The 69,178-nt window shown below is 43.2% G+C and overlaps 2 protein-coding genes and 3 long non-coding RNA genes across 7 annotated transcripts; 2 read left to right on the forward strand and 3 right to left on the reverse strand.

The window, feature by feature from the left end:
* Nucleotides 1-860: 860 nt before the first annotated feature.
* LOC310752100 lies at nucleotides 861-6,335 on the forward strand. The gene is made up of 2 exons (XR_014542837.1): nucleotides 861-936; nucleotides 5,841-6,335. It is a non-coding gene; the product is annotated as an uncharacterized lncRNA (long non-coding RNA).
* A 3,640-nt stretch (nucleotides 6,336-9,975) lies between these two features.
* On the reverse strand, nucleotides 9,976-16,626 carry HOXC12 (homeobox C12). Its single transcript, XM_083599498.1, has 2 exons — nucleotides 16,015-16,626; nucleotides 9,976-14,377 (listed from the first exon to the last, which is right to left on the reverse strand). Exons 1-2 carry the CDS (start codon nucleotides 16,577-16,579, stop codon nucleotides 14,139-14,141), a joined length of 804 nt encoding a protein of 267 aa, XP_083455624.1. The 5' UTR covers nucleotides 16,580-16,626; the 3' UTR covers nucleotides 9,976-14,138.
* A 5,071-nt stretch (nucleotides 16,627-21,697) lies between these two features.
* LOC310755987 lies at nucleotides 21,698-24,770 on the forward strand. Its single transcript, XR_014544605.1, has 3 exons — nucleotides 21,698-22,174; nucleotides 22,630-22,784; nucleotides 24,205-24,770. It is a non-coding gene; the product is annotated as an uncharacterized lncRNA (long non-coding RNA).
* Nucleotides 24,771-27,588: 2,818 nt separating this feature from the next.
* Nucleotides 27,589-32,399, reverse strand: HOXC13 (homeobox C13). The gene is made up of 2 exons (XM_083595401.1): nucleotides 31,655-32,399; nucleotides 27,589-28,917 (listed from the first exon to the last, which is right to left on the reverse strand). Exons 1-2 carry the CDS (start codon nucleotides 32,316-32,318, stop codon nucleotides 28,661-28,663), a joined length of 921 nt encoding a protein of 306 aa, XP_083451527.1. The 5' UTR covers nucleotides 32,319-32,399; the 3' UTR covers nucleotides 27,589-28,660.
* Nucleotides 32,400-36,950: 4,551 nt separating this feature from the next.
* LOC310755988 lies at nucleotides 36,951-53,777 on the reverse strand. 3 transcript variants are annotated; one of them, XR_014544606.1, is made up of 4 exons: nucleotides 53,321-53,777; nucleotides 53,035-53,092; nucleotides 39,349-39,538; nucleotides 36,951-39,048 (listed from the first exon to the last, which is right to left on the reverse strand). It is a non-coding gene; the product is annotated as an uncharacterized lncRNA (long non-coding RNA). The 3 variants fall into 3 exon arrangements; XR_014544607.1 differs by lacking the exons at nucleotides 36,951-39,048; nucleotides 39,349-39,538 and adding an exon at nucleotides 43,688-43,749; XR_014544608.1 differs by lacking the exons at nucleotides 36,951-39,048; nucleotides 39,349-39,538 and adding an exon at nucleotides 50,689-50,873.
* Nucleotides 53,778-69,178: the final 15,401 nt, after the last annotated feature.

Genomic DNA, 69,178 nt, shown 5'->3' on the forward strand with positions numbered 1-69,178 from the left:
CCACTCCCCTCTTTAACCTCCGAATCCCTGGCAGATCTCCTGTGCGCAATTAGGCCCGTTCTGGGACCTCCGACGGACAACCTGTGATATGAGAATGTCTATAATCCAGCCCTCCACAGAAGACAGGCTGCTCAAGACTTTGCAGGATCTCCCCTCATTTCCGCTCTTATTAATTTCAGGCGCTCTGATCTATGCACCCCATCCCTCCCACCTCCTCCTTTATTTAAAGATTATACGATTAAGACAAGAAAATCTAAACCCTCCTTTCCCTTATCCTCTCCCCCCACCCATTCTCCCCCTCTCCTTACCGAGCGAACTTCATTGTTTTCTGGAGGAAACCGTAATGTTGAGACATTAAACCCTAATTGGGCTTTTCTTTATGACGTTTAATTTCCTCCATCGCAGACGTGTTTGCATCTTGCTGAAAGAGGAGTTGTTTGAAGTCTGCAATCCCGGAGGGGGGGGAGAGGGAGGGAAAAAAAACTTTCCGAGCAGCAGTCGTCATGCGGACTTCTGGTCTCATTCCCACATAGTCTCACCCTCCACGCACCCCCACAGCCTTCCTCTTGATCGTTGCATTCAGATAGCCCCCCTCCCTCAAAATAAGAATGGTGATGTAAAAGAGAGGGGGAAATAGGCCGGGGGGTGTTTAAAAAGAGAGACAGAGACCCATATGTTTACTTGGGTAAGAAATGCGATGGCCATTTAGCTCTGTTGTGACAAATCCATGAAAATGGAGGACCGCCGTATACCATATAAGGTAGGATGCTAACTTGACCTTCACTTTGTAATGGCGGCCCCCGCCCACCCAGACAGACTGTTGTAAACAGAAGTCATCCGACCAAAAAAAAAAAAGAAAAAAAGATTAGCACCGGGCAGACAAGGTCTCGCAGAATTGCTAACACATTTGCTGGTTTTTAAGCTGCGGCAAACGAGGTACAATATTCTCTGAACTACAGTAGGGGACGGAGTGGGGGTGGGGGATGGAGGAGGAAGAAGAAGGGGGGGCGGGCCTCATCATTGGAGATCAACAAAGGTCTCCCCAGATCTTTAGTTTGCTGTATTAAATGGTTGTTAAGAGGGGGTCTTCCAACGCCGGACTTCGTATAGATTACAGCGTCCGGAGCTGTTGTTGAATGTGGCCTTGAGGTAGAGGGTGGCTGGGTGACTGGGTGGGGGGGTGACCGGCGCTTCTCTTAATGAATTTATCTGTCCATATTCTTAAAAAAACAGCAATTCTTCATTATGACGACGAGACGGACGATTTACGAATTCACTCTAATTTTAATGCAGGAGGTCATTCAGAAAATCGCCTCTGCGTTTATTTAAATCTATAGAATGTTTTGTTTACGTCAATCTGAAATGGAAAGTGTAAAAAGAAAGCGCGAGTAGCCTTTCTTCTTTCCTTTTTAAGGAAAGCAACGAGAGTCTCCTGACTCGCCATTTCCGCAGCAGCCAAATCACAACAGTGGCAAAAAGTTTGTCAGAGTGCAGAAAATAGGTTTAGTTTCGCTTTTCGAAATGCTGTGTTTGGGCCCAGGAAAACGCTCAGTCCGTGATTGTCAGTGCGGGGAGTTCAGCCTTGTATGGTGGTGGCGGCTGTTTGCGGGGAGGGGGGGAGGGAGGAGGAATCGAGACTGTACCTGATCAAACAATATAATTTATTTAACATACTTTTTTGCTTGTCAGTTACCTAGACATAATGGAGCGCTATCGATAGACGGGTCATGGATCCCGATCCACTGCACGTATTAGGCGATCGTCTCCATTTAAGTCATTTTATCCCCCTTTAAACCAACCGAGTAATAATGGCCACCAAGTTATTGCATCTTTCACAAACTCGGAACTTTTAAAATCAGCGCCGCATACTTCACTGATGCAACGCCGCCAGTCGTTTATATAGATGAGTAACTAGGAAAGGCACGACCAAAGACCAATTAATTTCAATGAGGAAGAATTAAGCACGTGCTTAATCGACAACAAGGGGACTTACAAGCGCTCCACTTTGACTGGATCCTGCCCTTTCAGGAATACAGAGGAGGCAGTAAACTATAGTTATTGTTAGGCTGATATTGTATCACTACATTCTGACGCAGATAACTGGCATAGCAAGCAGAGCATGTTTGCTTGTTTGTATGTTTATTTGTGTGTGTGCGCGCGCGGAGAAACACAACATTCTAATCAGACTCGTCATAAGCATGAAAAAGGGTGAACGTGTTCAAGTCTCTGTCGGCAAACACAACCATCTATTGCCCACTCTTGGCGGGCTAATCGTCGCCTTCATTTCAAAGCTGCCCTCTCCCTTTGATTTTAGCAGCAGCTACTGGGAGGTGTGTTTTGTGGGTGTTTAAAGCCCTTCGTTTGGTGGCCCTACGTGTACCTCTGAGACGGAGTACATGCGTTCTCCTTTGTCATTTACATCCAGAGCTCTGGATTTGTTCCTTTGAATATTTATTCCTTTATTCCTGTGGCTGCTTTGTATGGCCCCTCACTGGCCCAAAATTTGCACTACCACGCAAACGCATGCAGGATATGTGCAAATATTTTGCCCCCACTCAGTCAGGAATTCTCGAGGGACACAAGGGATGCCGGCAGCAGGACTTTGCTGATTGTGCAACCTTTAAAGGACAATTCGGTGGAACTCCCTCTTCAACTGCAGTAAATGGCAGAGCTCTCGCAGATTTTGATGGTGAGTCTTGGAAGGCGCTAGCTGTTCGTTATTAGGACTCCCTCCTACCCCACCCTATTTCATATAATAATACTAATGATTCTTTCTTTCTCAAAACCTCACACAGCCTCATAATAGATTAATAGTTCTTCATCACAATGAGATGAATTTTCACATGCCCTTTAATTATCATCTCATCTCCAGCGAACACTGGTTTTGGAGAAGGTAAAGGGGGGTATTGGATACAACTACAAAGATGCCCCCCCCCCTTGGGAAGATTAATGTTGGCTGTGATTCTTAAAAGATCTTCAGATATAGCCCAGGCTACTTGCATAACAACAATCAACTACCACAAGGCCTTCATCACATCACTTTATTAAAGGGGGAAAGTATTTTTAGCCTGTCTGTTTCAGACCCAGCCAACCATAAACAAAGATTCTTAAATGCAAATGCGGTCTTATTTGGGTTCCAGAAAGGCAAATGAGATTTCTAACTTTTGGGCATGCCATAAAAGGAGAGTTTTTAAAGCCACCTTCACTCTTAATTATGGGAAAGCCCTAGCGTTTCCAAATATAGGAAAACGACTCAGTCCAAGTTAAGCGTCAACTTGCTTCTGAGTAAAACTGGATAGGATCCGGCTGCAAAATTTATCGCTTTCAAGTGGGAGAGATTTAAACACCTGCTTTGAGGCTGCAGTTATAGGCAGACACATTTACTTGGGAATAAGTAAATAGGGGTAGGATGAGGGAGCATATCTCTCTGAACTCTATAGCCCTTAACTCAAGCTAGAATGTGTGCACATTTCCTTTCAAATTAAGGTTATTGGGAGATACACGTAGACATAACCTCATGTTGTTGTTAGTTTGTTTGTTGGTTGGTTGGTTGGTAAGTGAGTGGTTTTCTTTAATTGATTCATCAACTCTGCTGGTTAACATAATCTCGCAGAAACAAAGCCTGGCTGTAAGAAATTCTAAGCAAACTCTTATGGCTCCTGCAAGGAATACAAATGTATCCATCTTTGTATCTTTCCTATCCTTTTCATCTTTATTATCACTCTTGTTAACAACACCAGCGAGGCTTGATACATATATCTCGTTTAAATGCAGTCAACCATGCAGCCACTGCAGTTGGTTGCTACAGACATATTAATTAATTTATTCTCTCAACAGTAAAATATTGCTGTGTCTCCTTGCTACCAACCAAGTCATATAAAAATCAGGGTTTATTTTTTTACCCCCTCTGCAGTTCATTAGGCTTTACCTATAAGTTTCCATTTGAAATGATTTGCTTTAAAACTAATTACTCGTATTCTATTTCATTTCCCAATCCCGGAGTGTAAGATGGATTCAAAGGTGGCGTGGGTGGCATATGTTGGTAAACATTGCTAATTATTCCCACTCTGTCTTGATTGTGTATTTATGAACCCACCCATATAAAAGGGGGAGAAAATACTCAGTAAAAGGTGCGCTGGCATATTGATGATAATGGCACATGTTACTTAAAAGAGTGCAGTGTCGCTAGGGACAGTGTAAGATGATAATGTATCAGCCGAGATTTTGTTTAGCAGATTTCCACTTTGAGAATAAAATATTGGACTCACTCGCAGCGCATTCCAATACACACCTACTCAGAAGTGAGCCTCTTTGAGGTTAGGCAACGTGGTGCCCTCCAGGTGTGGTGGACTGCCAAAGCCTATCAGTCCAAGGCAGCATGTCCAATGGTCAGGGATGATGGGAGGTGGAGTCCAACATCTGCAGAACACCACAGTAGACTATTCATGGTGTATATAGGACTGCAGTCTCAGAGTGAGGAAGAAGAGAATGAGGACCAGAACTGCACACTGGGATGACAACAGAAGGCCCAAGCATAGGCTAGCCCTGCACAATGTCTACAGTGCTCCAGGTGTATTCAGAAAAGACTGTTTTGGGGCCATGGCTTCTAGGGAATTTCAGGGACCTCTGTTTGCCTAATCCAGGGGTAGGCAACCTAAGGCCCAGGGGCCAGATGCGGCCCAATCGCCTTCTCAATCTGGCTCGCGGATGGTCCAGGAATCCGTGTGTTTTTACATGAGTAGAATGTGTCCTTTTATTTAAAATGCATCTATGGGTTATTTGTGGGGCATAGGAATTCGTTCATTTTTTCCCTCCAAAATATAGTCTGGCCCCCGCATGGTCTGAGGGACGGTGAACAGGCCCATGGCTGAAAAAGGTTGCTGACCTCCTGGCCCTAATCTCTGAGTAAATGCTGGCACATAGCTTCAATTGCAATCTCACTTCCAAACAAGTGGGCAGGGCAGACCACTTGCCAGGGGAGCTAGTTGATGGTTACACCTCCTGGGCTGATACACTTCCTTAATCCCAATGGCAAGGATTTGATCCTCTGTGTTTGCATTTGCTGAAGAGAGGTATGCCCACATCAGTGCTGTTAAGGTATTTATTTACCCCTCCAGGGATATCTCTTCTGGTGTGGCTGAGGACTAGTATTGAAATAAAATCAGAAATGAGGGGAAAGTAGATGTTGCTTTCATTAAGCAGCATCTAAGAGTCCTCTCTGATGTGGTTTTAAGCTCTTCTGATGTGTTAGCCCTCTCAAATGGAAAACAATGGGACTTAAAGTGTGTTTAACTCTGACTGGATAGGATCTATCATTATCATAATGAAGAATCCAAGAAAAGGTAACCACTTTAAAGTCCTGTTGATTACAGTAGGGTAATCAGAGTTAAACACCTGATTAACTCAAAGAGCTTTTAATTTTGAGTAGATCGTGCCCGTTTGTATAACTAACTCTACTACTCCCACATTGCACCTATATGATAGCGTACCTAGGGTGCCATTAATATAGGGTGCTATATTAATATTTACATAATGTTATGTAAGTATTCATTTTTAAGCTTCCCGTTTAAAAAGGTTGGAGAGATTAATAATGAGGGCTATAATATTTCCTCCGGAACACGCCTGGCCCCAATCTTCTGGTCGCCCTTTGCTATTCGGTGTCCCGAAAGAAGATGCATTCGTAACAAAGCCTATCCTTTTTCGAAAATAGACACAGTTTGTACGTGGCAAATGGCGCCTAGTGACATACACGAGCGAATGACCCTATATAATGGAATTTCATTTTTTTAATGCCCTTCACGACGAGATTTGTTATGTTATCTTTTTTGCTTTCTCTTCAGTCTGCGGGGTCTTTCCAAAATACCAGAAGAGCATGGGAATGTTTGCAAAACATTTTTGGCTGCAGCCGTTGACGGGATGAAAGCCAAGGCAAGGGAAGAGACAGACAGATAGCTTTGCCGCAGATCCTCCGTGAAGTCCAAGACCAAGGCTTGCTGACCCCCAAGCGAGGGACCATTTGTCAAGAGGGAAGACATCCCGTGCGCCCGGGAAACCGCGAGAAACAGTATTTCAATTGTCTTATATATGCTTCAAAATAGCACCGATTATGAATTCTCAGTAAGTAGATATGTGGCAGTCACTGCAGAGGCTAAGCTTACCGAAATATAAGATAGATACAGGGATTAGAGAGAGAGACAGACAGATGGATAAGACGGACAGACAGGAAGCGGAGGCAGGCCAACCAGTATTCCACATTTGCACATTAGCACGAGACAATGGCGTTTTAATAATTTAAAATAAAATAAAAAATTTAATCACTGGCTTGCACTTTTTTTTTTTTTAAATCCACGCTAACATTTCCCTACTTTGGTAACTTGAAGGAAATGTGTCAAATACTTGTTAGCATTGTTATCGAGATCATAAAAGCTGCCTTCTTACTTGGGAACAAGTTCCATTGGAATAACTATGCACAATGCGACATGCTGCTGCTGTTGGTGGCGGTTTAGTAAGAAGGAAAAGGACATCCTGTTAAACCGATCCTGAATTTTGGGTGGTAGTTGTGGTGGTGATGCGTGTGGAGCTTACCTGATACTGGCGAGCAAGCAAAACACATCGCTGGGGTTTTCTTGGGACTAGCATGCATCGCTTCAGATCTATAATATATAATTACTCTTTGCACCATCTTTCTGCGCTGAACAATGACTATTATGTGCATATGTTCAGCCCCAGAGGGTAAATTCTCTATTTCCCCCCGATAACACATAAAACATTTGCTCACAACCCTTTCGGTACAGAGAACACCTATAGTAAAATAATACTCATAATGATAAAGATAAAGCATTACTTGTTTTTGGATCAAGCCTATGCGCTTTTGCATATTTCCCATAATTTTGGAATAATTTGCACTGCTGAAATACAACTTAACTGGGTGTGTGCCTGTTGTTGGGGTCCCCCCCTTATTCTCTTGAAGGCAGAATTATTCCTTGCAATTCAGGAGATGGGGTTATACTTTCCGCTTCTTAATGAATTCATTTTAAAGCCATAGCTATGAAATACACCCCTATATAAAAGAAGCAGCAGCAGAAGCAGCAAGCAAGCTGAGGAACAATACGCACTTTTACTGCGAGCAACAACTTGTCCTAGCCACTCACTGGTAATAAATAAGTTTTATCTATTTGGGTGAGTGTTTAAGCGTCTTTGGAACCAAGCATTCCCTCTTCAAGGTGAACCGATCCACAATTTTCTACACAATTTATGCCTCTATATACAACCCAACTTGTTGGAGGTGATCCAGAACCCTATTCACTTCTGTGGAGCCCTTAACAGTCCTCATATGACAACCAACGTTCCGTGCACACCTCCAGTAAAAGAGGCAGAAATGATATTTTTGGTGGGTACTTCTTTCGAAGAAATGAGAGTGAAAAAAGAAAAGAGAAACCTTGTGAGTGAAATCTATATCCTTTTGAAGCCAAGGGCAAGTCTCCAATTGATTTTAATGGCGGTGAATGACAGCTCTTGAAAGCACGGTGGGGAGTGATTCAGTGAGATGGGCACCCCTAAACAGATGCACTTGAAAGAAAGTCCTACAGAGATACACCAAGGTCCTCTGCGTCCTTACACAGAAGTAACCCGCACTTAGTTGAATGCAGGTTACTCCCTAGTAAAGGGTGCATAGAGACAGTATTACTACTGCTGCTGCTAGCTCTTTTGATCACTTCAATCGCTACAACAACCTTGTACGGTAGGTCAGTGTTATTAAAGGTGAGCAAGGTGAGGTTGCCATGTTAACAGCTTGCCTAGCGCCTGCTAGGCTGTAACGCCACACAAATTTACCTGCGAGTTAATTCCATTGAACTTAATGGGGCTTACTTCTGGGTAGGCATGTAGAGAATTGAACTCTTAAGGGCCGCAGCGAGGTTTGTACCAGGGACTAGCCCTCAGCGAAACTTGCTTCCAGATAAGCACCTTAGGCTCGAATTATTGCAAGGAAAAGAACGCACCTAGAGTTTTCTGTGCTAGGGGAATCAAGAGTTACCTATCTATACCTCGAGACATCCATAGTCGCCATTATTAGCATTTAAATGAATTTGTGCCGGATTCTTAAGGGGAACAGTGTGAATATTAGACGAGCCGGTGAATGTTTAAAGGATCAGGGCCCCGTTGTCTTGCAACTTCCCATAGATCTCAATTACTCTTGATGTATCATAGAAATAGTTTCCCTTGAAATGGATATTACATCCTAAAAGCTTATGGGCTCATATCCAGCCCAGGTACTGAACTATATCGAGTTCCCAATGTAGGATGTTCACCTACAAAGGCACTATAGCCCTATGAACAAAGAAGCAGCGTTTTATATCATTCGTGTCATTAAATTTTAACTCATAGCCCGCTGTTATAATTTCTTCCTGGACTTTATGAAGGATTTCCTATTAATTTCGCGCGCGTGCAAACACAAACACACACACACCCGCTGCTCCACCCAGCATTTTAAATGCGTGCGATGGGGTCAGAGCTGAATTCAATCGGATGCTGTTGCCGACAAATAAGAGGAGGCTGACCAAACCTAGTATGTTCACCTTTTAAATAATATTATGCACACACAATATACAAATCAATGCATCCCCCATGATCCTTCTCTGCTACCGATACGTGTGCGAGTGTCGTTTGGTCACAATTGCAGCTCCTGCACACCACAAGCCAAGCAAGCCTCTCTGGCGCGTCAATATTGTGTATGTTCAGAAGGGGGCGTCGCGGGTTGGGGGGAGGAGAGAGGAGTTAGCAAACTACATCACCGATCTCTAACAATTGCCTTCGCGCAATCTCTTTCTTTCCTTAATGCACCTATACCGTAAGAACACAGGACCTCTTTGCAAGGAAGTGCCTTCTTCTAATAACAGGACTAAAGAAAGCGGAGAGAATAGACTGGCATAAGCTCACACCTATCCTATTCCCACTTATTAAGAGCCGAAGGAGCAAAGGATTCTACATGGGGGTGAGCAGTTCTTGATCCGCTTTTTGGAGATGGTCTCTCCCTCCTCCCCTTCACAATCCACTTATTGATCTTTTAAAAGGTTTTTGGCGTGCGTGCGCCTGCCGGTGTGTGTATTAATGCATTGCTCCAGCCGCCACTAAACTTTATGGTTGAACCGAAGACCTGAAAGGTGGATAAAGCCATTACATGTAAATCTTCCTTTCCAGAGGAAGATTCTATCTCTCTCTCTCTCGCTCTCTCCATACATACATACACCCCCATCCCCTACCACTCATACAACCTACACAATTCATGAAATTTAAATCGACTCTGTGGAATCGCTGCAATAAAGGCACCTGGCTGGATATTCAGAAGAGAGAATAAAACACGAAGCCAACGGGAGGAATTAAATATGGGCTTATTGAAGAAGATCGAATCCAAGGCTCGTGAGGGTTCTTGTGTTTTGTTTTGGAGGTGGGGTATTTGTTTTGTTTTTGTTTATATTACAAGAGTTGCAGGTTTAAATTAAAGTGTCTCTTAATTTTTAAAAAAAACCATCCATGTCATTTTAAATAAATAAATATCTTCCCCCTTTAATCTAGGGGAACTTTGTCTTGGCCTCAGTTGCTCCTGAAAGGGGACAAAAAGAAATATACTGGTGACATTTCTCTTTCCCAGAGAACAAAATATCAGTAATGATTCCGTTTATAAGCAAGGCCATCAGGAGACCCCCCCCCAAAAAACCCCTTATATTCGCATTAAACGTTAACATCCCAGATTCATTTACTCTCTTATCTTCTTGGATTTTTTTTAAATTATAGGTATCATTGTGCTCCGAGGCATCCCTTACTTTACAACCTATTTTATATATCCACTTAATTATTTTTTTAAGGGAAACATGATCTATATACCTCCAAATGTTTCATTGGCTTATTTCTGTGTGCGTGTTACTTTTTTACTAAGCTTGCTCGGTCCTCCAACAGTCGATAGTAAATCACCAACCAGAGGTTTGAAACATTTTATTTATTATCAGAAATCACATAATAATACATTCAATTTTTTATTATTATTATTATCATTATTATTATTATCATCATCATCATTATTATTGTGAAACAACTTTTTACATGACTATATAAAGCCGGGGAAACGTGCTATGGACAGACATTTGCATAGGCCCTACATATAATAGCTTGAGGTAAGAAACATTACATATGGACTATATTGCCAACGATGCATATTTAACAACAGCAGGAAACTAGACTAGAGAATAACAAGCGAAGGACCGAGCCACAGACACCGGGAACTAACACAAGACGAACAGAATTCACACGGAATAATAATACTTCAATGCAATCTGAACGAAAATATTGCATATATTTCAACTTCTTCATTTTCAAATTTTAAATTATCACTCCCCCTCCCTTTAAAAAAATCGTTGAAGTGGAAGCTGAGAATCGCCTGTTATGTGCAGTTACACACCAAGGTGACCATTCTCAGGACTCAAGATTCTTGCTGGTGGGTTGTGTATTGTATTTCTAAGCGTAAAACTCCTTCGCTGTAGATAGAAAGCGGTCTGGGCGCGTGAAATATTAACATCAAGACAGTCTCTCGGTCTCTTTCTCTCTGTCTGTCGCCTGCCACAATCTAAACCGAACGCTGCGTTATAACATTGCCCCGTAAACGCTCAAAACCCTGGTAAGCCAACCGCCAACCCCTTCCAAAACGCAACCTTTTGCCAGCGAGTAACATGTCATCTCTTCAAGAGGAAGCGATGGTAGCAAACCAAGTACAATACTGAAAAGTCTGATTCCTCCTGCATGTTCCTCCTTTAACGCACAGACACAAGACTTCCCTTCTAGATTTATGCAACACACCCCATGACATTTCAGTTGGCTGAAAGTCGTTATTTTGACCGAAAATGCTGCTTCTTTCTTATTAATATTATTGAGAAAACTGGGACAAAATGGATGATGACAGCGCTACCGGCTTAAGCGGTTTCAAGGGACTGCTCTGCCCAAAGGAGGCAAAGCACAGGCTGGACACAACGGGAATGGCGTTAGACTGAAGCCTACAGTTTTCAGTTCTTCAAGGTACCTTTTTGGAGAAATAGGTAGTCGTCCTCCACATTTAGCCGCCTAACAACACAGACACCCACATGTGCTCTGTTCATTGCACATAACTGGGGGAAAAATATATGGATGTCTCTCACACACGCGCCCCCCCCTAATCTATTGCACATATTGTGACTGGGTACCTATTAGATTCAAAGCCACTCACAGGCAGAGGGTGCCTCTTCTTTTACAAAGGTTAGAGTTTGTAAAGGGGAGTGGTGATATACCAAAAGGGTGATACTGGGATGGGGGACCTCTCAAAACTCTGGATATTGGGGGGGGCAGGAGGAAGGCGGAATAAAGACAAGGAACGATGGCACAGCCAAGGGAAGCAGACCTAAATAAAAGGCTTGCAAGGGCGGAGAATGAGCAGGGCGGGGGACACACAGAGGCATTTTAAGGACTAGACGGCATCCTTTGCAGCTCGTAAAGGCAAAGCATTCCTGCCACCGGCCATGACCATGAACGCCGGGACGGGGAGCCACGTGGTGACAATTGAGTCTGGCCCAGGAAAACGTTGCCTTTGTCATAAAATTAATCCCCTCCGATATAAAAACGAATGAAGCAAAGCCTGTCGTAGCAAAACTCGCCGCTTAGACCGTCTTGACCCCCCTCACCCTACTTTGCTGTTGTGGCTCATTTGTCTCTTCGTCCAGTTCCCGGCCGCTCCCCCCCCCCCGCCGCCCCGCGACATTTTTTTTTTAAAGTATGCAATTAAGAAACCAGCAGAACAGAACGAGAATAGGTTCCTGGACCCCGATGGAATAAGTACCAGGAATATCAAGGGAACTTATTCCCAAGTCAATCATTTAACGGGCTGAGAGGGAGAGAGATTCCTGTCGGGTTACTTCCACGGTTGCAGCAACCCTTGTCTTCCGCCTCCCCGCGCGCCTTCCTCCCCGCATTGAGTGGGAATTTAAGGAATGGGAGTTTAAGCAATGCCCAAGCCTGGCAGAGCTATTAGGAAATCTAATGGATGTCTGAGGCAGGAGCTGACCGGAAAGGCAACCCGCTCTGCGCTTCCCCTTGCCTGCTCTGGGACTGTTCTACACCGGGGAAAGTACAAAGGGGAACCGGCGGTGCGGGTGGGAGTTAGACGGATGAATGAATGCGTTGGGCAGAAATTACCGTATATCCCCCAAAGCAGAATGCGTGTGTTTGTGTGGCTGTAGTGGGGGGGGGGGGATAAGGCGACACACCCCATAAATGTTCACAGTCATCAGCTGCTGCCTATGAAAAATCAGGAATGAAAATAAGTGTGTGTGTATGTGTGTGTGTGAGAGAGAGAGAGAGAACACACACACAGGCACACACACACACGGGAGAGAGAGATAGAATTCTTGATTCTTAAGGGACAACTGCCGTGATTAAAAATAAAAATCTAACTAAATATGAGGAAGATTAAAAGAGGGGAGGGGTGGTGGAGGTAGAGGAGAAACATCTCATTCATTTCGAAAATAGCCACCATTAAAGAAAACGTTTTTAATGCCAGAAGAGAACTCTCTATCTTAGAAGGAGGGAAGCTATTAATAGCTTAATTAGCTCCAAGGGGCTGCCACTATAGTTAATGTATAAAAGGGGGCATCTCCCCACCGCCCCTCGCCACCATCTTGATCATCAATAAACACAGTAGCATAATAAGCGGGACGAGGTCTCCTTCAGTGGAGCTATTATCAAAACACAATTTGAAATTATTGTTAGCGTTCTGTTCCGCTTATGGGGTGGTGGACAGAGGAGACCCATGCAGGCGGCGCGGCTGGACTAGGAACGCGAGAGGTACCACGCAATTCTACACAGGTCTACTCTGAAGTAAGCCCCTCTGCTAAACCCCAGCATGCCAAGGAGTATAGGGTTGCAGCTGTAGCCTCTGAAAAGGTTGCATTTTTATAATATCCTAACAAGACAAATCATTCCTCACTTTATGGGGTATTGGATTAACTCGAGGTGGGTTTCTCCCCTCCCCCGCTTTTTTGGTGTTTTGCAGCCCAATCATAGGCGTTGTTTACTTGAAAGTATTCCCACTAGGTACACTGGGTCTAGGTACAGTGGGCATCCTCAGAAGCGCGCGCGTGGGCACCGCCTGCCATTGGAAAAGCCTTGGGAGTAGATGTCTACAAAATTCCATCCTCAGCTCGACTTTCCCCCAGAAGAGCATCCGAGTAAAGCACCCATATATTTCCCACCCGCCAAGCACGGGGGACAGCCAGCTGAACCTCGAAGTTCCACATATTGGACACCCCTATTATTATCGAGATCGATACGCTGCAAACCTCTATCTAGGTACTGAACTTTTTTCCGCCCAGTGTGCCCTGAAAATAAACCCTGGCAAACATAAAACACTGGCTCGCCATTCTCCATCAGAATGGTTACGGTTGATTTAAGGTGAATGCCACAACCACTTAAGCTTTTACTCCAGAGAATGAAAAATCCCAACACACTAAACCGAGATATATATAGGACAGTGACTTTGCTTCCTGGGATGCTCTCTTGCTGAGGACCGGGTTACCGACCAAACAAAGCCAAGGCCAAGGCAATGGAGACCCTCCCTCACTCTGCCCCACACAAAACAGGGAACCCTGTTGCTTAGAGGGGAAACCCTACCTGTGAATCCTCGCACACGCGTAACAAGAGCGAGAGTGTCGGGCTCAAGACTCACATTCAGAACATACTCAACGACACTGACTGACAAATCTTGGTGAACCATACATTAGAAAAGCCACGCTGATTGATGAAGGGGGGGTTCCTTTCTGCGTATTCACATTTGGTTCTTCCCTAACAGGTCCAGAAGTGGAAGAGAAGCATCCCACCCCCTCATACTCTCTCAATCACACACTTATAACGTAGACACGCCTGCTGTTGGCTGGCTTTCTTTATCTTTTTTAAGGATACTGACTTTCGTTGGTTTGTTTTGTCTTAAAGGAAAAATAATAATAATAATCTAAACCGGCTATTCAAACCAGATCAGGTAAGAGTCCCGATACCACCAGTTGTGATGAAGAAGGCCGGAGAGTCTCTGTGGGGTTTTTTTACCCGATAGCGGACTTGTCTGAACTTTAAAAGAAGGAAAGGGCTTGCTCTCTCAGGAGGAGTCTTTTCTTTTTCATACGCCGGTTCTGGAACCAGATCTTCACCTGCTGGTCACTCAGGTTTAACCGATCTGAAAGCTCCCTCCTTCTTTGGCGAGTAATGAATTCATTGACCATAAACTCCCCTTCCAGCTCCGCTAGCTGTAGTTTAGAATAGGGTTTTCGCTTTTTCCGGGACCTTGTGTGCATCGGGTACCAGGGAGCACCTAAGAACAGCGTGATGGAAAGGAGATTTAAACACATGGAGGGGAAGAGAGAGATAGAGAAAGAAAGAAACGAAAAGAAAGAGGGGAGCGGGTAACGCTTTAAAAAAGGGAATGCGACCCCCCTCCCTTTTTGACCCACACACGGCTCGTTATTTAATAATATGAGATACACGTTTCTAATGCGCAATCCAGTAAAGATGCTTTAACTTCGAGAGAAAGGAGGATGGGTGGGAAGAAGACCTTTACATCTGCGTTTTAAATTCCAAGCTCCTGGGCTCCTGTGTCACCACGCATACCACATAAGTCATACATTGCAGGTTTTCGGAACTATTAGGATTTAAGGAAAGATCGGAGATAAAAGCTGGTTAGGGCTCTCTCTCTCTCTCTCTCTCTCTCTCTCTCTCTCTCTCTCTCTCTCACACACACACACACACACACACCCCGCTGGACTTTTATAACCGGTGGCAACTTTGGCTTATTTATCTTACAGAAAAATAAGCAACCTAAGCTAGTTCTTACAGATCCCGAACAGCCAAAAAGTACCAGCACCATCAGCTAGAATGAATGCTAGAGTGTCTCTGTGGTTACCGTGTAAGACCTCAAGGCACCAGATGGGTTGGCATGCCTTAGGTATCCAGTTTGGGAGATGTCAGATCTGAAGTTTAAGGACGAGGAAGCCTCTGTCTTCAGAGTCCCAAAGCCAGATTCTGCAGAGGGAATGAAACATCTCCAGCAGCCAGGGACGCTTCACAGCAGACGAGAACCAACTGGTCCTTGTTCCTGGAAGTGTTTGCTCACCAGAGGATCAGGCACATAACGGGAAGCTTTATGAGAGAGAGTTTGTTTGGGTTGGGTTTGTTTTTGTTTTTTTGTATTTTGGCAAATGGTGTCTCAGCATTGCGTGGAGATATATACTTTTTCTTTATAGAACCTTCCCGGTTTTGTATGGGGATGGGCTGGGGTGGCGGGAAGGCGAGAATTGGGTTTTGAAAACCAGGGTGTTTCTTTTTTTTAATGCAGAGCTTGGCACCGTCCTTAGAATGGGTTTTTACCCAGGGTGGCTAATCTCACCGGGGACAGAAAACCCGTGGAAGTTTAGCCCTCCCAGCCCTGTAGTCAGACTTCTACCAAATCTTCCAAATACAATCACACACCCTTCTACATTTCATTTCTGTTGCAAAAGCTTCACGCACCCAGTGGCAAATTGTCCTGCATGTAGCGTGCCTGTTCGGATTCGGGAGGAGGGTGGGGAGAAAGAGAGAAAGAAAGAGAGGCATGAAAATCTGTCTATCTGGGCCATCGCGATCTCTTTTATGGGATATTTACATGTTTATAGGCTTTTCTTTTAAAAGAAGCAGCACCTAATAAAGCACGAGGCATTTGAGTGCTACCCCTAGTGGCCTCGGCACAAATAGACATGCTTCAGTCCCAGCTGCTAATTTCATGGAATTTATAACAGCAAGAGTCGCGAGCAGACTTTTTCAAGCGAGAGAGAGCGCGCGCGCGCGTAAGAGAGAGAAATAGAGAGAGAGAGAGAGAACACAAAATAAGAATAAAATAAAGAAGAGGCATTGCATAAATTCGCTTTTCTTATTCGTATATATATATATATATATTTCCTGGTCGCACGTTCTTACCCCCAGCGGAAAGATTGCTTCCTTGGTTGATAGGGGAAACCATTGTGGACGGCTCGCTGGTGGCGCCCTTATTGCCTTCATTGAGTAAGGAGGAGCTGGAGTCTGACTCCAAAGACTGACAAGAGGGGGGATCGTGGGGCACCGCCTCGGGAGCCGGATAGTCAAATTTGCCGAAACTGCCGCTCATTCCATTGGGGATCCCCGATTCGAGAGGCATCAAGGCATTGTCCCTAACCCTCTCTTCCCTTTTGAGGGGAGCGTTCTCGGAGCACGCCTCCCTATAGTAGCACTTGCTCTCTTCCACTCTAGCTAGGTCGCAGGCTCGGCTGAAGGAAGGGTTAATAGACACGGGGCTGCTGAGATAGGGCTGGGGGTATCCGTTGCAAGGTTCTGAGGATGCCCAGGGCAGAGAACAGACATTGTCCCTTCTTGGGTAGGAGAGAGACGGCAAGCCGGGCAGCTGTCCTCCGGAGGCTCGGAAATTGGGGAAATAGAAGGTGTCTCCCGTATGGATGTTCACCAACGGTCCCACAAACCCAGGATTAAGGAGATTATGTTCGCCCATTTCCGCGGGCCTGACCAAGAGCTTCTAGTTTATTGCTATCTGACATTAAACATAGTTAAACCTAAAGGTCCACCCTATTGGTCCGCAGGGGTCACGTGGGCGCCAACTTGCGTTGGAGAAAGGGTGCCACCCACCTTTCGCAATTTGAGACAAAACAAAACACTAAGTTCTGCCTTTCGGTTTTTTATATGCTTTTTAAAAAAATCATAAAACATTTTATAAAATAAAACAACGGGCTTTAAGCACTGGCCTGAGAAACCCAAAGCACTGTAAAAAATAAAAAATATTAGTCCCCCCACCCTCACCTTAAAGAAATGACACGCTTCTCCCCCAGCTGCTTTTAGGGTCCCTTCAACAGCTGGCAAAATTAAGCAATTTTCTCATTAATTAGCTCCTTTATTAACTAAAACAGTTGAAATTTACAATATCTCTCAATAAATTACTATTAGATATTGTGTCATATAAAGTTTACAGGCTCTTTAAGGAGACGAATGAGTCTAACCGCAACAGGCTCATATTTACAGATGATAGGGCGAAAGAGTTTTTAAATCTCTTCAACATTTCCACCTTTAACAGGGCGGAGCGCGGGGGGCTTCTGCCTCAGCGCCGCTTCTCCCCCCCCCCCAATTCTGTTTATTTATTTATTTTTTAAAAGCAATCCGACAGCCTGGTTAGGGTGAATTTGTGTGTGTGTTTTTTCTGGGGGGTTGGTGGGTGTGCAAACATTGCCACGGCCAATTTCTGAGGGTTTAAAAAAAGGAATGATCACCCTTATGAAAATTAGATACATTAAAACAAAGGGAACTGGCGGGGGGGGGGCGTCGTTTTATCCGCTCCGCTCACCTGAAATAACAGTGAGGAGGGCGCGTTAGCGGACCTTCAATTAGTACCCACTCAAAGTGGGACGAATCGGTCCTTTCTAAAGCTCTGAGCTAGAGGAAGGAGGGAGGGAGGGGACCCCGAAAATAAGAGCTGGTTCTGTCTAGGAGAGAGACTGCTGGGGGCGTCCTCTTCAGAAATCCGATATACTGTGTCAGAGAGATCTCGCTTTGAGAAAGGAACCTTAAAAGGCAATCCCGATTTAGGAATGATCAGAACTAAGCTTCGTGGAGAACAAAGGGGAGAGAGGTTATCTTATGGGAAAGGGGGGTATATATATATTTATGGGGACTGCATCCCACCCCGCCGCCACCCCCCAAAAAAAGAAGATCGGAGGAATTTTCTCTGCTACCAACTTCCAAGACTACAGAATTCGACGACAAATTACCGTAAATACTCATGTATACGTAAAAACTGATTTGTCGGAGGTCTTGTCGAAGGCACCGAACCCTCGACACCCTACCCCATATAAGCAAACCAACATGAGGAATGGACGGCTACATACCTTTATTTTTATTTTTATTTAAACAATAGCAACCTGCCCCCTATATTGATGCTCAAAACCCCGGTGTTATTGAAATCCCTCGGAATACATTACCCGGGACTTCCTTTACATTAATGGCTACTCCCCCTTCTCCCGACACGCTCCGTACTTTAGCTCTGCCAGCTATGTAGGAAGGGGGGAAATCACGTGTTAATCAAATAAACACTTTTCTTTCCTAGTTCTATTAAAGGGCCAGCTCCCTAATACCCCAAATTTCCCTTCCAACATGCTCCTCATACACCTAGGTGTAAGTGGGCATCCTTTTCGGGCAGATACGTACCTTAATGTGAGAGCTTTGTATCCGGCTAAACACTGTTAACCCGTCCTTACTTAAGGTTAGTACATTATTATTATTATTATTTTAAAAAATTCAGGTGCAGTTCCTTGCACTTCTTTGATTTTAAATGGAGATAGTGCATATCTCTTGACGGAGTAAACCGTTTTACAGCCAGCAAGCGCATGATCGCCGCAGATCGAGTATAAATTTGGACCTCTTTTAGGGAAAAATAATAATCGTTCTTTGTTTTAATCATTCTACCTTACATTCTCCAGCAGTCTTCGTGGCTTTGTTCTCTTATCGGCACCGGAACATTAACTTTAGCCTCGCGGAGACATTTTAATCCTTCTTTCACTCGCTCTAACAGCGAGGGGAAGAGATAACAATAGTTGCAGAGGCACCGAGGTTTTCCATCCAAGAAGACCGTATCGTTTCTATATTATGAGATAACGCCCCACCCTCTCAAGAATAAAGAGAGCGAGAGAGAGAGAAACCCAGATTATTCTCGTTGGCAGCAGGTCTCGAACCATCTTAAAACCCAAGAATAAAAACCTGGTGGTATCTCTCGGTTTGGCTGCAACCGTGTCCACCGCGAGACCTTTTCAACTCTTGTTGATTTCAGTGGGCTAGAAGCCGGTTGACTCTGTCAAGACCGCAGTCCATAACGTCAGGAAAGCAGGTTCACAGGTACACAGCGTGACACGTTGATATATTTCTGGCCGGTTTAACAATGATAAAGCTTTATTAGTATTATTTTATTTGGAAACACCGCCCCTCCTCATTGCACCCTTTGCAGCGGTTCACACTGGAATAAATGATGTCGGAGGTCCAAAGGAGGCAAGGGGTGGGGGGGGGTGAGTCTCGGTGACGGTGTTTAAAGTCTCCAGGTTTCTGTGATAATCTGTTTATTGCCAGTAAGGATGCCCATTTCGGTGGGAAAATGATGATGATGATAATAATCTGACGGTTATTATTGTCTTTTCTTTTCCTTTTTTAATCCACCCGGTTTACTTGCAGCAAGAGAATGTAATTACTTTACTGCGGTCCTTAAAATAAAACATTCTAAAGACTCGACTAAGGCTTCTTCGTGAATAATTTATATTACTAATTTAGAAGAGGAAGGGGGATATATTCTTTTGGAGGGAATAGACATATCAGACTCTTTCTTGAGGGATTCAGGGATGCGTCCCCCCCCCCCCCAGGGGGACCAAGCTCCATGCATTTCTACGTCCACATCGGATTTCTTTTTTTAGAATTACTATCACATCAAATACCCTAGACCTCGCCCCCCCCGACATACAGACATTCAGCAACAGCAGTAGCTATCGAGGAAAAAAATTAATACACACAGGCCTGAAATCTACCATGAAGGCATAACGTTAGGTAGGAGAGAAATGTTTCGAAATTTCTCCCCCATCGTCTTTGGAGGCGCCTGTCTTTGATCTAAAGGCATTTTGGATATTTCTGCAGAACCAGTGGAACGCTCCTTCAATGATCCTTTGAAAATGGGGTGCCCACAGAAAGTCGAATCCGAGCCGAGATGGCGCTTGAGCCAGTTCAAGGTCACTGTCTAGTGTATTAAATGGGCTCTACATCTTATGCAAATGACTGTCTTGAAAGAACACCAGCTCTTGCCAGAGGAGAGAGAAAGGGAGACAGAGAGAAAAAAAGACCCTCACTGGGTGGGGGGACAGCTTGCTCTTCCCCGTCGACTCTTTCCAAAGCTTTGTTCCAATGTTATCTTCAGCATTCTAAGATCTGCAATAAAGTATATATATTTCTCTCTCTCTCTCTCTCTCTCTCACACACACACACACACACACACTGATTATACTCCCTATGCCCTCAACTTTTCACTTTCTTTATTTTTATATTTCTGCTTCCAGCAGCTCTTTACCACCGCCTAAGCTTCTCCCGATTAAAACCCCCGCAAGTTCATATAGTGCCATCCTATACCTGATTCCCCAAAATGTTGTTTAAAATTACATTAAAAATGGACTTAGGAAGACCTGGCAATTGCTGCAAGAAAATACAATTGAACTTAACCTTCTAGCGGAAAATTCCTTTCCCCAACATAAAAACTATACCGCCTTCTATTTTCCCCGCTTCCTTTTTAACACCCAATCTCAACTTCTCTTTTGTGAGTATGTTACCAAGCAAAACCCAAACTTCGCCTGCAGTCCTAATTTAATTGAATAGCTTGATCACTAAAATTAAAATTAAAAAAATAAACAACACCTCAGACCATCTACTGACATCATTCCATCCTTGAAAATGTCCTTTTTGAGACTAACAGAATATACTTATTAAGAGTGGACCTTACAAGTAGTCTCTAAAGGTTGATAAGGACCACCAATGTTTATGGAAATTATTCTGTTTTAGCTATCTGAGTGTGAAAGCTTGAATAGATCAAACTGGATAGTTCTTATGAAATGCAGGCGGGGAGAAAAGATGGAAGGGAATAACAGAATGAAATAGACACAGCAAAAGAAATGCAGAGAGAGTAAATCCTTTGGAAAGCATATATAAAATTAGATTTTAAAGCGTTTTGCATGGACTTTGAAATCAAATTCGAAGTTCCGTCTATAGTCTCTCTCTGTGCATTGAAGAGTTAAATGCTTATGATGCAGCTACATTTTCCCCAACACTGCCAGCAGAGGCTATCATTCTCCTGCTGGATTTATGTAAACAACTGCCTGCATCTTCAGTGAAGCAAAAGTATATCCCATAGAAGGCGAAGACAAAATAATTATAAGGATTTCCTTTGTTTGGAGGGATGTTTATCTACATCTGTATATCGTCCTGCCTTGCTGTGCAATGTGCTTTTATGGAGCAGAGAAATCAATTTAATTCTAAATACATTGAAATAAATCTCCTTGCTCTCAATTGGGCTCACTTCCAAGCAGAAAACTTTGGATCTCAATATCCAAAAGTTTTCTCAAACTTTTGTTAAAGGGTGACAAAATAAAGCAATCTAAGGCAACTCTCTCTCTCTTATTCTCTCTCTCTCTCTCTCTCTCTCTCTCTCTCATAGATCTATGGATTTATGGAACATACTTCACTGGTATGGTGTGCATATCTGACCCTCTTTTATTAATAAAACAATTCTAAATGTAATTTCCTGGACTGAGGGTACGAAGGAAGGAAGATGATGAAGAGTACAGCGATTTAGCAACTTACCTCAGCTTATAGCTTGGTGTGAGAGCAAGCTTCCCCCTCCCTCCGTACAAAACAGCAACTTTAAAAACTTTAAAAAACAACAACTTCAAGTGCAAGTGATACATGACTAGGAAATGGGAAAATAGAGGAAAGAGGGGGCGCCTTTTACTATAAAAGGCCATAGTTAAGAAGCTACTCAAAGCACTTAATACAAAGGAAAGAAAAGGCTAAACCTGGGAAGCTTCCTTTTCATGCCTTTATTGTTGGCCATTAGGCCGTCTGTCTAGACTTGAAATGACACCTTGTTTATCTGTAAACAGAAGCAAGGGACACTTTGGAGAAGATCAGCCCCTGCGTTGCTGCTAGAAGATCAAGTCCTGAGTTGTTGCAGGAAGATCAAGGCTCTAGCCTTGTTGAGTATTATGCGCGAAGCTCGTGATGTCAAGGTCAAATAGGCCGCATAGTCACGGTCAAGGCTAGCCCAGCAGTGACGTTATAGCGTTCCCAACCAACACCAACGACCAACAAACTTACTCAGCACAAGGTGGACGGTCCCTGTGCATTCAGGGAGAAATGGGAAGGAGAGGGGACACAAGACCATCTTCCATGTCTGTGAAATCCACTGACAACCCCGCCTCCTAACTCCCCACCCCCAAAAGGTTGAGAATTCTGGGTGCAAATACATTAATTAGATTACAAACAGGTTCCAGGCCCACAGCACTGGTCAATTTTACTGGTAGGTTTGTCGGAGACTAGGCTTCACTTTTTACAATATCTTTTCTCCTTCCTCTTCTTCCTCACCAATTCTGCCTCCCCAAAGATGGTGAAGGTTGTAGAGACACGAGTGCTTCTTTACGATCACAGGTGCCTGTTAAAGCTTAGAGAAGGAAGGAGAACAAGAGGAAGTAAACTTTATACAGCCGTGAGAAAAGTAATGGCGGAAACGGACCTAAGAGGGTACCATAACATGATGCAGAAATCTTTTGATTTCCTCGAACCCTGGTCCTTAAGGTATCTCTTTTATTAGGGGAAGGATAGAAGGGTGGATAGATGGAAGGAGGCAAACAAAGACAGACAGACAGACATATATACCTATAGGAGAGTGCGCGTGTGTGCCTGAGCAGACGCTTTATTCCATGCACTTTTAGTATTTTTATAAAGTTTCCTCATTTGCGTACATTGACTCTTTAGACGTCCATATTCCCTTGAAGTCAGCAGCCAACGTGCCTGGTGTTGGTGATTCTGGGACGCACTTCACAGAATGAGTTGTTTCTGGCTTCATCCATTGATCACTTTCATACAACTCTTCTCCGGATTGCGACACTTAGGATGCGGTAGGAAGTGAGGTGAGTTCAGGTACAATTCTGCAGCAACACAATTCTACAGCACCTTAAAAGACACTGTTGCTCAAGCCCTTCGTAGACTCCACTTCTGGACATACTCTCAAGGGGTCACCTAAGTTGTTATATAGGTAATAAACATGGGTATATAGAGGTGCCGAGCAAATTTTACGAAGTGGGTCTCCCAAAGCTAAGAAAACTCGAGGCTAGTCCAAGACACAATACATTTCTATGCCGATCACAGATGTACATTTAAAATTAGTGTGTGTGTGTGTGTGTGTGTGTGTGTGTGTGTTTAAGTTCAGTAAATATGGGGAGAGAGCGATATAGTAGTACACAGAAGATCCGATTCCCATATAGGGGATACCATTGAATGGTCTGGAAGATGCCAAGAGTCCTCTTCTGGCTGTAACATCTCGAGTTATTATGAACTCCGAAAGATCAATGAAGCCCCTTTCCAATTAGCCTGGATCGAACTGATAGCGATTCGGGTTTGAGTGAAATAGGATGGAGAGAGTTGCCACCCCTCCAATTGCAGTGGGGCTGGACCCAGGGATGCTGCCCTGTGTCCTTCTCAATTTAACCCAAAGCAAAGTGCTCAACAAGATCTGAAGAGGAGCGACTGTATCTGCCAACCTGCTAGTGTGTGAAGTTGGTAGGAGTCGCACCCCGATCTTCAACATACTTAGGTGGAAGTAAGGGTGCCTTTAAATATATCCTCGAAGTTAACATTAAAGGGAGATACCTTAATACCTTAACCCACAGCATGCAAAGCCTTAGGCTGCAATCCTGTGCAAGGTTCGGAGTGAGCCACATGGAAATCACTGGGAATTTGCTTCCGAGTAAGCACACATAGAATTGGGTTGCTTATTCCTTCAGTCAGTGGGTCTGAATTCCCAGTTCATCATTCAAAAGATCATTTATTTTGAAAGGTTTTAGGGGGCAAACTTCCCTTTAAATAATTTGCAGAATAAAGTGGACACAAGTTTTAACAAGAAAACCGAGTCTGCAATGGTAGGCACGCTTACCTAGGAATGAGTCCCAGTGCACTCAGTGGGTCTTACTTCTGAGTAGACATGGATAAATCAGCTTCAAGACCTTGGGCAGAATTTGATGGGCAACATTTAGTGCTGTTTCCTCACGTCCTCCTATTAACTTGGAGGGGACGGCGGATAGAAGGGCCATCTAATACGTTTGTAAACCGCTTCGAGGTATTTTCTTACAATCTAGCGGTATATAATCTGTATGTAATAAAGCAAACAAAAACTAAATTTCACCAGGAGCTCAGAGAAACTACAAGAGTTTCATATTTTGCGGGGGGCGGGGAGGAGATGTTTAAATATGATACATTTTGCTCTCTTTCCCAATTTAAATTCTTTATTTGGCTGTTGATAATTGGTTTTAGACATAAAGCGCTTTCTTTCAGACATAAGAAGAGGGAACAAGACGAAAACAATAACCAACTCACAATATGAAGCAATCAAGTCTGTAACTTGAAAGTAACGAGCAGTTCTTATATGCACAACTTAAGCTGGAATCGTTGGATTTAAGCAGATACACAGTCCGATGTACAGGCCAGCTAAGCTAAAAAAAAAAGGGACCTCAGTCGATATTAGTGGAAACTGAAGACAAAATGGCGTCGCTATCTCAATATCTAGGCTTAAAGGGGTTGCGAAATCAACTGCTGTACCGCCTGAACGCCTTGCACTGACTACATCGCAACTTCATCCCATTTAGGCTTATTGGCTTGCTCTTAAGTCACTAACTTTAGGTTGGGTCTGCAATCAATTGCTTTTGGGTTTTATCAATAGTAGATTCAGTTGCTTAGGTTAAGGGGGTCCAAAAGCATATTATTTGAAAATCAATGGGTCTTGCCTGTAAAAGAAAAAAAGGGCGGGGGTACGATCTACTCTAGCTAAACACAGCATAGCTAAATCCAGTGAACTGGCATATTCCTAAAGAGAATCATTTTCAGTTGGAATAAAACGGAACTTTTTGATCAATGCATTTAAGATGGAGTCGTGGGCTTGTGGGAAGAGGGAGAGGTAATGGAACTTCAGTAAGCAGCAATTCAGATACCCTTCCTATTACCCCATAGCGAGACCCTTCTATAAGAACTCTTTGTCCATGTCCAGGGGTCATAACTGACTAAACTGGGCCAGACGAGACTGAATTCCATATGAGGAGAGTCATGGTATTCTATCTTAATCGGACTTGACTTGAACAGAGCGATATCTTTAGATCTCCCAAACTCAGGAGGGGTGCCTGCCCATATATATTTCCAGATTTTTTATTATCATTGTCAAACCCCAAATCCCAACTGAGCTTAGGAAACTTGAACCGATCTATTTTTCACCTTCTACCTGGGTTTAAAAAACAACCGCCAAAGGACCCAACCCGGGTGAATATTTATAGTTTCTATATTTAAGACGGGAAGGGCGTGTCCGGTGCATTTCTCTTCGAAACCAGAAAGAGAAGGGGTTGTCTTAAGAGTACTTCTACACCACGTACCAAGAACACGAAGAAGGGGGAAGCGGGGTGAGGGCTGGGGAAGATCTCAGAAATGAAAGAGTTCACAACAGATTGGATGAGTTGAATTCAGGGCCTATTTGATTTCGGTGGAGGGGAAATGAGAATCCACCCAGTCTTCTCTTGGCCATCTTTACTGGTTGTGAGTGTGGTGGACCTCCATAAAACATGGTAGACAATCCATACGCTGTTGAATATATGCGATAATTTTATAAGGTTCTGATCATTAGAGGGCATCGAAGAGTCTACTGTGCGTTGGCGGAAGGGGTCAAATGTTCTTGGGCCTAATTTACAGAAAGTTAAGCGCCTAATGCCCTCATTCTGTGAATACTTCCTTGGAAATGCATTACATTGATATTGGTCAGGCTTTCCTGTAGTAAACAGAATTAGGACTTGGATGCAACAAGTCCCGTAAGATTCACATACCCCATTTAACTTACTCTGAACGGTCTTCACATAACAAAGGTTTGGGATATTAGGTACCTAATTAACCTGTCGTGCGCCCCCCCTTCTTTTTAGTAAACTTCCTTTGCACTGCAGACAATGGATCACAACCCGGCAGCGTTGGGGGAGCTTGATCCACATAGAGTTTTAAGGGAATTGAAAAGTGAGCACAGCAATACAGTACACAGGATCGTGGGCAGGAAGGGATTCTGTAGGACACGCAACATATTCAAAAAGCATCTTAGGATACCTTTAAAAGGTACTCGAATCTACCTTCCTACCTATCTGCCCGCACTTGCTGTCAGCGACGGAACACTCTCAGGACCGGTTGTACGGGACATCGGTGACTCCATAGGCACTCAATGTACGTAAAACCAACATTGGCTTAGCCTACATCGCTTTCAAAGCGTTTGCCGCTGACAATTTTACGATGTAATTAATTGGAACAAATATTAAGGAGGGTAGGTCTTGCCTAAGGAAACAAAACTAGTAACTACTGAGAGTGGATTTAAGAGATCGTTGGATTTCCAAGGAGCTTTTTTGATCAAGTACTTCCCTCCTCACTTATTTAATATGCAAGGTTTAGCGCTAACTGAGAGCAGATGCACTTTTGGAAATCAGGACCTTTCCAGCTCGACCCTACAGGTATATTTACTCAGGAATAAATCTCACCGGGAACCACGGGATTTATTCGCAAGTAAGAATATAAGAAGATTGGAGCCCTGCTCTGCTGAGCACTCTGGTTGCGATCCTATACACCCTAAACAGGGAGCAAATCTCACTGAGCTCAGTGGGACTTACTGCCGAGTAGACCGCCTGCCTCTTATTCGAAAATCAGTCCCAGAGTCTTAAATAGGACGTGCTCCGGAATGAGAACGCACAGAGCTACAACAGTTCTCAGGAGACGGTAGTTGAACTCGTTGAGGCAAAGGAGACCTTTTCAAAATACTGTAGAGCTTTCTGTGGCAGGGCAAGGTCGGGTGGTTTACTGGTCCTTCAGCAAAGTAATTTCCCATAAAGATATGAAGTCAAATGCCAGATTCGCTTGCTACAGCACCTCTCAATGAGGTGCGCTGCTCCATCTTCTGCGTGTGGCTCCCTTTCCTATCTCATGTCCCAGCTATTCAGTCCGCTATTTGAAACAACCATGGAAAGTCTTCTAAGCGCATCTCACAACGTATTCAATACCTCCTATGAAAAAATGTTAAAATATCCACGTTAGTTTCTCTCCCCCCCCCCCTCATTTCCCTGCAAATGTTCTCATCGCATCACCTTTATCTCAATAGATTTCAGTCGGCTGTACATGGGAGAAACAGGTTGGGATCTGTATGTGATCTACTTATAAGTCACTCATCTAAACGTGTGGGGTTTTTTTAAACTAAAAAAACAAGCCAAAAAAACCAACAAACCTGGGTTGAAAAACCAACCCAGTTTGCACTGCAAGCCTTCTCGACGCATGCTTCCCTCCTGGAGTAGTCCTATTGACAACAATGGAATTACTCTTGAGGAAGCAATGTGAGAATCTGGGTTCTCTTTTTTTCTTTCTTTCTGGAAAAAGCCGGATTGGATTGTGGATCAGTCTGCGTAAATCTGAACCTTTCTTAAAAAATTGAGGGGTGGCGGTGATATCAACTCCCCACTTCTCCTAGTATCAAAAAAAAAATAAGGTCAGCTAGCCATATGAGTTTTCCGAGGCAGAAAAAAAAGGGGAGGGAGGAAGAAAGAGAGAGATTTATTTTTAAGAAATGTATTCTGCATTCAGTACATATCATTCGGACACCACATTATATACATATACAAGACATTTTTTTCTTTAAAAAAATGGATCGCTTTAACATGGAGAAAGAACACTGACTGCTCTTTAGTGACTGATAATGGAGTGAGGGGGGACAACAACAGAGCAACGTCGCGCACTTTCCATACTGTCGATGGAGAATAAACATTCCAGGCTTTTTGGCGGAAACAAACAAACAAACAACAACAACAACTCAACCTCAGTGAGAACATATTCCAGAAAATTAAAGGTAATAATAATAATAATTAGAGACACGATCCTCCAGCATTAAGACTTGGAAATCCCATTTATACCCAAACTTGATTCCCTGCCCCCGCTATGAAAATCAAGCCGATCTGGAAGTGGCTATATTCGGCTGGATCGTGCCCTAGGAATTACACAGCAACGGTGCCACTTCAAATTCAGAAGTGACTTCAAATTGTTGGCGTGCAATACGGTCTAATATCAGGAACATAGCAACAACAAAACATTCAGGGTAGCAGCCTTATTATTATTTTTCATTCATTTTTTTAAGGTCCACGTTTGAAAACAAACAAACAAAAGAAATCTAGGATTTCTTCGCTGGATCCGCTGTCAATACCTTCTTCACAGATATATATATATCTATTTCTATATATATATATATTTATCTATTTAATTATAATTATTATTATTTTTACACCATCAGAGACAGAAACAGCCAAAGAAATGGAAAATCTTTGTTCAGCTGCAAGGGGAGAGGCTTGGACTATGATACAGAGCTACAAAATAACATTCAGGATTCCAACGTAGCAAATCTACATATTTGTATGTGTGTGTTCTCCCTTCCCCTCTTTCTCCACCCCCCTCCTTGCTAAATGTGCACATTGAAAACCATATCAAAATGAATGTTTAAAAAGGGCGACCGGATTCACAGTTCGAGACGGCAATGCAGGGACAAAATAAACTGAAGATGGCGGTTTAATGCCCGCCCCCTCCGCCTTGGTGTTTTTAAATAATCAGATTATTCAAAGAGTTCGAATGCGTGTTCTTATTTATACAAATTTACCAGATAAATATTTGTATTTGTTTGTTTGTTTCTCTCCCCCTTTCTTTTTTAATTTTATCTTTTTTCCCCTCCGGAGAGATTTCTTTGTCAGGTAGCGTGAAGGTGAGGTGTCTTAGATTTGCTAACGACTTTTTTCTCTTTCACCCTGCGATTCTGAAACCAGATCGTGACCTGGCGCTCGGAAAGATTAGTGGTCGCCGAAATCCTTCTTCGCTTCTCTTTGGTAATGAACTTGCTGGCGGCGTATTCCTTTTCTAATTCTTTCAGCTGGATTTTCGTGTAGGGGACTCTTTTCTTTCGACCCCTACGGTAGCTGCTCACTTCGGGCTGGAGAGGTACCACATCTGTAAAGATGAGGAGAACAGGAAAGGGGAAAAAAGCAGGAGAGAGAGAACGTGGAAGGAGAGAGAAAGAAAGAGAGAGAGAGAAAGAGAGGGTGTATGTTACGTTAAACAGCATCTGGTAAACTAACTGGACAATGTCTGTGCCAGACATTATGGAGAGAACAGAGAGTGAAATAAGGAAAAGGAGTTTGTATGCGTGTGGGGAAAAGGATATAAATTAGAGGAAGAGGGGGAAATGTGAAGAGGAAAGACCGAGGGAAAGAAAGAGCGGGAGGTGCTGGGACTCGGATGGGCTGGCTGGCTGGCTGGCTGAGCAAAGTATTAATATATTAGCATAGGGCGGGGGGGGGGGACTGCTACTATTCCAGGCGATATTTGTCCAGGACAGATATAAAGAAAGAGCACCAAGTCACGGACCAGGCATTTCGCAAGCACAGCACCATTAACGTTAGCTCCAAAATTAGTAAAAATTGGAGACAGAATCTAACCTTCAGCTCTTCACTCCCCTTCTAAGCATCCGGTCAATTTTAATCTGTCGTTTTAAAAGACAGATCCTCTGATAGCCTAGGCGACCTCATTAATTATGCTAGCTCGTAGGATCCGGGTAGGGGACTTGGTGAGGGGAAGCAGCCGTGTGTGTGTGTGAGTGCGCGCGTCTGTGTTGTTCTAGAGACGCTCCGCACTGATTGATCTATGCAACACAAGGACCATCTGCAAGCTTGAGGGACCTTGAACTAGCCTTTCCACATCCTTTGTCGCTTATGGTAGAGGCATTAAATAAAATAAAAGGGCCCAGCGGCTTTTTTGACGGCACCCACGCTGTGGAGAAATGTTACCTACCTACTCCTGGTCCAGAACCGGCTGGGGAATCAATGAATTCTCATCACCCTTAATGCATTCAGTCTTCTCCTTAATAGCCCCTTATGCTAAGGCTGTCTATGCCAATTCTTCATGATTAACTGTAATCACTTGCGCATCAAGTCCCTCCCTTCCCATGGCTTCTGGATCTAAAGATGCAAGCTTAAGACTCGATACGAAGTAAGAGTGGTTTGCGGAATAATAATATAAACACTGAAAAAAGAGGGGATCCCTATCGAAGCAAAGCGAAAATCTCTCCAGTTACCCCAGCCGGTCTGTTCCATAACAGATATAAAATAAAGAAACAGCCTGAACTGCTTTTGAAGACACACTTCTCCGTGCGATTGCTCTTCCTTTGTTTCTAAGAAGTGTCTATATAAGCAACGTTTACTGGGAATCCTATTACGGCCCAAGGATAGGAAAGCAAGGCAAAATTGTGGTTCACACTACTGCGAGCGCGCTGTCTCTCACACACCTCTCAATGTTTGGGAATTGGTGTATGGGGGCTTAATAATATTATCAGGGCTATACAAAAATGGGATCAGAATAAATAAGGTAATGGGGCGGGTTGGGGGGGGTGTGGGAAGAGAAGAGAAGTTCATTTACAACGTCTTCCACCTTCCTCCCGAACAATAGTAACGCACGGAGCAGGTCCTTCCAACCTCAACTACATTTTAGCCAGGCGGGTGAAAGCAATGAAGATGGGGGAAGTCATCTCATGCTAGGAATCCCATGGACCTCTCTCCCCCACTCGCCGAACCCTCCCTTCAGCTTCCGCAAAGAAGTCTCAATGCCTTCTTTTTTTAAAAAAAAAAAGCGCGGGGTGGGGGACTTTCCCCTAGCCATCGACCCTTCCAAGCTCTGACACCAGTATGTGGCTGCAACACAGTTAAGATCTAGATAGGCCTTCTCTCCCACACTCGCTACACTCTGATTCCTCTTCCCATGGAAAGGGAAAACCCATCATGCAACGCTCTGCGCAGGCATTGTTGGCAAGCCCTGTCTTATCCGATGGGGTATCCCCTCTCCAGTATTCCTAAGATAAATGTGTGTGTGTGTTCTCCTCCTAACCCCACCCCCTTATTTATTTATTTCCCCGGTTACTTTATCTTAATCTCTTCGCTCCAATCCATCCATTCGAATCATTAAGAGGGGCCTGCTTATTGATTACAAGGTGGGGACCCCAAGAGCAAAGGAGACGTCTGTTGGTCTTTCATCTTTCTCCCTCTCCCTCTCGCTCCCTCCCTCCCTGTTCTAAGTGGTAAGGCAGTAAGATAAGCCCGGAGCACTCCCAGCTTTCAGGGTTACTCGCAGGCTGTCACTCATTCCAGATTTCTAACCAGAGGCAAAAGCAGCGCCTTATTTCTCGTTCTCTCCCCACTCGTCTTACAAGGTTCATTTGTAAGATTCATGTCACTTGACAGCTACTTCTGTAATTGCAATATGATTTACTGTCCCTTTCCGAAAAGCCCAGCCTTTCTGAGTAAAGAGAAAGAGAGGGGGAGAGAGGGAGAGAGATGCTACCTCTTCCTATGTTCTGAAATTTAATTTAAAATATTCAAAGCGTGCGGGGGGGGGAATCAAAGAAAAAGATAGAGATCCAGGTAAGGGAGCCAACGCAGCGAGGGAAGGAGGGGCACGCACGCACATACACAGACAGACACAGGAGTGCAGCTGCCAAACTGGCTGCGAAAGCACCCTGGAGCTCCAAGGTACGTATCTGGATATGAGAACCGGCTGCTTTGTTTCACCTTCTTCCCCATACGTGCCCATGCAAGCGTCCCAAAGCCTATTTTACCTGGGCGGTTAAAGATATAGCATATGCACGCGATCATGCCGGAGCAAAAAAGCGCAGAAGTCGATCTCAAGAGCACCCTACCTGGGAAAGGTGATTTCCAGAGATGGGTAGACTGTGATTGCTCCTTCGAGCAATAGACCTGCCCGTCCCAACCATTAGAAAGAGCCCAGTGTTGGTATCCTTCCATGGGAAGCAGCGCGTCGTGTCTTGGTTCTGGGTGGCCACTGATACCTGGAACCACTGATACGTCCAAATAACCAGGAACCGCCTGGTAGGAGCTGGCAAAGCTCGGGTAAAAAGCAAACTCTTTGGCCCTTGAGGATAGTTCTTCGCTGGGGAGGGAGCCGCTGGGCTCGGGGTATTTTTCAGCTGGGTGGTACGAACAAGGCTTCTGTTGTAAGTTCACGTTGTGGGAATGGGACAATCGGCATCCGTAGTAGCTGCTTCCAAAAGGATAGCCATAGCCCAAGGTGGCGTTGGAGGAGGCTGGTGGCGCGGGGCACTGCCTGGCGGCATCTGGAGCAGGTATATCCGTGTAGACAGAACCCTGGTGAGTCCCAATGGTGCTGGAATGACGACCCAATACCGGGTGACTGATTAAATCCCTGCAGTGGGTAGCTGGGCAGTTCCCACTTAGCCCTTCCATTGCTGGGATTTTATTCTGGTTATTTTCATTCGGGTTCTCCTCATACACGTACATGAAGGTATCCGCCCAGCGTGGATGCAAGATCAGTGAAGTCGTCATATCATGGTCTGCCCGAGCTTTTTAAAACTCGACTTTCCAAAGAGAGACACCTAATTTCCCCAACATATTGTTTACGCAGGAGCATGCGCAGAGGCAGCGGGATGGGTTCGGTTCATTAAGAAATCCGCCGGGCCACGTGACCTGTAAATAGCTCTCGCTGCAGTTAGCTCGGCCATGTGACCCTCCGGCAGCCCTATCACATTGTTCCTCTTGGCTTGGGGAAGAGAGCGGCGAGCTCCCATTGGCTATCTCTCCGCGACAGAAACAGAAATCCTTAAAGGCAAAGGGAGACACCCATTGATTGTAAAGAGCGTGGGGAAATAAATAAGGGGAATGTGGGTGTTTAAAATTTGGCCGACACAAAGAGATTGGGATATGCCATGCTTTGTGCCTTCAGATATCCTCAGGATTAAATATCAAACTAATGATAGGAATAATATACTTCAGAAAAGCAATTATATGTATATTTAAAATGCCCTCTCGCTATATAGCATTGACCAGGAGCCTGGTCAATGAACCGCAGAGGGGAAGGGTAGCTGGGAGGCTGAAAGGTGAGGAAAACCTAGAAATTGTAATACCAAGGGATATGATATAAAGCGAGGTGGCAGGTAGCAGCCAGTTTATCTGATAAAGAAAAAATAGTGACTATCTGAAGAGGCGCACCAAAAATGAGAGAAGCTCAAATTCTAGAAGACCAAATGACGGACTAGAGCAAGTGAGCTGGAGCTGTGGGGGCTGGGGGCGCTTCTTTTTTTTTATTCTTAAAATTCGCTTGCTGTCTGTCTGGCTTTCTTCTCCGCCCTCCCCCTCCCTGCATCTTCTCTTTCTGGGAATCAAGTATTGGATCTTACGGGAAGTAAGGAATCTGGACATTTATCGCCCAGGAAATTGATTTTCTCTCAGTCTGTTTCAGTCTCAAGAGTGAATGGGGAGATTAATATCTGTTTGCTAAATAAATAAATAAATAAAAATCAGCGGATACATTTGCTCAATAGAATTGTGTGTATGTTTTTCTTCCAAAGTACAGTATCTTATTTTTCACAGAAGAAGGTACGTGAATTTTTAACCCCTTGTTTGCTTAACAAAAGATCAACGCATACCTGCTCATTATAATCGCTTTAGCTTTTATTCTAATTATTAAAAATACAATTTCCCACAGAAGGGACATATATGACATCTTTAACTCCTCCTTTGTTTCTTGGAGGGGTATTTCTCTATTTCTTTTTTGTTGATGATCAGTATTCTGCTGCTTTTGGGGCATAAAAGAGAAAGAAAGAAAACCGCCCGCCACCTCGCAAGAATATAATAGATGCCTCCAAAACGTTTCGACGTTTTATGGGGTCTGTTCCTTGTATGAGTCCAACCCAATAATGCTTAATCTTTCGTGCTCAACCAACTGGGGATGTTTTAAAGGGACTGGTTGTGATTATGATATTATGTTATTAATTTTTAATACTTGAGTAGTAAATATCGCAGCAACAATGCCTACTATTGAAAGTGTGTGATATATATATATATATATATATATATATATATATATATATATATATAATGTTCTCAATGTTGATTTGTGTGTGTGAAAGAAAATAAATGCAACTCACATCATACAACGTAAACAGGATCGGAGATGGATGGGTTATAATTAAACAGATGAAATAGAAGAATAGCAGACTACTCTGCCAGAGATTGATGGCTGCGACACACACACACACACACACACACACACACACAACTTTCTCGGGGACTCATGTCCCCAACCTTCAGAATCCTCTCACTGGCCGTTCCTGATTAGATTCTGATGGCTGCGTTTGAAATAATGTGAAATTTAACTGGAGAACATCGGGAGCAGAGGCTCCATCCACTTCCCTCCCTACCCCCACATTACAAAATATAAGTTTGACAAATCAGTGCATCCAGATATGAGGATGATAGTGTGCTAATGAAGCTAGAGCAAAGAATTAATAGTTCAGACTTCCGTCCTGCACACAGCTTACAGGCCAATGCTGTGCGTGCTTACGCGGAAAAAGAAGTCTTGCCGAGTTCAATACTTTCAAGCAATATGTACTTTCAAAGAAGGGTCGGTAAGCTTCAGTTCAAGTGAAGTCAATGAAATCCCATTGCATCCCAAGCCTCAGTAGTGGTCAAGAGAAGCAAAAAATCTTATGGAACTCTCACCCAACTCTACCTACCCTAAGCTGTTCTTTTCAGTTGAGAACGTCAATACAAACAACTCTATATGTGATTATAAAGGCAGGTGAAAGTCCACTTGCTCTATGTTTAGTTGGAAAGACATAAGAGTACCAAATGCATGTAGTATAATGTATGTGTTAAATAAACATTAATTCACCAGTTAGAATAATCATCATCATTTGCCCATTGTTTGGGAACATGCCTATCACGTTTGGAGTTCTCAGTATGAATTTTCCCCAAATAAATACTTTTTTTTTTAATCCTCAAATGGCAATGTCTCTCTTTGCAGCAGCATTTGCTGCCTCCAAATTCCTTAGATCTTCCCGTCATCAAACTGCCATGGTCCAAGTGGAAACTAAGAGAATTCCGCCAAAACCCCCAACAAAGAACCCTGTCTAGAAAATGGCTTTCAGAAATGAAGTCTTTAGCAAACGTTTGGTTTTCTCCTGGAAACGTTCTGCCTTCTCAAATGGACTCCATGCTTTTGAAGCAACCGTTGCCCGAAGTCCTTCGGCCACAGCAACCAAATCAGTCCGAAGTCCAAGGTCAAGGCAAAAGAGACAAACTGGCTCGCAATTAGTGTCTAGACAGAAAAGAATGAACTTCACATATAGTGCCTATGTGGCTGGGAAGCCCTCGAATCCAAAGGAACGGCCATTGCTAGAAACGGGGAGTTGGGAGAGAAGGGGGTCACTTTAAATAGTTGGAGGCAAAATAAGGTTAGGGAACCCTGGATGAAATCACATTTTAAAGCAGCGACAAGCAAGACGCTTCAAGTTCCTGGAGTTGGTTGCAAGAGTTGGTGTCCAGAGTGGTTCACATCCCAGTGACCGGTTCTTCAGAAGATATACCTCATTAATATATAGTTTTATATATATATATATATGGGGTATATGGGCAATTGACAATATCAGCCCAGAAAGGGTGGGGATACATGCATGAAAAGCTGGACTTCTAATGTGGGTGATGGCGGTGGGGTGAGAGAGTGGCTCCGGTAACAAAGGACCCAGTTCTGTGCTTGCAGCAGCGAGGGACACTCTTCCTACCGGAGGAGAGTGAACGTTCCGAGGTTGCCTTACGGCAGAGGAGACACAATCTGGAAATGGACAGATTGATGGTAACCAGAATAAGGGACACTACTGGGTTGTGCTTGGTTTTGAATTCGTGCAGAACAAATACCTCATTTCTAGGATGCTTGCTTGCTTGCTTATTTATTTATTTATTTAGGTGTGCTTCCTGAGTAAGGAGGAGAATAGTAGTAGTAGTAAATAAGCAAAAGATGTCCGGTATTTATTTATTTATTGAATGCAAGGCCATTTACAATTCCTATTTCAATGACATATAGGTTTAATTAAAATTGGGGTTTTTACAATTCCGTTTATTGTGGCACATTTGCGACAGGGAAAAGGGGAGAAACCGCAAAGACGAAAACTCGAGAAAATTTGCACATTTCATGCTCCGGGAAATTAACACTGGCTTTAAACTTTGGTGGAAATTGCAAAATAAATAAGGCCGGAGGAATGAATCCATCCAGCCTTTTGTAAGAAATGCAATGTGTGTGTGTGTGTGTGTGTGTGTGTGTGTGTGTGTGTTTTAAAGGAAGTGGGGGTGGGTTTGCATTTCTTAAACAGCAGGTTTATCCCACGGCCTGGCGTCCCCTTCATTTATCTGCCTTGTCTTGAGCTGCTTTTCATTTCATAAATTGCTTAGCGGTATCTCATTTAAACGGGCTGATCTTGCTAAGATACGGAGCTGTGGATTGATAGCAGGAGTCAATTCTAGTGGGTTAATTAACTTAAAAATGCACAAGGAGGCTTCTATCTCCGGGGGAAGAACACCGAGCAGATCTGTTTACTACATTTGCCGTGATGCAGTATATTAAAAGGGCCCCAGTGCAAAGAAAGAAAGAAAGAAAGAAAGAAAGAAAGAAAGAAAGAAAGAAAGAAATTTTCCTGGACTATATTAGAATCAGGTATCTGGTGTTATTGCCTATAAGGGGTACATCTCCCAACCCCCTCCCCCGTGCATGTTGTGGACATATTGACATCCTGTTTCATAATCAGCAAAGTCTATGAGAACAATGCGATACAAATATAAGTGAGAACATTGAAGAATTTCGGTATGGAAGTCGACATATACTGTGAAGTTAGTCTCACTCCGATCAATAAAGCTTACTCCCAGGTAACGATGTATAAAATTGCAGTCCCACATGCTAGTAAGACCCATAGAATTAAGTGGGACTTGCTTGCTGGTCTATATCCCTGGGATCCGACTCTTTATGTGTGAAAAAAACCTGTTCAGCCGAAAACAAGTTTCATAAGAACAATAGCATAAATTTCAGATTGGAAACCAGGAGGAGGAAGCAAATGCCAAATCCTTACTAGTTTGATTGCAAAGTATATGATCTGATTTAGGAAATGAGGGGTGTATTTTTAAAATAATTAAATCAAAGCCCATCAATTGTTTGGGAACAATTGTCAATATTATACAGATCGTTCCTTCGGAACGTAGGTATTATCTATTGTAGGAGACAGAAAGTCTATGAGAGCGGTAAGTTTATTTCCCCCAGTACATTATTGTTAGAGAACTTTTGTCACCTGGACGGATTTTTCCCATGCTGTATGACATTTCTGTCAAAAGTCCAGAAACTAGCCTGACCTGATTAAGACATGAATCCAATACCTTCCATTTGTAAAGTGCTAGAACCCGGTGATGCAAATTCATATATCTTCTCACCCCTACAAAAATTAGAAATAAACATGTTTCCACTAAAATATATACTGTTTATAAACAGAGTCATAGCACAATTCTATACACTCTGATCAGAAGTAAGTCCTATTGAAGTCGGCAAGGTTTGCTCCTTCTGCAAGTATAGGATTGCAGCAATACAGTGCAATTCTAAGCAGGACTACTCAGAAGTAAGCCCCACTAAGTTCAGTGGTACCTACTCCCAGGTAAGTGGGCATAAGATTGCATCCCTAATGTATGACCTGTGGGTAAAAACTTTTTTTAAAAAGTGTAGATTTTAATTCACTACAGTGGGGACATGTAAGTATATTTTCATGCGAATTAGGGCATACAAACAGTGCGGGGGGGGATAGCACCCCCGGAATATCTACACAGGGATAGTTAAAGGGGTTCACACAGCCAACAAAGTCAATAGGAAGCTGTGGAAGTTAACATTTCATAAGCACACTAGAAGACCAGCAATCCAAAAGTAGCTCCTTGGGTGCCCAGATATATTTATAACTTCCTCAACATACCCATCTGGTGTAATGATTTATTTGTAGTATGTGTTGTTATTTCAAAGGAAACATTTTTAAACACACACAAACCATAGGTATCATTTCCATTTTCCTGCCACTGGTGGCTTTTGTGGCATCTCTTTATTCTTCCTCGCATTTCAGCCCATTGGTGGTTCCACCACTGAATTTTCTTTGTCCATAAATAGTCTGTAATTTTGGCTTTTCGGACCAGTTGCTCCCCACACCGCTACAGAATCCCCATGACAGATTCCCACAGTAATCTTTATATTAGCATTTCTAGCCCTTCCATCAACAAGGAAATCTGTTGGGTCTGCCCGTCACTCGCCACGAAAGCCCCTATAATAAATATAGGGTTGGAAGGGAATTCTCTCATTCCATCAACATGCTGGGCAAGGAACATAGATTTTGAGCCATCAAGGGAAAACAAAATGCCCCGTACGGGGATATTTTAGCATTAACTGCATATAACTCCCCCCTGGAATGCAAATTTAGCCAAGAAATTGTAACTCTCCATCTCACGTTATACAAGTACTGTACGTTCTTTCTTCTACACCCCCCCTTTTCTTGCTTTGTGTGTGTATAAATATGTGTTTTCTTTGGTTTTTCAAAGACTCGTCTTCTGTTTTTGTTCAAACATGTTCAGTACAAAGCTAAAGCTTTGCAAACTTCTCCGCTCCATTTTGGAGAAAATTAATGGTCATGGTTCCTTCACGGCAGAACTGAATGAATATAATTGTCCCAGGGTTTTTTGGATTCTCTCCAAGGTGTAGCTGAAGACTCTGAAAGTTTGTAAATCCCCCCTCGCAACGGACTGACTGCACACAGGGTTGTGTGTGGAAAATGGCAGGTCAGTGTGTGTGTTCATACGCAAAGCTATGGGAGACAATAGGCGAAGCATCCACCATCCTATTTCCCCCACTTATTTTTCCCCTATTGACCATCATGAATTCCAGCAATTCACTTCTAAGCACATTTCTAAGATGTCCTCGGAGTACATCGGCTTCAAAGAGAACGTTGACATCATAGGCAGAGACGGTTCTCCAGAAAATCCAGGCGCCGTTCCTCTGCTCCTTCCTCCACGGGTTGGGGCCCAAGGAATCGTCACCGAGTGGAATTGCCTCGAGAAATGGGTTGGGATAGTCCATGTTTTTAGCCATTCCTCGGAGTGAATTTCTGCCCTCCTAGTAACATGTCACGTCCTGGAGGCCTGCAGAAGTCTAGAATTTCACAGGGGCCCAGCCTCCTGGCTCACTTGTTCATTGTTTTGCCTGGCGCTGCAATGAGAAGAGCTCTAATTATTATTACAATAAAACACGTGTTCCTGGGTGCTGAAACCAGTGCATTTATTTATCTGATGATGGTGGTGATGGTGATTATGATGATACTAATAGGACCCCTCCCTTGTCTTCCTTTGTTCCTTGTCATCCTTTCTCTATCCCACCCCCTTAGAATTTTCGCAATAGAGGCGGTTCAATCTCCCTTGGCCGTCTTTTTCCCCATCCCATCCCTCAAGAAACGGCGCATTTCTTTTCTTTTTTTAAAAAAAGCATAAAACACCCTCTATTTTTCCTCGCCTTATTTTCTGTAGGGTAGCTCCTTCCTTCCTTCCTTCCTTCCTTCCTTCCTTCCTTCCTTCCTTCCTTCCTTCTTCTCTTCCTTTATTTCCTCTATCTCTTTAGGGAGGCCCTCAAACTTTTTTCCTTCCCATTCTCATTCCACTCCTTTCCTCCAGGATGAAAGTGAAGATGGTCTTGCTTCTGAATGCTAGGGATAAACAAACAAATAAATACCTCTTTCGTCGTAGGCTCTGACACATCATAACCTAATGTGACGTTCCTTCCAGCTGGCAGCGCTATGTAGTTCTTTGCAGCGACTGAATGGAGGCAGTCACAGCATGGAATACAGGAGGTCAACTATCCCCTTCATTAGAGCGTGCCCCCCCTTTCCTCCTAAAGGAGTATTCGCATCTTTCACCCCCACACCAATACACCCCCTCTACTCACACACGCATACTCTGTCTCCTTCTCTCCCTATAAGCATCGGTCTTAAGGACAAAAGGCTATGGGAAAATGGGGGACTTGTTCCAGAAAGTGTGTGTGTGTGTGTGTGTGTGTGTGTGTGTGTGTTCGCGCGCCCTTTATATATTCTTAGTTCCGATGACTTCTCCGTGATGATTTTACACTCTTTTTAATAGAGCACTTTACCCGTTAGGAAATGATTCAGAGGCAGACAAATAAAAATATCTCCTCCAGCTTAGTGCCCTGTCTGGTCGGAAGTCCAAGTTCATTTCCAAGTTAAAAGAGGCGGCAGCCTTTCATTCTAAAGTCACAATGAGAAGGAGGGCCCCCCGTTTGGCCTTGTTGTTTGTGTCAACAAACGGGACACCTCCGAAGGTATTTATCGCTTTGCATCGTTTGGTCGACAATGTTCTTCAGAGGCAGCTGAAGGAAGCAAGGGAGATTTTATGTCTCTTCCTCTCTCTGGGAGTTCTCACACTTCATTTTTTAATTTAAAATAATAATAATAATAATATGATTTCCTAAATGAGAGTATTCGGAAGTCTAACAATAGAATTATCCATCTCCACACCCTGAGTCTCCCTGATGCCAGAATAGTTGTTGACTATGGAAAACATCTAAGGAAAAGAATATTGCGATGCAACCAGCAGGCCTCTGTGGGAAAAATCAGTGTCTTTGATTACATAAAGTTGTATTCAACAGCACTGAGGCAGGAAGGGTGTCCCATCAGGTATGTAACAATTCTTACTTTGTTTTCTTCCTTCCTCTGCCTTCCTCTTTTTAATTGCATTTATAATCTCTTTCTCCGGCTAATCTATGGGACCCTTAAACCATGGAAGCCTGAGGTTGTGATGTTGAGCGCACCTATTTAGCACCTACCTAAACAGGAGAAGGTTGACTTGGCAATAAAGTTGGTTGGCTCCAAATAAAGAATTGTAATGCTAGGCTGCAACCCTATACACCCTTAATTGGGATCAAGCCCCGCTGAATTTAGTGAGACTTACTTCTGAGCAGCCATACATAAGATTACACTTACGCAATGGGTTTTTATATTTTATCGTTGTTGTTTTTGAGATTAGCATCAAATTTCAGCAGAAAAAAATTATTTCCACGTAATGCCGAAATCTGGTGTTGGCAATGTAACTGCTGGAAGAGTTACTGGACGTCATTTTGACGTCCAATGAAATGTACAGTGAATGTTGCAACTTTTTTTAAAGCCCTCAATGATCTCCCAAATATCTTCTGGGGAATGCCTAGACACCTGAGGTTTGCATATGCTAGAGGCAAAAAGTAGAACTTTTCTAGTCTCTAAAGTAAACAGGAAATGGTTTCGTGAAACTTCCCGATGCAATCCACCCCCGATTTTTCAGATGCCCTCAGATTACTCAAATTGGCAATAAATTCATGTAAACAACAACAACCGGACGTCCATTCGCTATATGGCCACTTGGAGCCTCCATCTCTGGAAAACCATTGCCATGATTTTTTCTGCCGCTCCAGTAGCCTTTTCGTTGTCTTCGCGAAAGTCTTATCCTGACGACAGACTTTCGACTGGATAGCAACAATGCCCTGTACATAAGGGGCTATCTTAAATATTAAAGATAATAAACGCCCCTCACTTGTTGTATGATACCTTTGTGGACCCAGCCGGCACAACACACACACACGTGTCTTTTCTTTATATGCCTACTGTGCGTTCATCGTATGTGTTTAGGGGTACATTGCTGAATAGAAGACTTTCCCCCTCAAGAACGATAATTTCTAATGGCTATATAAATTCTCCTTTTCAAAGTTAGTGTCAAAAGTCTGCCAGAGTCTTCCCTTGTGAGCTCTGTCTACAGTTGTTTAGTGGGATTTGTTGCAACAGGGCATTAAAACAAATTTATATTTTACTCCCCCAACGCCTGTGCCTTTGTGCTCATGTTAAGTCATCCTCCTTGCATAACTCCATTTCGTCATTGAGAACGGAAAGGGACCCTTAAACCAAAGAATTGTCAGTTCCTTCCACCCACACGTACATGACTGAGGGACCCGCCATCTTTCCTCCTTGGATACGAAGATAACCATGCATTTCAGTTGTAAGCAATGAAAAATGAATCTATGTTAACCGTAAGGAACAGAGAATCATCGACCTGTGATAATACGACAGCAGCAGTGTTGGCTTCTTGTTCCTAAAAAATGCAAGGGCAAAACCTCTCGTTTACTGCAGTACAGCAGAATCGCAGTCTTTGAGAATTACTTGGCATATTGTAATCGAAATGATATTCTGTATGTGTGTGTGCGGGAGCGAGAAAGAGATGAGCACATGCTTACTGAGAAGCAAGACCCACTGATGTTAAACTTGCTTAGGATCGCTCTGCATGTTTGTCCTGGGACGTACACTGGGCTGGTGGATTTAGTAGACTTTCCATAATCAGCAAGAATTCATGGAGGCGCGGGAAACTATAGGGCAGATAATATTAATTGACTGATTAATTCACCGACCCTGAAAAGGGTGGCACACTCTGATAGCCAACACATAAACTCGAACAATGTGTGCCGAGTATACAGTTTACCCACCACGTGTGTGCCGAGTATACAGTTTACCCACCACGCTGCCAAGGGGTGTCACCTCTTCACGCTGCTCTGCAGCATTTATGGTCAGCTGCTGAGCTGTGCAACAGGAATGCGCCTTGTAACGTATACCACCAGAGGTATGAATTATTTACAGTCCGCATTTCCAGCAGCAATCTCACACATGTGAGATATGAAGGCTTTGAAATGGTCTCAGTACCTGGGTCGAAAGACTCCTTGCCCTAGTGCACATCAAATGGTGATGTGTTGGTTTCCCTTAATCCACCTCTAGGAAAGGGAGTTGCTCCATTCATACTGTATGTACAGGATGGGGATTTTGACAGATTTCTGACAAATATGCCGAAGGGCTACTGCCTTGTCTTCACATGATATTGAGAAGGCTCAAAAGTCGAGGGGGAACAAACAAATAACCAGGCAGAAGGATTCTTATTCTCTTCTCTTTTGTCCACACGCTCCTGTGTGTGCTTAGGCAGACAATGATTATAGCTACATAATATGCTCCCAAGTTCCTATATTGTTGTTGTTGTTGTTTAGTCGTTTAGTCGTATCCGACTCTTCCTGACCCCATGGACCAGAGCACGCCAGGCACTTCTGTCTTCCACTGCCTCCCGCAGTTTGGTCAGACTCATGCTGGTAGCTTCGAGAACACTGTCCAACCATCTCGTCCTCTGTCGTCCCCTTCTCCTTGTGCCCTCCATCTTTCCCAACACCAGGGTCTTTTCCAGGGAGTCTTCTCTTCTCATGTGGTGGCCAAAGTAGTGGAGCCTCAGCTTCAGGATCTGTCCTTCCAGTGAGCACTCAGGGCTGATTTCCTTAAGAATGGAGAGGTTTGATCTTCTTGCAGTCCATGGGACTCTCAAGAGTCTCCTCCAGCACCATAATTCAAAAGCATCAACTCTTCGGCGATCAGCCTCCTTTACGGTCCAGTTCTCACTTCCATACATCACTACTGGGAAAACCATAGCTTTACCTATACAAAATAGTTACATATAATTCAAGCATAGCGGTTTTATTTATTAAGTTAAACTGTTGGTTGTTGTCCATCAGTGACTAAGTTCTGGAATTCTACCGTAGTTGTACGATTTTTTAAAAGTAAAAGTTCTGTTTAATCTTTGAAAGTTCACCATAACTCATTCCTCTCTTTGGCCATCTTTATATATACCTTATTTTGTCTTCTTATGCAGCTTCAGCATCTCTCTGTCCGTCCATCCATCCATCCTTCCATCCAATCAGCCTCTCTGTTTGTCTTTTCCTTCCCACCTACATTTTCTCACTTGGTTTCCAACAAACCTTTTTTTAAAAAATGAGAAACTTACATCAATACTAAATCACGGTTTATTATCACAAGATTATAAAGTGCTTTACAGTGTTTTCCAAGCATTTCTGTGCAGCGTAGTGGTCAATTGGGAGGTCACCAGCACCGTCGAAACAAGTTTTAAAAAGCAAACAATAAACTAGTTAGACAGATAAATAGATAGACAGATAGAAAACACTGCCAAAGAACTGACACACTCACGAGACAGCGAGTTTCCACTTTACACCACTCTCTTAAGCACCCTGAATTCAACCCAGAAGAAAAATTAAGCACTTTTAAAATCCTTTAGAAATTAATGAGATTCTGTGTATACTTGTAAATCCTATTTAAGTATGCTGAACTTCCTCTGAGTTGAGTTTATTTGGAGACAAGTCCCACTGAAATCGCTAGGATTAAATCCAAGTTAGAGTCGTGGGTGTAGAGCCCGAACAGGTTTATTATGGCGTGAGCTGCGATGCTGGCAACAGCCTATTTCATTTGCTTAGGAAAAGGTCATTCCGTAATGGGTGAGTTACACTTCAACCCAGCCTACACTTGGAAACAATAATTTATTGAAGCTTCCTACTCACTGAGATTCGGACTCAAAATACAAGGCTGCGATTTTCTGCACCCTGATTTATGTGGAAGCCCCACTGAACTCAATGTTGATTTCAGAGCAAACACAGAACTGGACTTTTTATCTCCCACTGATTCGAATGGCACTTAACAGCGCTTAATTTTGTCTCCATACCATATTATTATTATTATTATTATTATTATTATTATTATTATTATTATGTTTGTTGTTGCTATATTATTATTACTGTTGTTGTTGTTTTGTTATTGGTACCATTACACTAGTATCGAAGAATGAGTACAATCCAGCCGAAGTTAAGCGTTTCCGGTCAAATGGTTGTGAATCAGTCAACCACCTCCTTACTTCTCTTCTGCTGAAATCTAAATTTCGCTAAATTGGGACTCAACTTTGGCATTCATCGCATCCTGCTCCAATTCCATTGTGACGTGGTAATGTTTAATAGCCGACGTAGCTCGGAGCCAAAGAAATAGGAAGGCCGCCAGCAACCGTTCCTTTGATTACACGGAATATTTCATGTGATGCCTCACTGGAACGTGTGAATCTATTTTAATTGTTGATTTCCCCGTTTAACATCTGAACAACAACGGCGAGGAGCTCCTTGTATTCTTTTAGTTTATTCATTAATTAATGTGGCAAGTTTAAGGTCCTGACATCCATTTTGTTTTGCCTCCGCGCAGTTGTTGTCAATAGATTTACTTTGTGTTTATACCCAAAAGGCAAAGTCTATCCGATCTAGTGTTTAATTGGGTTGTGTTTCGTAGTAAACAAATAAATTAAAATGTACTTAACCTTACCCATCTGTACTCTGTGCTTTCCCACCTCATCCCCCGCCCCCTTTCACTTAGGTTGTTAGTCTACTTTACTCACTAAACTGTTCCCATCGGAGTAGCGAGCAAAGATATTAGAGAGTGTCATTAAACGAATCTCCTTTTATAGAGAACATGCATTCAGTCTATGCAACTCTATTAAGGTAATAATAATATTAATAATACTAGTAAAAGACGCCCAGTCAAATAGTGGGCCTTCAGGAATGATCATTCTAAGAAGAACAATATATGCAACTCTATAATGAGTTAATATACTTCAAATATGGCAACTAATTAGAATTCAAAGACATATGAATAGGCTCGCAACTATTAAAAAGTTTCCATCCTGATTGCCTCTTCCTTAGAAGCACAAAAATAGTCAGACACCGCAGGATGCCTCTTGGGAAATATTCCATATAGACGTTTTTGTTATGTTGACCCACAAGAAAAAGTTCACATATAGGGCAATTCCTTTGTTAAGCCAACTAAAATGCCACAAAATACTGCGCACGTTTCCGAGTTCTCCAGAGCTCTTCGTTAAGGCTAGATGGTAAACAAAGGAAGGAAAGGGGAGGGATTGGCAAACGCTGCCTGGATGGGGTTCACGTTTAGTCACAGTACTAAGATGAAATGTGGGAGGAGGGAGCAGGAACCCCCTGTGTAGAATTTAGAACCTACGTAGTCATGGATCTCAGTTCCAGCCACGTATACTATGGGAGGTAGGTCCCATAGACCACAACCCCACGCAAGTCTACTCGGAAGTAAGACCCACTGAATTCCATGGGACTTATCGCCATAGACGTGTGTGCACTGTATAGAATTGCAATCTTAATTTCGAGGGTGTTTACCCGGCGCATATAGATCTGTCTGTGGGTCTCACTCCATTTATCCTCTCCTGAAAGCCAGTGTTGGCTGGGATCAATTTTTGATAAGGTGTTTTTCAGCAGGAAGTCAACGTGGCTGCTTCCGAAGAAACCCCACCATTCACTGAAACTGGGGCTTGTGAATGAACGTTCGTCAGTGGTCGGAGCCTTCTGACAAACCACTGATTTAATTAAAATAGTTTAAACTTACGGTGGCATATAAAAGAACGTGTAGTTCAAAGTTTCCAAAGTTTTCAAGAGAGGACCACGATGATCCCATTTCAGGTTTTATCTATTTTCAAGATTTTTGTTAGAGCTGAATCAAGATAAAACAAGAGAGATATATTCATACTTCCACACCCCCCTGCCGCCCAGATTGTTAGATGGATAAATTTCCCATTGTTTCGTAAGACCCAGACATAGATCTTGCCGCGTTCTGAAAGGAATAACGAGATAGTGGTGTTTGTTTGTGTTTCTATACATAGATAAATCCATTTTTATTATTTTATGTAAAGAGTGGAAATGTATGCACATATATGATCTCTTACAGGCTTGTCTTGCAGTTCTGCTGCAGAGCGAAGACCTAGACTCGTAGCTTAAAGTCACTCCTTACGCAACTTGAATTTATTGATATTTCTTCTCCCCGCCCCCCTCGCTAATGTTCTGCATGCGGTACAAAATGTGCGTTTGTTATAAGCCGCTTTGTGCACAGCTTACTGCAGAAAGGCAGCATATAAATAGAGGAAATCAAGTCAACCAAACTTACTTAAATGGAAATACTGGAATTAGAAATGTTCCAGTCGAGTCAATATGTATCCTAAACAAAGGCATTCACTTCTTCAGTTGACCTGTGGAGAGAGAGAGGGCTGTGTCTCCTGCAACAAAACCGCATCTGGAACATAGCTCCTTAGAGTAGACCTTTTTAGCACACCGGAGAGCTTCTAATGGGGGAAACCAGAGGCGGGAAGGCATTGACAAACTTGCTCTCTTTAAACTGAACTTTTGCACTTGCTTTCAAGAACATTATCGGGGTGGGTTACAGGCCCCCTTGGAGACTCGCTTTCCATGCTAAATAATTAATTAACGCGCAGCTGCATCGCGGCCGGGGCGCTCCCGGCTCTTCATACGGCCTGCAAAACTTGCTCCCAAGAAATCATTATACAACTGGGCTGCTGTTGCTTCTCTTTGGCTGCCGTCCTAGGGTCGTGTGCGAGTCATCCGACTCTTATTTTTCTCCCTCTCAATGCAAGACTTTCACGTCTCAGACAGCCGAAATTTAACAAGCATCGCTTGGGAAGAAATGGAAAGGCGATTACATCTTCCACCCCCACTTTAAAGAAAGAAAGAAAGAAAGAAAGAAAATAAAAGATGTGGGAAACGTTTAATGGGACGTATAAAGAAATTAACTGCAATTCTATGAGCACTTACTTCGGAGTAAGCTCCAATGAACTCAGCGGGAAGGACATGCACGTGAATGTATAATATGGTCGCCATGGGCAGCAAAATGAACACGCGTGTTGTTTTGCTTGCACAAACGCGATTTATAAGGAGAGGGTGCACGTGTGTTACAGCATTTTATCCGACTGACGATTTTTTTCTTCTTAAATCTGGACCCAGCCAACATGTACACTCGCAGGCCTCAAAGAAGGGACATCCAAGGCTTTTTTTGGAACCATCCCAAACGAAACAGTAACTTAAGCTGGAATGCTGGCGATCTGTTCCGTGGACTCAGTGCTGGACCTCTACCCTTTGTCTCTAAAAGATACTCTGGAAATTTGGGATTCCACTCACTCCTCACTGCATGAGGGAAAATCCACAGGCCATTTATCCCCGGAGCATATTGGCTTCATAAGATTTTAAGACATATCCAAGAACGTGTGTTTAGGACTGAAAGCATCGCTCGGCCGAAGGTGAAATATTTCCGCCAATACCAACCACGTCAAATCTACACCTTGAAAAATGTCCACTCCTCCTCCTCCTCCTCGTTCTTCTATTTTGTCCTGCTTTAACAACAACAAAGAGACCTGCTGGCACCTGAAGGTCTAAGGAACTCATTGTGGAGTAAACTTTCTTCGTGGGCCCGAGCCTACTTTATCCGAATCCTCCTCTGCTCTAGCGATGCTTTTGTCGGGAGATATTCGCTGGGGCGTTTAACGCAGCTATTCATTTAGGAGACAAGAAGGCTAAAAGATAAAGCTAAATTAAGCGTCAATTGAGTCATTAAACCTCAATCTCCAAATGTAATCAAGATGCTATCATGATTCTAGCCTAACTGATGCTCAGAAGCATTTTAAACACATCCCAGAGAAAGTTAAGCATTTTTTTTTTAAAAAAAAAGTCTTATTGATTTCAAAGGGGAGACTCGAACCGGCGCTTATCTCTTTTTCCCACGGGAATCAATGGGGTGTAGAAAAGCTTAACTTCGGCGGAACCGTGCGCTTTGTTTGAATAGAATGGCTACCTCGGTTCTCCTAAATTTTATATATATATTCAAGTAGCCGAGATCTTTTCCAGAAAGATAGATGTCCCACTTACATATGAGTTTACTTTAAAATATATACATGGCATTTACTTAAAGGTACTTTCCATGGAAAGCAAGGATCCTTACATCCAAGGAACTGTTCTTCTCCCATCCCCCCAAAAAACGTGTTTAGGATTAGGGTGCAAAAATTCAGTACGTTCTTCTGGAGTTCCTGGAAAGTGAGGTGCGGGAGTGGGGGGGAATGTTTACAATCAGATTCCAGCAACTCAGTTCTTGTTCCCCCAGATGTATAAAACTGGAATGAACAATACCTTCCATTCCTAGAGTAGGACACGTAGGCGGTCTTGGGAGGACAGTCAACTATGATCTATGGGCATCAAAGATCAACCCGAGCGCCATCCAGCCCGAAGTTAAGGCATTGTCATGTCCATTGATTTCAGTGGGGGAGAAGGTGCGCACGTCTGTTTTATAAAGCACATACTCAACCCTCCGCTTAAAATCAGTGACACTCAAAAAGTGCCTAAGATTGGCTGAATCGTGCTCCTTTTAGTTAAAAAGTAGTATGTTCTAAAATTAAAATTTGTCAAACAAGGTTAAATAAAAATGACACCAACAACTCAGTTGGTGTAGAACTGTAGCCATCTTTATTTTCCATCGTTTTGTAGCCAACATTTCGGGAAGAGTGGAAAAAAGAATTCCATTAAGTAAACAAGGGAGCTGTTAATTCCGTATGTATAGGGGAGAGTGCCTGGAGTAATACTTCTCACCGTTCTTTCTGATGGAAATGTCGCATCCTTGCCATCGAATTCCATTTGAAACCGAATGATGTAAACATTTGGGACCGTATGTGCGTGGCGCTGGAAATATATATATTTCCTAGAGAGGGTTGGGTGGGAGAAAGGGATTTTGTGTTTTGTTTTTCCCCCAGCATTTTAACAATTTTATTGTGTCATGCGCTTTTGTGCACTACTGTTCACTGTATATGATGTGGGAAGCCATATCCAGAGTTCCAATAATATATATGTGCACACATATGGTTGAAAAGGGGATTGTAAGCAATGAGATCTGAGGGAAATGAAGTGCACAAAGTACAGGGTGGGTGATAATTAGGTAACTAATTAACATACCTAAAACTCAGGATACAGTTGAGGAAATGGACTCTGGTCCACGTATGCTGATGCCATAGTATATATATTTAAGGTGCCAGAAGACTTATCTGTTATTTTCCCTGCAAGAGACTAGCACTGCTGGAAAAATTTCCCAACAGTAGTTGTAAACTTCCCTGAGCTTTGGAGAGGCAACATGGTTATGATTTAAATTAATAAATAGTGCTGGGGGGAGCAACATTTTGATTCAGTGTCTATTTTTGGCTTAAGGTAAAGGTAAAGGGACCCCTGACCATTAGGTGCAGTCGTGATCGACTCTGGGGTTGCGGCACTCATCTCGCTTTATTGGCCGAGGGAGCCAGCGTACGGCATGACTAAGCCACTTCTGGCGAACCAGAGCAGTGCACGGAAACACCGTTTACCTTCCTGCTGGAGCGGTACCTATTTATCTACTTACACTGGCGTGCTTTCGAACTGCTAGGTTGGCAGGAGCAGGGACTGAGCAATGGGAGCTCACCCCGTCGTGGGGATTCGAACCGCCGACCTTCTGATCGTCAAGTCCTAGGCTCTGTGGTTTAACCCACAGTGTCAACCAGACCATGAAGTGCTCCTTGGAATCAAGTAGTAGTTCCACCAGGAATAGGAAAATGCCTTTGACCAAGTCTAACCATTGACCTACCTAACTTAGAATTGTCTACACTTCCTGGCAGTGACTCTCCAAGGTTTCAGGCAGGGAAGCTTTCCCATTTCTATCTGGAGATGCAGGGTATTGAATCCTTGGCCTCCTGTGTGCAAAGCAGATGCTCTAACACTGAGCTCTGAACCAGGGACTGTCCAATATACTTTGCTACCTGAGGCAGATAAGATGACACCTCTCTCATCCCATGTACAAAAGGTGGCCAGACTGGAAGCTGAATCTTATAACGGAACAGCACCCTCCACTAAAATTTATCAAAATTTATCAATTTTCCCAAAATTTTTCTTCTCCTGCCTGGCACCTCCCCCACACATTTGCACACACACACAGACTAGGAGCCTCAATGGCGCCCCTCTGGAGGCTTCACTCAGGACAAAAAAACCAGATAGCCTACAAGCTATGGCACTACCTCAGGGCACTTGAAAATTTCTTTAGGTTTTCAAGGTGGGTAGGGTTTTTGAACAAAGGTGCATGCCTTTTTCATTTCAGTAAATATTTTCCCTGCACTCTTCAGCCTCCTTGGCCATGCTTCCTGATGTGAAAAAGCCCCATGGGATGACTTTCCTCATGATGTCTTCCTCTGGGTCTTTATTGAAGCATGTTTAAAGTTTTTTGTATGGAAGAACCCTCACGTATGTGAAGCCACACCAACCCCTGTGGTCTGAAATAATACAGAGTAAGCATAGGATTACTATCTTCTTGAGAATTGGGCCATCATAAGCAACATTTTGCTAGTAAAATACAATCAGAAAGGGTGAGAGGAGGAAAACAGCCCACAATGTTGTGTTTGTTCATAAGACACAACACAGAATAGGTAGATTCTGTTCTGTACACAAGTATATCCATTGTAGGCTAGCGACAGCAGTGACTAGGACAAAAGTGGAAACAGGCTCTGAGACACTGCCTTTCTTTGGCATAAGATGCACACATTAATGTATTCATATTCCAGTTCATCCTGTCCATTGCTGAATGCTAGCAGCGTAAGACTGTATCAGATACTTCTCGGTTATCATTCCCATCTTCCAAGGAGCTTAAGTAGGTGGGCATAGCTTTTGTCCTCACAGCCAGTGGCGTAGCATGGGGGGTGCAGGGGGGGCCGGCCGCACCGGGTGCAACATCTGGGGGTTAGGGTTAGGGGGCACAAATCCACGGGTTAGGGGGCGCAAATCCACGGGTTAGGGGGTGCAAATTACTTGCCTTGCCCCGGGTGGTGACAACCCCCGCTACGCCACTGCTCACAGCAACCCTGTGAGTATGTTAGGAAGAGAGGAAGTGACTAGGCCAGCAAGATTCATGGATTTTCTGCTGGGGTTCTCCAGCCCTAGTTCAGCAGTGAAATCACAGCACCACAGTGAATGGCAATGACATGTGTACAAACTATCAAGCAATTATATACTTGTTTCCTTAATTTCCACAAGTAGATTAATTTATTAAAAAATCTGATATCTTCTATGGTCTTTAATGTTGCCATGAAAGATGGAGAGAGTGGAGAGGGCAGGGGAGAAATGCAGGAGGAGGAGGGAGGGAGGGAGGGAGGGAGGGAGGGAGGAAGGAAGGAAGAAGAAGAAGAAGAAGAAGAAGAAGAAGAAGAAGAAGAAGAAGAAGAAGAAGAAGAAGAAGAAGAAGAGAAAAAAGAAGGAGGAGAAGAAGAAAATGCAGTGAACAGAGGTTAGGAGGCAGGCAGGCAGGCAGATAGATGGACCAATGGAGCAGGAGGAGGAGGGGGAGGGGAGGGAAGGTGGACAGGAGCAGAACATACCCCAATGGTTGTGAAGGAAGTCACTGGCAGAGCATGAAAGTGAAAAAAAGCTAACTTTTTGAATTTCTGGTCCATGGTCTCTCCTGGCTTTGGAGGTGCTGATACATCTCCTTGCCAAAACACAAGGGGCAGCGGTGGACATTGATACACCTTCTTGCCAAGGGTGCAAGGGAGGAGGGGGTGCAGATACAGTTCCTTGCCAAGGGCACAAGGGAGCCTAGGTATGCCTCTGTGCTGTGAGTGCACTGACAGGATTACTCCTCCAGAGTGACTGTCCTGCACTGACCTTCCTGCTGCCCTGCCCCTTTCCCTCCAGGTAAGTGGCAATAAGACAGCATCATGGCTCCACACAATCTATTCATCCTCCTTGCTGACAAATAAGAGGCATTATTACAGTTCAAAGAGCAACTGTGGAGCAGGGACAGAGAGGAGTCTGCCCAGGGGAGAATATGTGCCATGGAGAGAGTTCTGGGAGCCAGATAGAGTGGTTGGAGGTTCGTGATTTGCTCCTAGGCATGAGAATCCCCATCCCAACATATTGGTAGACTGGGACTAAGCCACATTGGTCTCAGTGGAAGACAGAAACTTATTTTCTCAGCTTCTCATTCAGTAGCATTTGGCAATCGCCTCCCACACTGTTTTGGTACAGGCGTTCATGGCTCACATCAAGATCTGTTGTTGCCTACATATCCTACTACTAGTCAGCTATGTATGCCAACTGTAGTAGCCTTCAGCTGCTCAAGAGAAGCACATTTGTTCAACATTTATACATCCTCCAAGAGGTAATTCCAAAGGAAATGAAAGAGGGAATGTCCAAAACATGTTTATAAAACAAAATGCCTTAACAAATTCTTCCTTTGTGATATTTTTTGATATGAGGCTGAACTAAGAGCACTAGATTTGGACATAGACATAGGTTGCTACAATATTAAGATAATCCTAAATGAGAGCTGAAGATTCAGTAGGTAGTTAGTTTCACCTTGTTCAGCCAGTTGGGTTGTGAATAATTTTGCAAAAATATATGTAGATTATAAAAACTTTCAGTCTCTGTAAAATAAATTACCTGCTTGTTTTGTATTGTATTATGTCCCTTGGATCCTGTAGGATTACCTGGAAAATGCCTGGGAATGGGGCAGAGGAGTGGTTATAGACAGAAGGAGATACTGGGAAGGGGTAAGGCCAGGCCATTTGAAGAGAAAGGGGATCTCAGCATTTAAGATCTGTTTCACCTTCTGGTCCTCTCTTCAACAGCAGTATTCTAAGCAGTAATGCCAACCTACATTCATGCTTTAAGGAAATTTTAAGGCTGCTGCTTAGTGCCTGGTCAGTTCATAACAAACATTGCTCACCTGATCATTTTATTTCTTATCAATAATATGGGAAGTGCCATTTGGATTTTTCTTCCTCAGAAACTGCTGCATCCTCTCTTTCCTTTCCCTTATCTGCGTGCGCGGAGCAGCAGTGACTCTTTGGCTCTCTCGGCTCCATCTTGGCAACTGAGTGTGGAACTATGCAACTCTGTATTCGTGCTCAGAATCTGAACAACCTTGAGGTGTCCGGGCAAGAAACAGTAGCTCACCTTAAGGCCCACATCGAGTCCTTGGAGGGCATTGTGCCTGAGGGTGATCCTCCTTGGTGGGACCCCCCTGGAAGATGATGCGGTCATTGGGCATCAGTGACCTCACAATGCTGGAGGTTACTGCACACATGCTGGGTGGTAAGGTCCATGGCTCCCTGGCTTGTGCTGGCGAAGTGAGAGGCCAGACCCCAAAGGTTGCTAAGCAAAAGAAGGAGGAGGAGGAGGAGGAGGAGGAGGAGGAGGAGGAGGAGGAGGAGGAGGAGATTGGCTGTGCCAAGAGGCGCATGCAATACAACCGCTTCTTTCTCAACATTTGGCTTATGTTGTAACAAAAGCTGTTTATTCAGCTAAGGATACAGCTTCTGTGCTGGTGGCTATCACCTCAGGGCCTTTTGCATGGTTCCCTTGCCCTGGTTGCTACTCCAAGAGTCTGAGTCCTCATGGGGCCTGCACAATCTTGTGCCAGATTTCCTACACTTCCTTCTGCCTTCTGAGCTCCTCCACTCCCTTTCCAGCTGGGGGTGCCTCTCCTCCTCCCACCGCAATTCCTGTCTTACTCCCAGCTGTTTTAAGCAAATCTCCATCAAGAATGCAAGTCATTGGCCTGAGACCTCGTCCTTTCATTTTCCAACTCTTTCCCCTCCTTCATGTTGTGCCAGCATGCTTTTCCTCTTTCTTCTCTCCAGCAGCTGGATAGCTCAGTTGGTTAGAGCATGGTGCTGATAATGCCAAGGTTGGAGGTTCAGTCACAGCTGCATATTCCTGCACTGCAGGGAGTTGGACTAGATGAACCTCGGGGTCCCTCCCATCTATACGATTCTATGTTCTAGGACCACCCTCTGATCAACCCTCATCTTCTTAAATCCTGGTCTCAGAGGCTTAGTATTTCCCCTATTGTTAACCAGTTATCCTCTTAGTTAGCTTCCTTGGAGTATATGGATACTCCAAGACCAACTACACTTTATCTTTACTCCTCTCTCACTTTCCTTTTCAGTGGTCTGGTGGCTTTGATAGGAAGCTGCCTTTTACTGAGTCAAACCATTTGGTCCATCCAGCTCAGCATGGTCCATACTTGGCTGGCAGTGACTCTCCACAGTTCCAGGCTGGTGACATTACCAGCCCTACCTAGAAGAAGAGTTTGGATTTGATATCCCGCTTTATCACTACCCGAAGGAGTCTCAAAGTGGCTAACAATCTCCTTTCCCTTCCTCCCCCACAACAAACACTCTGTGAGGTGAGTGGGGCTGAGAGACTTCAAAGAAGTGTGACTAGCCCAAGGTCACCCAGCAGCTGCATGTGGAGGAGAGGGGACGCGAACCCGGTTCACCAGATTACGAGTCTACCGCTCTTAACCACTACACCACACTAGAGACACTGGGAACTGGATCATGGACCTTCTGCACACAAGGCAGCTGCTCTGCCACTGAGCTCCAGCCTTCTGATTCTCTGCAGGTGCTAACAAGTTTTGGGCTATCCCTGTGACCAATATACCCACTAACCTCCCAGTGAGAATGCTGCAACTCCCATTATCCCCACTACCAGCACTACACACTGCTTATACTGAGAGATACTTCACATGTAACAAGAAACAATAACAGAGAATCTATATGCAACCCTAATTTAAGCTTGGTTTGAGAAAGCTTTTTTCTATTTAAGGGATGTATTCCTGCATGGGCAACCTCTTGGGAGGCCAGTGGTAGGGAGAACCAGAGCAAAAAGTGGGAATGTTCAGGGAGGCAGAAGAGGATATATTGTTTAATAATATTCTTAGCAACTTGCACTAGCAAGTTCTATAATTTAGCAGAGTAACATTCTCTTTTTAAACTTACACAGTGGATAACTTGTTGCCAGGCTTGCTTAAGCCTCTAAATAAGTTTCCTGGTAATTTCCCTTTATTCCCTCCTAAAAAGAAGAGACACGACACAGTCTTGTATAAAAGATATAAAATAGTTTACTCACACATTCTGTTCACAGATGGATCCCAGAAGGCAGACTTAAGTCACAAAATCTATACACTTGGAATCTATCCCGTAAGGAGGTAGTTCCTTTGTCCTCTCTTGGCTGGAGGCCAAGAGAGCATCTCAGGCTAAGGAGATGTTGCTTCTTTGAGGAATGGAGTCAGAGAGAGAGAGATGGTTGCCTGCCCTGTGCTATTTTGTTACCTGCACATATAAGGTCATGCCCACCTCTGGTCACATGTAGAGGAAGTTTGTCACAGCCCAGGAGGAAACAGGAAGTTTATCTACTGGCTGGACAAACATCCCTCTCTAGGAATGTTGTATTTGACTGCTCTGTGTTTCACATTCAACATGGAGTAACAGATGGACCACATTCCAGCCACCCAAAAACCTGAGGTTTTGCACCTCTCATGCATACACCTTGCCATCCCTGCAATCACGAGGCATCATCGCAGTTCAGGGACACAGTGCATCCAGCAAGAGTGATGGAGTGAGGCACAAAACATGGACGGGGAAGGATGTGCCTTTGGGAGGATCCCAATGGCCATATGGAGAGGCTTGATGGGGGTTGTATTTGGCCCCGAGGCCTGAGGTACATGCACCCATGCTTTAGGCGAATATACAAAGATTACATTTGCATGAGTTCTTGATATGAGTGCAGAATCTTCCATACCCATACTACAGCTCTCTGCAGTGAAGATGTACAACTTTTCCTTTTACTTAATGGCCTTGGACCAGAAAAAGAGAACCCTGAAATACTTGTGTTTCTTTTTCTTCATAACCTGTAAAGTGGTTAATTAAGAATAGTTTAGTCCTTCTGAGGAAAGGACATTTCCACAAGGGACATGGTTGCATAAACACAATGTCTATTTTATTGGACTTCCATCAGTTTTGATTCTGTTTGATGAATGGCTTTTGACAAATGACAAATTTATACTCACATATAAAAACTGAGATTCTGAGGGAAATGTTGTGAATGTCTGAAAATAGATACACATTTTACCATCTGTCCAACATACACCATTGAATACTGATAGTTCACTGAGTTTTTGGACATTTACAAAACATGACCAGTCCCAGACAGTAGCATGCATTTTGAACAAACTGTGTTTTGAGTTAACTGCAGTTTTAAAAAAGCATTTTAAACTGCGTTTTCAAAGACAGCCTCATATACAATCCATGACGGTAGTGCAATGTGGAGATTCCTAAACCTCCATGACTACCAGGATGCCTCTGTTCAGAGGGAGCTGTGCATCAGCTTTGTAAATGAGCAGACGATTTCTTCTGTGCGGTTTGGTGCCTCAAGAATTGTAGAAGATTAGTATTTTTTGTTGCCTTGTAATGTGCAACTTTACTTCTATCACTATTTGTAGTAAATAAAAATGTATTAAAACTCTATCATCTATCTATCTATCTATCTATCTATCTATCTATCTATCTATCTACTATCATCTATCTTCTATCATCTATCATCTATCATCTATCATCTATCATCTATCATCTATCATCTATCATCATCTATATCTATCTATCTATCATCTATCTATCTATCTATCTATCTATCTATCTATCTATCTATATCATCTACAGTGGTACCTTGGGTTACATACGCTTCAGGTTACATATGCTTCAGGTTACAGACTCCGCTAACCCAGAAATAGTACCTCGGGTTAAGAACTTTGCTTCAGGATGAGAACAGAAATTGTGCAGCGGCGGCGCGGCGGCAGCAGGAGGCCCCATTAGCTAAAGTGGTGCTTCAGGTTAAGAACAGTTCAGGTTAAGAATGGACCTCTGGAATGAATTAAGTACTTAACGTGAGGTACCACTCTATCTATCTATCTATCTATCTATCTATCTATCTATCTATCTCTATCTAGGTTATGCTAAGGTAGGGGTGGGTAACCTGTAGCCCTCTGAGGTATTGTTGGGCAGTGAAGCCAGAAATTATACGTTTTCCTAGTTACACATAAAAGATAGCTGTGATCTCTTAAGTCAAAAAAGTATTTTAGTTTCCCCTTTTCACTGAAAATTCCTGCTTTCTGTATCACATTTTCTTAAAGCTAGTGTTTTTTTGCTCTTGCGCATACACACACACACACACACACACACACACAGAAACTTATCTATAGGGAAGGTTCATGTCACTGTGAAGGATGACACCAAAAAGGACCATAAAAGGCATTAGAATCATAGAATCATAGAATCATAGAGTTGGAAGAGACCACAAGGGCCATCGAGTCCAACCCCCTGCCAAGCAGGAAACACCATCAGAGCACTCCTGACATATGGTTGTCAAGCCTCTGCTTAAAGACCTCCAAAGAAGGAGACTCCACCACACTCCTTGGCAGCAAATTCCACTGTCAAACAGCTCTTACTGTCAGGAAGTTCTTCCTAATGTTTAGGTGGAATCTTCTTTCTTGTAGTTTGGATCCATTGCTCCGTGTCCGCTTCTCTGGAGCAGCAGAAAACAACCTTTCTCCCTCCTCTATGTGACATCCTTTTATATATTTGAACATGGCTATCATATCACCCCTTAACCTCCTCTTCTCCAGGCTAAACATGCCCAGCTCCCTTAGCCGTTCCTCATAAGGCATCGTTTCCAGGCCTTTGACCATTTTGGTTGCCCTGCTCTGGACACGTTCCAGTTTGTCAGTGTCCTTCTTGAACTGTGGTGCCCAGAACTGGACACAGTACTCCAGGTGAGGTCTGACCAGAGCAGAATACAGTGGCACTATTACTTCCCTTGATCTAGATGCTATACTATTAATGCAGCCCAGAATTGCATTGGCTTTTTTAGCTGCCGCGTCACACTGTTGGCTCATGTCAAGTTTGTGGTCAACCAAGACTCCTAGATCCTTTTCACATGTACTGCTCTCAAGCCAGGTGTCACCCATCTTGTATTTGTGCCTCTCATTTTTTTTGCCCAAGTGCAATACTTTACATTTCTCCCTGTTAAAATTCATCTTGTTTGTTTTGGCCCAGTTCTCTAATCTGTCAAGGTCGTTTTGAAGTGTGATCCTGTCCTCTGGGGTGTTAGCCACCCCTCCCAGTTTGGTGTCATCTGCAAATTTGATCAGGATGCCCTTGAGTCCATCATCCAAGTCGTTGATAAAGATGTTGAATAAGACCGGGCCCAAGACAGAACCCTGTGGCACCCCACTAGTCACTCTTCTCCAGGATGAAGAGGAACCATTGATGAGCACCCTTTGGGTTCGGTCAGTCAGCCAGTTACAAATCCACTGAGTGGTAGCATAGTCAAGACCGTATTTTACCAGCTTCTTTACAAGAATATCATGGGGCACCTTGTCAAATGCCTTGCTGAAATCAAGGTAGGCTACATCCACTGCGTTCCCTTCATCTACCAGGCTTGTAATTCTGTCAAAAAACGAGATCAGGTTAGTCTGACATGACTTATTTTTCAGAAATCCATGCTGACTATTGGTGATCACAGCATTCCTTTCTAGGTGCTCACAGACTGTTTGCTTAATGATCTGCTCCAGAATCTTCCCTGGTATTGATGTCAGACTGACTGGGCGGTAATTATTTGGGTCTCTCTTTCCCCCTTTTTGAAAATAGGGACAACATTTGCCCTCCTCCAGTCTGCCGGGACTTCGCCTGTTCTCCAGGAATTCTCAAAGATGACTGCCAGTGGTTCTGAGATCACATCTGCCAGTTCTTTTAATACTCTTGGATGCAGTTCATCTGGCCCTGGAGACTTGAATACATCTAAACTAGCCAAGTATTCTTGTACTATCTCCTTAGTTATTCTGGGCTATGTTTCCTCTGCTGAATCATTTGCTCCAAATTCTTCAGGTCAGGCATTGTTTTCTTTATTGGAGAAGACTGAGGCAAAGAAGGCATTGAGGAGTTCAGCCCTTTCTGTGTCCCCTGTTTGCATTTCACCATCTTCTCCTCTGAGTGACCCCACTGTTTCTTTGTTCTTCCTTTTGCTACGAACATACCCATAAAAGCCTTTTTTGTTGCTTTTAACCTCTCTAGCAAGCCTGAGTTCATTCTGTGCTTTAGCTTTTCTGACTTTGTGTCTACACATGCTGGCTATTTGTTTGAATTCCTCTTTGGTGGTTTCCCCCCTTTTCCATTTTTTGTACACATCCTTTTTTAATCTTAACTCAGTTAAAATTTCTTTAGATAGCCACCCTGGCTTCTTTAGGCACCTTCCATGTTTCCGTCTCATTGGTATTGCCTGAAGTTGTGCTTTTACTATCTCCCTCTTAACAAACTCCCAGCCATCATGAACTCCCTTTCCTTTTAGTATTACTGTCCATGGGATCTCACCCAGCACTTCCCTAAGTTTTATGAAGTCGGCTTTCTTAAAGTCAAGAAATTGAATCCTAGTATGCTTGGCTGCTCCTTTCCGCTGTATAGTAAACTTCAGAAGAGCATGATCACTCGCACCTAATGATCCTTCCACTTCTACCCCATTAAATGGAGCAGACACAGCCCACAGCCTTCTAGTTGGTCCTGATTTAAAACATGCACATGATGTATCCCCACATATTAATATCATGTCCCATATTGCTGTCCTGGGCCAATAACTTTTAGTTTCTTGTCCATTTTAAACACAGAAATGTGGCAGGGCTGGAGCTACTAGAGATGTAGGACCATTACCATAAAGACCTGTTTGCTTGGCTGAATTTCCCATTCCAGAGCTGAGAATTGGCTTGCATCCAAGGGTGCCCTTTCGTTACCATCAAGTTTTCTCTGCTCATGGAAGGGTTGTGTGAGGAAGGTGATCCCAAATTCATCTCATTCACAATACCTTTTTGATAGCCCATTAGAATTCACCTCCATCCTGTTCTTGTTGTTGTTTAGTCATTTAGTCGTGTCCGACTCTTCGTGACCCCGTGGACCAGAGCATGCCAGGCACTTCTGTCTTCCACTGCCTCCCACAGTTTTGTCAAACTCATGCTGGTAGCTTCAAGAACACTATCCAACCATCTCGTCCTCTGTCGTCCCCTTCTCCTTGTGCCCTCTGTCTTTCCCAACATCAGGGTCTTTTCCAGGGAGTCTTCTCTTCTCATGAGGTGGCCAAAGTATTGGAGTCTCAGCTTCAGGATCTGTCCTTCCAGTGAGCACTCAGGGCTGATTTCCTTCAGAATGGATAGGTTTGATCTTCTTGCAGTCCATGGGACTCTCAAGAGTCTCCTCCAGCACCATAATTCAAAAGCATAAATTCTTCGGCGATCAGCCTTCTTTATGGTGTATTGTTCTGCACTGCACTGCAATAGGTTTTCTATTAGCACTTTCTTTCAGACTCCATGTATGCATTTTCTCCTCTGGCTTACTGTTCTTTGGATCAAAGACAAATGTCTATATGTCTTATGTCTGCAGGAACCAAAGCAACCACAACTGACATCCTCTGAGTGAGTTCACACCTGAGGTCATGTAGTACAGCATTCACAATTGTGTCCTAGAAAGCCCATTGTTCTAATGCAGCCTCATTCATGACCTCTTTAGATGGCCTTAGGCAAGGTATCATTTCTCAACCTCAAACCCTTACAACATCAAAAGCAATACTGACCTACCGGTACTTTACAGGGTTGCTGTAAGGATTACTATAATATTGCATGTGGAACATTAAAAATATTCTGAATGACTGGGGAAATGAGGAAGGTGTCCCAGGCAAGTTCAGATAAATGAATCCAATGACTACCATGCTAGGTGATTTTACCTTCATTATGAAGACCATCACCCTGCGTTCCGAGCCAGATCTTAGAGGAGAATGGTAACTCACATGAAGAACTGCTGTTTATTACCTTCAGCATCCACCCTCCAAATCACTGTGATTGGAGTGGCCTCAGGACACAATTCACTGTGATTTCTAACTAGACCTATCTATCTATCTAAATATAAAATCCCCTCCCCACAACTCTTCAGCCCTTCCCTCTCCTCTGCACCTCTTCTGCTTTCTAGCTCTGGGAGTTCCCCCAATCAGTTTGATTTTATTTCTCAGAAAAAGAAAGGCAAAAGAAAGGAAAAGGAAAGGTGATCTATATCTATCTATCTATCTACCTATCAATCTCAAGGCTGTTAGACACCTTGTTAATGGTTTACATTTTGGATCACTATATTAAACCAGTTCTCTGCCTACAGCATCTCTCAAGGATTGTTCTTCTCAATTTACATGACACAAAGAAGTTGACTGATCCAACTAAATGTGTTGCTTCCTAGGTACATTTTTTTAACCAGAACTTTTGTAGAAGACTTCAGATAGCGACTGTTACATTAAGGCTGCAATCCTATATACACACTTCCCCTTGGGAGTACTGTAAGCCTTGTTCAACTCAACTAGACTTACTTATTAGTAGACAAACATAGGACTGAGACGTAGGCTATTAGATATTTGTGCACCACTATCCTTCTCTTTCTAAAATATCCATATACTTTTTCAGTCCTGTTGCAACATTTTCCAAATGTTGAGGGACTAAACTGAGCAAGAAGCTGGTGGAGGACTTTTTTTTTTAACATCAGAAGAGACTCTTGTTAAACCCAGGTGATATTTCAGCTCATGAAGACAAGGAAGAAGGCCAGTGGAGAATTTTAACATTACGTTAGAGACAGGAGTAGCCAAGGACTTCACAAATTTATATTTTTGTATTGGATCTATAAAGCCAAGACAGCAGGGAATTCCAGAATGCATTGTAGGCTGATGTCTGCTTCCAGTCTTCATAGATCCACATGGATTGGAGAAATGTGTGTGTTAGATTATATATATATTTTAAAAAAGAACCTCATGTCTACAAAAATATTGATGTGCACCTGAGAGACGTGGAGGAATCATTTGGCAAGCACCTGTCCAGCGACTCTTCCCCACTCCTGTTTTTACACCTTCTAAATTTCTGATCAAGAATGTCTTCTGGCCTTGAATTCCACTTTTGTTATGAGGCATGAAATAGTAAACCAATATACATATACTGTTTAGTACACATATTGATGAGTGTCTGCGAATCACACATATTTATGCAAGGACCGATATGATGTTGGGCAGTTTAGGCGACAAAATCATTTTCTGCAACTAGCAGTCTAGGAACAATTGGAGTATAAATAGGCTTTATACGGATCCAAAATCTACCATATTTGTCTGGTATGACATGATGTAATCTTTCCATGCAGTGTCCCTCAAACTGATGGATGTTTTCCAGGTGGGGAAAAGGCAATATATGTTCCAACATTGCTGACGTAAGGCTCAGTCTAGGAATGCTATGAAACAGGTGGAAACATCCATCTATTTTAGTAATTTAGGCACTTGTGCTTAAAGCTGAGTTGGCATTATCAAATAGAACTGAGCTCTTCATGTGGCTCAAACTTATATTTAGTAATAATAACTGGAGCAGTCAACTTTAGTTGATTAATCAGTGCAATGCACCAAAAGCATGCTCCAGCACTCCTACACTGGGATGTGATTAGATGTTAGGAGAGGATATATTTATTAGCTATTATCCTTCCTTCCTCGTGTTTGTAAGTTCAGCAGAGTGCCATACCTTTGCAGAATTAAATGGGAAGCTTAGATTGGCTAGTTTTAGCATTTTAGTTTAAGTAAACCTGGATGCCTTAAGGCAGACTGGATTTCCCTGGTATTTCCCCCTTAATAATCACACAAACTGTCTTGTAAAATATAACAATACCGTTTCCTCACTCAGAATACTTGTTGAAGAGTAACAGAGCAGCTTTGTTCAGGGAAGCTTAAAATGGTAATTCAGTTACAAAGACATACTTAAGTCTAACTTAAATGGAATCTGAACATGGAGCTCAGACTTAGCAGATGCTTTTACATTGCCAGCATGGTGATGAGAGCAAGGGAGGAAGAGCAAGAGAGGAAGAGAACGTGTCCAGGCAGGTAGGAGAATATATATGGTAGCTACGCCCTACTCCTGTCAGGGCACTGTGAGAGTATCTCTCACAGAGTCTCCTCTAGGAAACTTACAGGAAACTCTGTGAGATTTAGTTCCTATCATGTGCCCATCTAGCATAATATGAATTGTTAGCTTTGACTGAATTTTAAATTTCTGTTCTCATATCCTGAACAGCTACTCAAGGTGGCAGGTATAGTTGAAGATCCCAAAACCCAATAAATAAAAACCAGAACATGTGATTAAAAACATAGGAAATATGTTTTGGCCTTTCTCAGCAAGTAAAATTCCTTATTTTGCATTGATACTTCAATGTCTTGATATTTTACTCTTTACCATACATGTTAAAAAGTCATTTTCAATATAGTAAAAAACAAACAAACCACCTTTGCTTCTGTTGAAAAGCTTTTCATTTTGAATCCAGTGTAATATCAAATCTACTTCTACCCAGCAACCATTGGCTGCTGTTTCCCCTACATCGATCGTCTCATGTGTTATTGGAAGATTGACTTTTCCTTGGAAAATGTTCTCCTTCCCCTTCTGTGCTGTCTTTATGTCGACATGAAATACCATCTACTGTAATTCCTTTCTTCTTTGGCATCCTGTTAAACATTTTGTGGCCTGCCTAGTTTTTGCCTGATAGGCTGTCCTCTGGTCATCCACATCTCCTTGAATCAGAATATTATGTATCTACACAACAGCAAATTGCTTCAGAAAGTGATGAACATTCTCCCAAGCCATTTTTTGTTGTTGCTTACTTTCGGTTCTGTTGTGTGACCAATGCCAGATCCCCCAGCCTGGTACCCTCCAGATATTTTAGACTACAACTCCCAACACCCCAAGCCAACACAAAAGCTGGATGGGGCTGCTGGGACATGTAGTACAAAACATCTGGAAGGCACTAGGTTGGCAAGGGCTGTATTAAGCACAACTGAAGAGTTCTGAAGTTCATATTAGGGTAATTAATTTATTAGGCCAGACTGAATAGTAATAGTAATAGTAGTAGCAGCAGCAGCAGTAGTAATAGTAATGATAATAATAATAATAATAATAATAATAATAATAATAATAATATATTGCATTAGCCCAGCTTTTTTTCTCCAAGGAACTCAAGGTAGTGCACATGGTTCTTCCTGCCCTAATCCCCACAACAACCCTGTGAGATAAGTTAGGCCAGGCATGGCCAAACTTGGCCCTCCAGCTGTTTTGGGACTACAACTCCCACCATCCCTAGCTAACAGGACCAGTGGTCAGGGGTGATGGGAATTGCAGTCCCAAAACAGCTGGAGGGCCAAGTTTGGCCATGCCTGCTGGGTTAGGCTGACAGGCAATGACTGGCACAGTTCACCCAGTAAGCTTCATGGCCAAGTGAATATCACAACATCAAATTTTAGTTGATTATTTTACCTTTGGCAGAAGAATAGTATAATGGATTAGAATGGTAAGGTGGTAGGCGCTAGATTAAAAGATGATCCACTGGATTTCCAGGAAGAAGATACAAGAAGTGAAGAATATAAATTGCATTTTCCCCAACAATAATTTCATTCTTAGACAATTGAGCATGTTAGGCTTTGAACATTTATGGCTGACGAAGGCCATGAATGGACAAACAACGTACAGGGTCAAATCAGTTGTTTTGGTAAAACAACCGTCCCATGCACCTTCACTATTCTCCATAGTAGAGATAGGAAACTTGTGGCCCTCTAGATGTTGTTAGAAATAAGTTAAGAGATCCTGTGTAAGTAGAACAGATTGGGAACGGCATGAGGAAAGGGGTGAGGTGAAGAAAAGATATCTCAAAAACCAGTTCTGCATTTTAATTAGTAAGGCAGGATTCCCTGGGAGCTTCCATTTAATCTAAACTCCATTTAATTCAAATGTAAAAATAATTGACAAAAATAAAGGCCTTCTATCCAACGTGAACTGAAACAGATGAGCAATAAAAACCCGCAGGTCTTTTAGGGAGTTTTCTGGGCAAGCTTCTGAGAAGGTCTAACTATCCGAGATAAATATTAGCTGGGATATTCGCCACCACCGATGGTGAATGTGCGATGATGCCATGTTGAGTGGCCAACGGTCTGTGCGGGCTAATAAAGGCTGGAGATCCGGTCAATTAAAGGGATGGTGAGAGTGAGTGCCCTGTGTGTACAGGCAACCACGCATTAGGTCACTGATGGTGCCTGCAATGCATTATAGACCTGAACTCAGATTTGGTAGAGAAGCTATTTTGATCTGCACGGGAAGACTCGTGGGGGGCGGGGAGCCTCAGAGCAGCCCACAATGGAGACATTTCTTTGGGGAAAGTGTAGAAAGAGGAAGACGAACGGTTGGACTCCCTTCCATGGTGGTTTACGAAGTCTGAGCAGGAGGTATGCAGCCATTTTTTGTTGTTCCAGCAGCCGCGCAAACCACGGAAAGAATTCAAGAAGGGTTTTTGCTCTGCAGTTCGTCCAGCCCCTTCACCCGCCCCGAGAGGCTGCGGCTTACAACCATGTCGGTAAACTGATCAGCCAAATAATATTTTGGTGGGGATGATGGGGGTATCACCATATTCTTTATTAGACGGTTGCTTTGAGTTGCTTGGCGTCTTGACTCGCGCTTTCCACCACTTGGCCACCGACCACAGTTTGTTTTGGAATGTGCTTTCCTTTCACACCCCTTTGCACACACTTCTCTGCGATATTTGCGATATTTCTCTCTTGCAACCCACCCACTCTTTTTATTAAATATAGAGAGGTCCTTTCTTTCCAGATGGTCCGGATGCAATGTTTTAGACGCTTTGGCATGGGTTTTAGTTTGAAGATTTAAACAAAAATATAGATGGGATCAGGGATCATTCCTTGTCAAACTAAAGAAGCGTAGTCGAAAGTGATTGGCTTCAATGATGTTCAGAGCAGACCCACTGAAATGAATGAACACGATTAACTTGATTTCAATGGGTTTACTTTGAACAGGACTCAGTTGAACCCAATCCATCATGGCCAAGCAGGCGCAGCACATATGCGCACGCGAATACACACAGAGAGTGTTGAGGCACAGTCACACAGGGAGAAAAAAGAGCAGAAGTTGAACTTGATGATCGGGAGAATATAACTCCTTTCAGTAAATCTCCCGATTGCTCGTTTACTCAGTATGTTAAAACAAAACTGGGTTACAGCTAGGCGGACTGACATTCAGAAGAGATATCCTCCTCTCATTGCCTTAATACCTGTTAGTCCATTGCGGCCCTAGTAGTCAAGCTGCCCAAATCTATGCACGTTTTCTCAGAAGTAAATCAGGCCGAAGACAGTGCCACTTACTTCCAAGTAAGGAACCGAGCCTTAGCTCTCTTTCTTCAGAAAATGTGCTGATAGTCATTCGGCAAATATGCCTAATGAAAGGTAAGCTGGGCTCTGCAAAAGGACAGCTTTGCGCAGTTTCATCTCTCCCAAACCTATTTACCCGGAGACAAGTCTCACTGATTTCCAAATTCCTAACGTTCAGGAAGGCATGAAACAAATCAGGATGTGCTCATTAGAATTTGTTGACCAAAACTGAAGACGTCATCCCTAAAATTTAAGGCCGTGGTCTTCTTACGAGTCCTATCAAAAGTCATAACAACGTATTTCCAAAAGTTAGGTTGGTTTTGAACCTTTTGATTTTTGAGAGATTTAATCCTTCGCGCTCTCTCTCTCTCTCTCTCTCTCTCTCTCTGTGTGTGTGTGTACACACCGCTGCGGCTAGTTTAGTAGAATGGCAAAGATAGTCACTATATGTTAATAAAAACAATATTTCTGTTTCGTTGCGGTCATTGTTTGCGTACCATCCTCCTGTGTCTATGCGTTCTTTACAATCTATCTTGAGAATTAAAAACGTGGACAGTACTAGCTCGGGACACTTTAGAAGTAGCTGGACTCCCACTCACTCCTCAAAAAAACCCCTCCAAACTCTCAACTATCCCAGGACCATGAGTCAGTCAAAATTAAATGCTTCAGATTTCTCTAGATCTCAGTGGGTCAAAGTAGTGTGTTTAGGATGGCATCCAAATCCCTCTTATTGCAATCAATAGATCTTAAAAGTTCTTAACGGTGGCTGGACCCACGCTAGGATTCCAAAGCAGTGTAAGAAATTGTATCTAATCATCTGTCTGTCTATCTATCACCTTACCTGTCTATTTACCCTCCTACCTAACCTTCCTAGCCCAACTATCGAATTATTATTAGCTGTGGATTGCGTTTTAAGAAATGTTGTTGTTTTCTTCAAATGTCTGAAAGTTGACTATGTTAGAAACCAGAATTAAAGGACTTGTTTTCCATTATTTTTCAAAGATGGTTGTTCTTAAAAGGCACCTTGGAATATGCAGAAAACCCGTTGTTAGCCAGGCTGGGTCATTTGAAAAATATAATCTCCCACCTGTTTTAATTTTTCCATTTTTCAGATTTGGGGGGCTTTTCTATCGTGTTTTAGAGCAACAACGAGAGAGGGGAGTGGTGGAAAGACAACCGAGGAAACATCGAGGCAACTCTGTTGCAGTATATATTTTAGATTCTAGTTCTGGAGAAAGAGGATTGCATTTTAACTCTGAGAAGTCAATAAATCAATTTAAAAGAAAGTTGTGTTCCATACATTGTGTCTTCACGTTTGTAAATACACCCAGAATTGCAGTTCAGTATAATTTTTGCTCCCCCCTCCCGCGCCAAAAAAATAAAATACATGAACTTGTCTTAGGAAAGAAAGCAGGAAATGACTGGACGTTTTGCGATCAACATGGTATTTGCAAGTGTATATAGCTTAAGAACAGATTTAGAGTTTTAATTCTAGAAACGGCGGGTTTTGTATAATTCAGTTCAACCTAGCAATCCTCCCATACGATAAAACATTGGATTATCGACATCTCTGATATTTCCAAGGGCTTAAAAATATCAACTGATTAATTATGCCTAAACTTTGGTTTTGGTTTCTGCAAGTTCATTTCTAGAATACAGAGACCATTTGAATAATTTACATTTTGTTTTTAATATATAAAACGCAAATAAGAAAGTTCCGTAATTATAAATTCTTGAGGAGGGAGGGAATGAAGACACTAGTTTTAAAGCCCAGCATTTATGGTGTGTTTGTGTTTAAAAAATCTGTTTGGTATTTTCATTTCGCATTAAAAACGGCGATGTATTTATTCTTTTTTATGCAATTTCCAATTCAAAAATAATAATTATTATAATAATACTCCGCCCATCTGGTTGGGTTTACCCAGCCACTCTGGGCGGCTCCCAACAGAATATTCAGAACACGATAAAACATCAAACATTAAAAACTTCCCTAAACAATGTAAACAATTTCCCACAATGTAATGTTAGCTGCAGATTTGTAGGGAAATCGTCTAATGGTTTGGGGGCGGGGGCGGCGGCGGTTATGTCAACTCGTCTGTTCTCTGACTAGAGTTTTGTTTTTTGTCAAGTGATTAATTTATTTAAATTTTATATGATTCGCTTATTAACTGGGCAGCAAAGAAAAACAAAATGTTTGAACCAAGCAAGATCGAATTCGTGCACAAGTTGGCTGAGGGTATGTGGGTGGCAGTGGCGTAGCGTGGGGGGTGCAGGGGGGGCCGGCCGCACCGGGCGCAACATCTGGGGTTAGGGCAAATGCATGGGTTAGGGGGCGCAAATCCATGGGTTAGGGGGCGCAAATCCATGGGTTAGGGGGCGCAAATTACTTGCCTTGCCCCGGGTGCTGACAACCCACGCTACGCCACTGGTGGGTGGGAACTAAGCGATTTTTAAAAATAAAAAACATTGTATTCAATTTTATAGGCTTTAAAAT

This window comes from Podarcis filfolensis (assembly GCF_964270895.1).
Source record: "Podarcis filfolensis genome assembly, chromosome: 2".
Classification (NCBI taxonomy): domain Eukaryota; kingdom Metazoa; phylum Chordata; class Lepidosauria; order Squamata; family Lacertidae; genus Podarcis; species Podarcis filfolensis.

Excerpts from the sequence above, each read along its gene's own strand:
- HOXC12 (XM_083599498.1), bottom strand. The coding sequence starts at position 16,579 with ATGGGCGAACATAATCTCCTTAATCCTGGGTTTGTGGGACCGTTGGTG. Across the intron at positions 14,378-16,014 it reads AAGCAATCTTTCCGCTGGGG|GTGCTCCCTGGTACCCGATG; the intron begins GTAAGAACGTGC and ends CGCTGTTCTTAG.
- HOXC13 (XM_083595401.1), bottom strand. The coding sequence starts at position 32,318 with ATGACGACTTCACTGATCTTGCATCCACGCTGGGCGGATACCTTCATG. Across the intron at positions 28,918-31,654 it reads CTGGAAATCACCTTTCCCAG|ATGTGGTACCTCTCCAGCCC; the intron begins GTAGGGTGCTCT and ends TCATCTTTACAG.